A 72,089-nucleotide genomic window follows, 5' to 3' on the forward strand; every position below is an offset into this window, starting at 1 on the left:
GAAGTCAGCACATTTCTTAGCAATGAAGAGTAATTCGAGTTTAGATCAACTGGCCGAGCTATATGTGAACACTATTGTGCGATTGCATGGAGTGCCTAGTTCGATTGTTTCTGATCGTGACACGAGGTATCAATCAACCTACTGGAAAGAATTGCAGAAAGCCCTTGGGACGAAACTTAACTTTAGTACCGCATTTCACCCAACGACTGATGGACAAACAGAACGTACCAATCAAATTGTCGAGGATATGTTGAGAGCATGTATTTTGGATTTTCAAGGAACCTGGGAGAAGTTTCTACCTATGGTTGAATTTTCGTACAACAACAGTTATCAAGCCACCATTGGTATGGCACCTTACGAAGCACTTTATGGAAGGAAATGTCGAACACCATTATGTTGGAGTGATATCGATGAGGCGCGTGTTATAGGACCAGAATTGATTCAAGAAACTACTGACAAGATTCGTTTAATCCAATCAAGAATGATGGCAGCGCAAAGTAGGCAAAAGAGTTATGCAGACCAACGAAGAAGACCTCTAGAGTTTGAGGTTGGAGATCACGTGTTCTTGAAAATTTCGCCAACGAAAGGAATAATGAGATTTGGTCAAACGGGAAAGTTGAGCCCAAGATACATCGGGCCATATGAGATACTAGAAAGAGTAGGTGCAGTAGCATATCGACTAGCTTTACCAACCGACTTGGAAAAGGTGCATAATGTATTCCACGTGTCGATGTTAAGAAAATATGTTCCTGATCCTAGCCATGTGATTACGCACGAACCCTTGCTATTGCGAAACGATTTAACTTACGAGGAGAAACCAATTGAAATTCTAGAACGAAGAGAGAAACGACTTAGAAGCAAAGTAATTCCAATGGTTAAAGTCTTGTGGGCCAATCACTTGACATCTGAAGCTACATGGGAAGTCGAAGCGCAAATGAGAGCGAAATATCCCCAGTTATTCGTTTAGAAACGATAAGATGTATGAATTCTAATATGCTTTTTGAATGATTATGTTATAATGTTATTCCGCCATGTTTGTCTAGCGAATAGAACGAATAAGTATGAATTGTATGATTTCTATGAATGGCTAGTTCGACTGAGCTCCAGTTTCGAGGACGAAACTTTTTCTAAGGGGGTAAGAATGTAATACCCCGAAATTTTAAATTCGATTTATTAAAATTGAAAATATTTATTAACTTAATTTCGTTTTAATTAAATTACGAATAATCGAATTTCGTTATTTTAATCGTTTTTACGAATTATTTTAAACGATAAATTTATAAACCGAAATTATTTAATTATTTAAACATTTTTATTTCTGAAAATTAATTACAAATTCTGAATTTTTGCCTAATATTGTGAAATTAATAAAAAAAAAAAAAAAAGAAAAAAAAAAAAAAAAGAAAAAAAAAAAAAAGAAGAAAAGAAAATTCATTTTTTTTGCTTGCTCTCCACGCTCAAACCAGGAAGTCAATACTTCCTTCCTTCCCTCAAAAATCTGTCCAAGTTCACTCCTTGGAGCCCAAGGAATGCACCTTGTTCTTCACTCTTCTTGATTTTATAATCAGACAACAATCCCATTTTGTTCTCAACCAAAAATCAAATTTACAAAACTGAGAAGCAATTCCTCCTTGTTCCTCCAATTGCTCGAACCACCACCAATAACAACAACCGCCAACAACCACCGTCTGCCACCCCTGTCCACCACCATTTTCACCACCATCCAACACCACCTAACCACCAAACACCACCACCTCACCGTATCCCCTCCCCTGCTCTCTCCTCCCTTCGCGACGCCCTGCCCCCCCTCCCCTGTCTCTCCCCTTTCTTGCTCGCTGCGTCACCAGCACCACACCGCCATCACACCGCAACCACATCACCACCTCAGTAGTAAATCCCGCCTCCACCTCCACCTTGAACCGCCCTGCCTCCGCCCAAAATCACCCCCTTTCTCTTCGACTCCCCTGTTCGCGCACCCCCTTTTCCTCCCTCCTTGAGCCGTCGCTGTCAACCACCACCCATACCGTCGCCTCCGGCGCGGGTTCGCGGTGCTGCTCCGCTCAGCCGCCCAGCCTGACCACCCTCTCCTTCCCCTTCTCTTTCCTCCTCCGTGCTCTGCTTCTGTTCTCCCTCCTTCCCCTGCTCGTGTACTTCTTTCCCAGAAAACCCAAAACAAGGTTTCAATTTTAAAACTTTGGTTTTATTTTCTTTAAAACCCAATTTAAGGATTGGGCCATTTCAAATTGGGCCTTGGTGAGTTAAAAAAACTGAATTGTTATTTTTAGATTTCTTAATTACTAATTTTCATGTTTTAACAAATTTTTATAATCTAATTAGTTACTAGTAAATTGTTATTATTACTTTTCAGGTTTAATTATCGATTTTAATAAAGTAAAGTACAAGCTTTATTTAGCAAATATAGAATTTAAATAATACTCATGAAAAAAATATTTATATTTCGATTGAAATTCCGATTAATAATATTTTCGAAAAGTATATTTTCATTAAAATTCATTATTTACAAAATACGTTACTTATAAAATCTATTGATTATAAAGTATTGATTTTAAATTATTTATCGATCTAGTACTAATTCAATTATTTACTATTTTTAAAGAAATTGGACTCGGAGCTCAGGACGAACGAACCCAGGCAAATCCCTAGCGCATCGCGGAGTTAGGTAACGGCTATTGCTAGTACCCGCAGTTCCCTTATAAATGCGATTATGAAATTATAACGTTATGATTGTTTTATGAACTGAATGTTTTAACATGTCTTATGAATTGCGGGAAATGAAATATGATTTGATTGAATTATTTATTATAATATGATTTGATTGAATAATTTATTATATAATTTGATGGAATTATTTCTTATTTTATGATTGATTATAAAATGATATTATGATTGATTGAATTTCTTATAAAATGTTGTTTATAAGAAACCATGAAAGAAAGGATGTTTGATCATATGATCCAAAGGAAATATGTTACTTCAATCGAAGTAAAAAGACTAAAATGTAAAATTAAACGAAACATGATAAATGAAAGTGAAAGACCTAGTCCGTTTGGCAGTATATGTTCACAGGTTACGATTCTCGGTCATGCATGTACCCACGGGGCATCCGCCCATTGAGCCAAGGCTCTCATGTTTTTCGGGCCAAGGCCCCATGTTTTATGGACAACGGTCCATCGTGGAAGACGTTCCACCATGTCATACTTGCCACGGCTAGCATGTGCACCCAAAAGTTAAAAATGAATTAAATAAAGGACTTTATAAATTGTTTTACATTATTCTATTCTCCCTGTGTTATTAAATAAAATGAATTGAAATGAATTTACGTTGCTAGAATAGTTCGTTACTGAGTCTTCGGCTCACCGTTATTTTGTTTTCTGTTTTAGGTACCGCTGGGAACGATGGAAACGAGTAGTGGCGAGGATTTCACTTTAATAATTCCCACCTAGTTTATGTTTTAAGTTTTAATAGTTTAATTAAAGACTTTTAGTAATTTATGTACCTTTATTTTGGTAATATAAAACATTATTATATTAATTTTTGGGATTTAATATCTTATGATTGATGGTTGCCTTGTAATTCCCAAGAGGGAGTTACGGCAGGTAATGCCCCGACCAATTAGGTTAATTCCGCTGCTAATTATGCTTTAATAATGTAATTAGAAGTCGGGGTGTTACAGACGATTAGTAAGAAATAATTTTATTAAACGAATAAATAATAAACGAATAAATAGAATAAAGAATTTTTTATTATTATTATTATTAATATTTCAAAAATATTTAATTAAATTCGAAAAGAAAACAACGTACTTAATTCGAATAAACGAAAAGTTTCAAATAAATAAGTTAATTTAGAACTTAAATAAGAAATATTAATATGCTTCCAAAAAAAATAAAATGAATTTGGTCCCCCAAAAAAAAGTACGCATTTTTGAATGATGTAATAAGTAGAAGCCCAATTCTAGGAAATTCGTTTTAGGAAAATAGGTAGTTTAGGCGCCTAAAAATCATTGAAGTAAAACCATAAGCTTCTAGATACCACTTTGTAACACCCCGACAATTCCCTTTTTCTAAAATAACCTTTTATAAATATAACTATAGAGAATTATCAAAGTATTATCGCCCGTGTAAAAACGTAACGGCTTATTCAGAATTTTGCAGCGGAAAACAGAAAACTAACTTTTAGGTTTATAAATAATCGATTACATAATAAGTCCAAAAACCAATTAACGGAAATAAGGAAATACGAATCGTACGACAATTTCAAATCCAAATTAACAAACCAAATCATTTAACAAATCAAATCTAACTACAAGCTCTCTAATCCCGATCCCAATGATGCATCATCTTCAAACCTGTAGATGGCAACGCTTATTGATCCTTAGAGACTGCTCACCAAATATGGGTCATCACAGGATCAATAAGGCATAGCCATGATCAACACACACAAGCAAAGCACGTAATCAACAAAGCTGAGTACTACATACTAAAAGCAATAATGATCCTAACATGATACTATCAAACGAACCATCCTATCATGATACTAATAAACATTAATAAGGGCAGACAAAACATGATAATTTGACGACCATACTTAACTAGACTAGGCTAGACTGGACTAGACTTTTATAACAATAATATTATTTTAATTGAAATAGGCAATGGATCGAGTTTTCTAGCTAGAGGCTTCACTAAGGAAGACGAGGTACGGGCGCGACTCCGTAACCTCAGTGACCTGCGATATCGAGGAACGTTTGAATAAAAATAGGACACTGTGATCAATCCGGTCCGAGATAAAGGCCATGGGCTACCACCATGAACCCCAACTCCTGTTTGTCCGTCACTTTAGACGTGCACAGTCTAAAGCTATTTCTACTCAGTTTCACTTTACATGATTTACAAATTGAAACCCTCTTATGACTCAACAATCACATAAGGCATACAATCCATATTTATTCACAACTGTTTTTATCTTGGAATTAAGTAAGTGATCACAAAGGTATCAAACAAGACTCATTCCAATTAAATCCAACCTTTCCTTTAATACTGCTCAACCCCTCTATATGGGTATAAGGTTTCAACTTACTGAACAAGGTCCTCGGCCCTCATAAAGTAGTGAAAAGCTAAAAGGGAACAACAATCAACCGATCTGAATCAATATATACAAAGTAATCTAGTGTTCCCAATCAAACATGTTTGCATCAATCATCCATACTAACATGTTATAATTCTCATAATGCAATATAGGTTCAATATGTCCATCCAACAGTATTAAACATGCAATTTCAACCTGACCAAGTTCATCAACAATATCAACATAACCAAGTTCATCAACAATCTCAACATAACCAAGTTCATCAACAATTTCAACATGGTTTCAACAATTAGCACACATTCCAAGCACACAAGTATGTACGTACCTTGTGTAAACAAACCGATAGGCCACTTTAACACTTTCAAAAGTCTCCTTAAAAGAATTCTCCGCCTAAAACAACCAACAAGTAATCCCAATCAATTTCTAATCATTGGCAACCATAATAAAGCATTCTAAATGCATCCTAAACATATTTTGAACCATTCCCAATATCAAAACTCGAGTATTTGATTACCTAGCATAATTATTAAATCAATGATTGAAATTCGTTGAAAACTCTTCGCAAACATCATACTTAAAATTTTCAGCAATATAAACTCGTTTAAAACTTTTCCAAGACCAATTTAACATGCCTAGAACGTTGAAACAATAAATTTCATAATCCCTAGTCATCCTACCATGATTAATTTCAAACCATTAAAGACTTAAAATTCAAGCCTCTAATAATTAAAACCCTTATTTTCATTCAATTATATAAATCTGAAAATTAAATTATTAATCATGCAAAATATATAATATGAAATTCATAGCTTAATGATAAAACTATAATTTAATTCGATAAAAACGTGAATTATATTAATAAAACATAATTAAAACACAAAATTAGTTTAGGGTTTAAAGAAATAACCAAATAAAGAATAGAAGGAGCTGCTGGCCGGCGACAATGGCGGCAACAGGCGGTGGTCCGGTAGGGCGACACAGCTGGTGGCGGCAACGGTACAGGGCCACGCCGGGTGGTGCTGAGTTGCGATGGGTTTGCGCAGGAAGCAAGGAAGGAGGATGAGCGAGTTCATGCGCGATGGAGAAGGGAAGGAGGAGCTGAGGTTCGCGGCTGAGCAGCGGCGGTGGCGCGGCTGGTGGCCGACGCACGGTGGTTCTGGTTCACTGTAACAAATAAAACAAGACTTAAGGAGTTAAGGAGGAGAGAAACGTGAAAGAAAGACAAGAGAAAGAGGAAGAACGAACGAGAGGAGGAGGACGTAATTACCGGCGGCGACGGAGAGGGACAACGACGGAGGAAGGGACGACTGTGGTGGCGGCTAGGCAATAGCAGTTGACGATAGTGAGGAGAGAAGGAGAATGGGTTGGTGGTTCACGTGAGTTTGCGAGGGGAGGGTTTGGCTTTGAGTTTTACGTGAAAAGCAAGGAGGAGGAAAAAGTTTTGGGTTTAATTTCTTTGGGCTTTGTCAACTTGGGCTAGGATTAGAATTTAGTTTTAGGACTTGAATTCAAAACTGATTAGGATGGTTTTCTAAATTCAATCGGTTTCCGTAATTCGAATTCTTTTCAATATAAAATTCTAAAATGATTTTTGATTTCATAAATCGTTGAAATATTTCAAACGTATAAAAAATAAATATTCGTTAATTACATATTTATTTCTAAAATTCGTAAATTCTATTTAAATATAATTACTATATGTTAAAATATATTAATAAAATGTATAAAATTACGGGGGATTACATGTTCGGTTCGGGAGCAGCTAGGGAGGGCACGCTACATAAGTATGTATCCTGAATTATGCTAATTGTTATGTGGCAATTAATTTGGATTCCTGGCTTTATGATTTTTCCGCATGGAATATAAATGCTTTATATTTGTCATAACCTAACAGTGGTATCACGAGCCTCAAATTAATTCCATAATCAATTATAGTTAACATGGTTAAATTTTATAAATTTGCAATGAATTAAAGGGGTGATTAATTTCGTTTTTTGTAATTAATTGCAAATTCGTGCGATTATTTAATTATTTTACTCAAAAAAATAAAATAGGACTTGTTTTCAAAAAAAAATGCGCATTTTTTGAAAATAAGATATTATACAAAGTTTTAAAGGTTTATTCATTCCTTGCTAAAAAATGTCATTTCATTCCTGAATGTTAAGGTTTTAAAAGTTTATTCATTCCTTGCTAAAAAATGTCATTTCATTCCTGAATGTCAAAGTTTTAAAGGTTTATTCATTCCTTGCTAAAAAATGTCATATCATTCCTGAATGTCAAAGTTCTAAAGGTTTATATCATTCCTTGCTAAAAAATGTCATTTCATTCCTGAATGTCAAAGTTTTAAGGTTTATTCATTCCTTGCTAAAAAAATGTCAAAGTTTTAAAGGTTTATTCATTCCTTGCTAAAAAATAACATTTCATTCCTGAATGTCAAAGTTTTAAAGGTTTATTCATTCCTTGCTAAAAAATGTCATTTCATTCTTGAAAAAGCCAAAGTTAAGTGTCCGTTTTCGAAAAGCTCTATCTACAAAGTTGAACGTCTTCAATGACTTTGTGAGAGGACCGTTCCGGTCACTATGTTCCCAATGACTTGTGAGGTAACTATTGGCAACTTCCAGTGATGACACTTCAGTCAAATGTTATCACTCGGGGGCTCGTGAGACCCTCACTAAGGCTTAGTTTCAACCAAGCTAGGTCCCAGGCGCATCTCGTCTACCAGTACTTTGATTGTCGTCTTGCTCAAACTCAGTATCAAAGTGGGGGCTAACTATAGACGCCTACATTTGTCCCTAGGCCTGACACGGTGTGTTATGATGAAACCAAACACCGCTTGACTAAGCTTTCCTAGGCATGCAATGAACGATCCATGACTGACTGATAATCCCGTAAACCACATTTCCATTTTTAGAAACTTCTATTTATAGTAACTGATATGCTTAAACGCTGTTTAAAATAGTAACCATGTAAGATAAACTATCTAATTGCTTGAATCGCCTTACGATTCATCAATGGGTAAGGACTAAGAGTTGCAGTCCAACTCATGCTCCTAAAGGTCAGAAAACATGATAAGATTCGGTAAAAAATCGATAAGACTGGTATAAGTGAAGTAAAACACCAGCGCTGGAAAATTCCAGCGCTGGCAGGGTAAGCGTCACAAAATTCTAGCGCTCAAACCACAAGCACTGATTAATTTCAGCGCTACAGTTTGATTCTTATACAATCACAAAAAAGATAGAATTGTCCAGCTGTCACCATAATAGATCTGGCGTCCAAATGCATGCGCTAGAATAATCCAGCGCTCCTAATCCAAGCGCTGGAAAATTAGAGCGCTCAGCAGATCTCAGTTGGAAAATTCTCTTTCCAAAATTTATCTTATTCTGGCCTATTTTGCTATAAATAGGGCCTCTAAAAATCGGAAAATAACACACAATTACAACCCTAAACCCTTAAGATTGAGTATTGACCGAAGCTTTCTAAGTCCCGATTTGTGTGTCTTCCGCTTTAACACACTATTAAGCGGACCCTGCCCGCACGACCGCCTGATCACTGAATCCTGCCGAAGTGCTGCTGAAACCTAAACACAATCCTAAGCCCTAAATACGATCAAAACTCTGGAAGAATCATGTCCCATAATCAGTCAGTCGTCGGAAAGTTCTAAAACCAAACGGAAATCTAGCAAAATCAAGTGGTAGGTGTTCCTGAGAACCACAGTAAACCCTACGCTTTGCTGTAACGTGAATTATATTTTTATTGTTTTCCTCGCCCTATAAATTTTCTAACTTTAATCCATTATATTACTCACGCCTAAATCAGATAACTCTTGGAGAAATTGGTTTATTGTTAGGCACCTTAAATCAATCTAAATCAGAGTTTTAACATCTGTTTTAGTAATATCTGTGCATTAAAATAAATCAAGAGTAGTAATGTAGCATAACTCATGTCCCATCATCGTAACAATTGTACTAGTAAGGACCGCGCCGCGTGGGCTAATGCTGGGCACTCCCTGTATTAGTAAACGTCCCCCAAACTCTCAATCTCTGCTCCGCTGGATGCTACGTTGAGGGATCTCCACATCAGGGATCACAAGGGAATCTATGGCCGTCGTGAATCACACATGTTCGCACTCCAGGCATGTAACGATAACCGGGTTTTGTCAGTTTTTTTAAACTGAATGGCGACTCCTAAAAGACTAGTAAAAAGAGGCTAACGCCCACAGTTAGTCCCTATTTACTTAATATGCTTGCCACATCCAGACGAGGGAAAAGTCTTGCGGGACGTACACTCTTTCTTTTAAGAGGCACCCCGTCGTGTTTTTCGACACCCTCACAGATGGTAATAAACTACTCCCTCCGTCCCTTAATACTCGACTTATTTTGACTTTTTGCACTATTCACATAATTCACTTTGACCCTAACAAATGTTAATATATAATATATTGTTGGCTTCATCTTAATATATATTTTCAAATTATAATATTTTTATAAGTTTTTATAATATGTAGTTAAAGAAATTTGTGGTCAAAGTTGTGCATTGGCAAGAGTGTCCGGTCAAAACAGGTCGAGTATTAAGGGACAGAGGGAGTATAAGATGCTAAACGATAATACTGTATTTGACGGATACTATATTCCTAATAAAACAGTGTTATTTAATAGGATACAATAGAAGCCATTTGGTTTTCAAAAATGGATTGTAAGAGTGGATATTGGCAAATAAAGATGGAAGCAGCCAGTACTTCATTAACAACATTTAGTGCTCCACAAGGTCACTATGAATGACACAACAAACTCCTGCAAACCAGATGGAGAAATTGGTTGCAGAGAGAAACACTCTCATTAGAGAAATTGATGAAGCTATGGAGTAGGTTTCACCCTCCACTTGGGAATTAATGCAGGCCATAATAAGAGGTCAAGAGATGGCCTTATCAAAGGTTGTCATCAAGCAGTCAGGAGATTCTTGATGTTCAAAGTATTAAACATGATACTCTGACTCATCCCTGGTTTACAAAACATTATAATTAATAAAATAAGAAATAATGATTTTAGAGCTTGGTACAAGATAGTAGTATCAAGGTCAAATCGTTATTATGATATTCTAGACCTTTGGGGACAACGAGTCTGTTTCCCTAACAACTCTGGAGTGGCTATGTTACCTATTCATCCGAACAGTAATAGAGATATTCATGGGAATATTATCCAATATATAGAAGAACATTATAAGGCTTGGAGCTACGAAATGGTTTGCAATATCAATCCACTTCCTAGTCCGAGTGATGATTTCTTTCCTAGACTAACAAAGTTCCAACAATATGTATTCAGAAGAGCTCAGCGCTTTGCCAAAGATTATAACTACTTGGATGTCACGATACAATGTGCTAATATAGAAGTTGTCGAAGGAAAAGTAGGTTCTCCTCATTACCTAATGATCTTCGGAAGGGAGAAATATAGAATGAAGGATCGTGTTTGTGTTAAACAAAGGATGGTGAAAATCCTACTGAAGCAAGAGCATTTGGATTTTTCTACATATATAGCTCAATATCTCAATCAGTTCTTGTGCATAATTGAAGTTCTTCCTATAATAATTCATGAGGAAACACCACAGTAGTAGCTCCAGTGATGATGAAAAGCTACCTTGAAGAAGACATGACTCATTTAATCACTCCATGAGTACCTAGAGAACGTAGAAGCTGGAAGGTTTTTATCCTTTGAAGGCAAAGAGAACCTATTTGAAGCATTCATGACTTGGGATGAAGTTTATGCAGCTAGTTGTATCCAAGAGTTCTGCAGAGATAATGGAATCACAGAGGACCCCATGACAGAAATCTGGCAGAATAATACTGGAGATGAAGGCATGCATAACATAATGATGGACTAGAACCCAAACAATCAGCAAAGCATATGAATACTGAAGCATTATTGCAACTTTCACTGCATAAAACTTTTAGTGTATGGTTGATATTGGATTGTTGAGTCATGTAATAGTATTTTTCCCACTTTTAGTGTCGGTCATCTTGTATTCCCTCCTCTATATAAAGGGAAGTAGTCAAGAGTAGAAGGCAGAGTTCTTGGAGAGTCCTCTAGAGCAGCAAACTTGGATTGAGAGATAGATTGACATTTCCATCTCTCTTGAAGCAAAGCAACTCTAGTTTTCTTCTTGTATTTAGATTCTTGAGTGTTGTAAGCTTTTCAAGTTTAATAAAATCCTTCTTTCAGAAGGGAACGTTATCCATTTGAACCTTATATCTTAAATAAATTATTTTCTTGTTTAGAAGACCATCATTTAAAAACCAACCAAATTAGATAGAGACTATGATCAAAGGTAGGAAACGAAATTGATCTGTGATGTGCTTGATCTAAGGAAGGCAAGGTTAAGGTTAGCTACCTTTATAAAGCCGGAAGCTGAGAAACGCCGGAGTATTCAATGCCGACTACGTTCAGGTATTGGTCAAATCTCTTTATCTAGTCTATTATTGTGAAGCATGGTGGGCTTATAAGATATAAGTAGAAGAATTGTGATAATTAGTACCATTAAAAGTCTTTAAGTAAATCATTATGTTCGAATTGACAAATAAAGTTGCTTTTAAAAAAGGTATTTTGTTTTATAGCTACTTGCTATTAAGTATTTGATACTGTCAAACATCTTGTGTTTACTGTCATAACTATAGTTATACTGTCAAAGTTCGACTAATTAGTTTTGTATGGAGGAGTTATCGATTAAACATAAATAATAAATCCAATTATTAATTACCATAACTAATTAGGGGTTCCTTAAAAAAAAAGAAACTAATTAGGTTGGTTGTGTGTGTGTGTGGAGTGAAGCGAAGACAAACGTGGGATGAGCATGGGTGAACAATTGTCGTACACAAATGACAAAAGAAGCAAATGTCGACACAAACATATCCAATCCAACAAAATTCTAAAGCTCAATTGCTGCCTATTACTTCATCCTAGTGGTGCCAATTTACTCTCATCTCGCTTTCACCTTCACTACTGCCTACAATATTTATTATCTTCTGCACCCAGTTTCTTTCTCCTCTCTTTCTCTCTCTTGCTTTCTCTCAAGGTCAGTTGTCTACCCTTTCTCAATCTCTTTGTTTTAATTCGTTTTTACTCTTATCTCAATTTCTTTAATTATTCCTCTGTTTGGTTACAATATGATGTTTTCTAACTGATTAAATACTTCCTTGAATCCTTAATTCTAAGCATGCTTCATTTATTAAGTAGGATAGTGTTGCTATTTGTCATAATAAGTTAGTTTCTGAAAATAATGCTGCAGTTTTGTAATGGACTTGTAATATTGAGATATTTCATTCATGTTTTGAAATTGTGGCTCATTACAACTATTGTTACTGTATTCTGTTTGATCATTATAAATGATTGCATTAAAAATTTAACATAGTTGTGATTATTATGGAATTGAGTGGGAAATGTCGAAATGGTGGAATTTTGAATGTTTCTAAAATTTTTAGGAAGAATAGTATTTCCAAGAGAGATTTCAACTAGACGAACCATTGGAATTGATGTCCTACTCCTAATTAAAGATTTTATTTAAAGGACAAAGGAAGCATCTTGCTAAAGCGACCATTATTTAGGAACAAGGGTGACTAATTGGCATAAAATCATAAATGAGTACGGGATTGCTCTTAGGAGTGTGGACTATGGAGTAAATTATACTTCCTTCGTTTGGAAATACTCGCAACGTTTGATCTTTTTACACTATTTATACTCTACTTTGACTATTGTTGGTGTTTTATATGTCATGTAAAACATAGTCATGTGGGATCTTGTTAGATTCGTCTTAATGCGTAATTTCAAAATAACAACCTTTTTTTATTTTTGCTTGAAGAGAATTTAAGATACTAACGATCAAAATTTGCATTGACATGCGTGAAAGTGACCAACGTTGCGAGTATTTCTCAACGGAGGAAGTACTTCATTTTATAACTCGAATCAACTATGTGATTATAGGTTTACAGAAAATACATGTCTATAGTTGAGAATTGCTTTCTATTTTTCTGAAGAGTCATCACTGCTGTCTTGTTGGGTTCATGTTTCTTAAGTTCAAATGTGCCCTAGTATAATACATACTATGATTCTCATTTTTTGTTCTTTGTTAGCTGTTGTCTTTCACTCGTTAGTAGTGTAGTGTATCATGGTAATTACCCTCGTTCTTTGTTTTGTTCTAACAGTGAGCTCTGGTCAACGAAATGTCTATCAGTGTAGTCAGCTTCAACTTCTGATCTTCTCATGGCGCTAACCTCAAGCAAAGTATTAAGATATCCTGCTGTTGCAGATCAAACTGCTAATTCTAACCGACAAGCAATTTTATGTTCTATACCTAATTCTCCAAGATCGAGTTTCCATAGTCGAAATCAGGGAGCCTGCTTAAGAAGATTGTGCAGTGAGCGTAGCGAGGAATCCAGGCCGAGTCCCCCTCCGGGAAGTCTATGGGGCCTATGCAGAAGACCTATAAGCTATTCTAGATGCCGGAGATTATTAATGCAATGCCATTTGTCAGGAACTCCTCAGACAAAATCAAGAGAAAGCAGCAGACATGCTGGTGAATCTGCAGATATAACTGGGTAGTGTGAATAACTTCTTCTACACACTCTTCTCTGGCATTTGTTTGTTTTCATATGATTTTTGGAGGGTATTCATTTTCTGTTCCCTTCATCTTTAATTTGCCCAAAATGTTGAATATTTTTCCTTACTCTAGTAAAGCTCCGTTCATTCTCTCCCCAAAGAATTATCCTGTTAGTGTCTTGTTTTTCGAGTTACAAACCAAGTATTTACTTTGTCTAAAATTGTCAAGATATTGGATGCCATCAGCAAGAATCTTCTACTATTTACTGGAAAAATAGATCTTATGAAAGCAGCTTTTCACTTATGCAATAAAGAGGTCGTAATGGTTCCTCTCTAGTGTACAATGTTGCTGAGTGATTACCTGGGATCTAAATCAGTTAATCATCATGTAGTCACGATCAAAGTTCCCGACTCGTGTAGAACAACAAACATATGAAGATGCATTGTGTGATCTGCAATTTTAAGTTATTACTGGGTGATATTGTATGTGTTTTGGAGCTTGGAATGAGCTCTTTCCTACTATCATTTTTTAATATGTGCAGAATTTATGCTTCCAAGCTTCTAGAAGTGTTTATGCTCAATTATTCATTTGAAATATCTTGCTTATCTTTGTTGTGGAAAGAAGTGATGTTTCTATCCCTTACTGTTTGTGAGTACATTTAGTCTTCAGCAAATCTCATATATTAAGCTTTTATAAATTAAATATCTTGTGTTTAGAGATCTCTGTTATTTTCCAGAGAAGGGATTGAAGAGAAGGAAGCTCAGAAATCTGATGGAGGCCAAGAGTTAGCTTCCACAATTCAAGGACTAGCAGAAGCCTATAAATACGTTCATAATGATGCAAAGTTTGTTAACGAAAGAGCACGTAAAGATATTGTCTTACTTTCTCGGTAATGCTGATATTTTGATAACTTAAGTTGTTTCTTTCCCTCTTTTAATATCTTTACCAATATAAGCGTTGACTGATTAATTTCCGAAAGTTGCTATGTTTCTTGATATAGTTGCATCTTAGAATTATTGAACGTAAAATATTACAGTTCCTGATATTTCTACGAGGGATCTCAATCAAAATATTCCCTTTTTTGTTTGCAATGATGTAGATGGTTTTGTAGGCTAGATTAAGTCAGAAGTCAGAATCATATACGTCAGTAAATGAAAAGGTCATCATGGATAAATTAATTGTGGGATAGGATCGCACATAATTGCACTAATGTACTTTTAGATTCCATGCTGTGTTGTCAAAGTGAAATGTCTGTGATATGGAGGTAAAGTTTATCCAATCAATAAGAAGTTTTGACAATAACGTCGTGCCTTCAATTGACAAAAAGGCGGTAGACGACTTTTATAATCAAATTCATATTGGACCCTAATATGACTTCTTTATTGTTAACGATGGTGATGGTTGTAGTGATATTGTACTTCCCTTAGGGTATATGAACTTCTCAACAGTGATTGATCCTTTAATTTATTGCAGCCAATTATAGTCCTCTGGTGAATCTCGTTAGTAAAATTCTTGCTCATTACTTTCCTTTCTGTTTTCTTTGCAGTGGTCTACGCAGCCTTGATGCTCGTGCACGTCAGGATGTAGCTATCCTCGGTTTGGAGTTTCTTAAACTAGATGGTGAGGTCATACTTCATAGGCATTTTGTTTCTAAAGTTTTGTTCTGTCGTTGCAGAAATCCTTCTTTCATAAAGAGTTGTCTTTTCTCTAATCATATCCACATCAGGCCTCGTGCTGTTCCTGATTAGTGAGGACAAGAAAAAGTTTGAACGTGCATAACATTACCCCTTCAAATTCAGATTTTTTTTAACAAGTTTGATTTGAGTGTAGATAGCCTACAATTTCATAGAAAAAGGAGAGGTGCATGAAGATTTTTTTTGTTCCATTGTCAAGGGACAAAATTTATATAAATTTCAATTCATACTTATCTATCAATTGAAATTCAATTTTGGATTGTTACTAGAGAATTTCAAAAGAAAAAGTGATGGTACCATCCCAAAAACCATTCCTTAATAGTGTTTTTAGAATTGTCATAATTCAATTTCGGAATAGCTTTCCCTCTTTAATTTTTTTTGACGGGTCAACCGCATACAAAAATGTGGTCTATTTTCTTATTGAATCACCGGTTGCTATAATTAATTGTCCTATGAATGCTAAACTTTTCTCTGCGCTGTTTTTTCGTGACTTGTAGCCCGGGCAAGGGAAGATACTGAAAAGATTGACAATGATGTCAAGAGAAAGGCTGAACGCCTTCATCACATTGCTACAGTAAGCATTTTGATTTGTTGTTGTTTGAAATTGATCTATGAAGGTTTGGATATGTCATATGTGGCCCTATTCTTATTCTTAACCACCACAGATTCTTAAAGACAAAGCAAAATCAAGACTAAAGACTGCAGCAGATCAACACTGGAGTGATGGAGCATTAGAGGTGTGCCTTACAAGTTACAACACTCTGTAAATTTACTTGTGTTACTACAAAGTTTATGCGTGCATACAATCTCTACAATTCACTCATGTTGGTCTTCCTGCTTTGTCAAAATGGTTCGTCAACTTCCTGTATTACTTGTCAAAAACTGCATGTATGCCATGCATAATTAGAAGAACTTTTTTTTGGTTGAAGTTGTGCATAAGAAAATGTTTGGTGGTCGGCCTTTGTCTAGTTTATCTGTTTATTGTTCCTTACATGAATGAAAGTCTTGGATGGATGGTTATATTTGCATTCCATTAGATGATTCATATTATGTCTTTTAGGTATCTTTGTAGTGCCTATTGAGCCTAAGAGTTGTAATTGTAAAGTTTTAAATCATTCTTTCACTATCTGGTGTGTTACATGTTACTCCCTCCGTTTTCCTAAGTTCTACCCAATTACTATTCATTGTCAAACTTAAAAAACTTTGACCATGTCTCGTTATTTATGTAAAAGAAAAAGAATATCATGAGATGTCTTATTAGATTTGTTTCATTATATTTTTAAAAATATCAACTTTTATAATATTTATTGATAGATATGAATGATCAAAGTAGTGCGTTGGAGACCGCGCAAAATGCAAGTGAGTAGAACTTAGGAAAACAAATATACTATGATGTCTTCTACTTTTCTTATTTTTCCTTTTCTTTTGGACTCTTAACCCACTCTCTATTGTTAAAGATTAACACGGGTTGGTCCAGAACATAATAACAACATAAAAAAAAAGATTCTAACATAAATAAAGACAGAGCGCAGAAAAGCACGTTTCATGCGCTTCGTTGTGAGTTCCTCCAAAACGTTCCGTGACTAATTAATCGCTTTTACCTAGCGCTTAAGCGCGCCTTTTATACACTGTACCCACCTTGAAGAAATGGCTGTTAAAGCCATTCATATCTCAAGCTTTGTTGCTGGGAGTTGCATCAAGGACTCTCTTGACTTCTGTATGAGCAGCAGTCAATCTAGGACCTTTATTCATAATTTCAGGGTTGACAGAGGATCTGTTTTCAATTTTGGTGCCAAAGAGTGTGCCATAGACATCAAGGATAGTTTTCTGAACCCCCTCTACAGATTTAGTCCACCCACCAGTATCTGTCTGTATTGAGTGAATTTTATTTTGCTTTGTTCTTTGTTTAATGATTTGATGAAAGCTCTAGAGTTCTCATCCCCATGTTCCAACCAATGCATTTTAGTGTTGGAGAAAAGAGATGTAGTTACCATGGGCTACTCTGTAAGCAGCTGCTGTTGTTTTTGTTAAGAGATTTTGAGATAATTCCAGCTAACAAACCAAGATATTCATGTCACAATGTTAGCCTGACATTGTAGCTTGTATTAGTAGGTAATACGATGTATGAACATTGTAGCTTGTATTTGTATCCCTTCTGAAGTTGGCATAATTTGTTCCTGCATGAAAATGACTTTGATCCAGGCTAAAATAATATGATGTATAGTACATGAAGGCCCTTGGATAAGTTTTTAAACGATCTTTGGTGAAATCTTCTCTGCTTACAAGGACAAATTATAGAGGACTTGTCTACCAGGATGGGATTTGAATATACTTGTCAGTTCTTACCAATTCTTGTTTGAATAGACAAATGAACTAGACCAGAATGATTTATATCAGACAACCAGTTGAAAGCAGACAAGCTTACACCTTACACCTCGGTTGTTTGGAGGGATAATAGGTAGGGATAATGATTTCTTATTCCAACTCTCCCTTATCTCTCAAATTTTGTACAGGGGGGAGTGGGGGGGGGGGGGGGGAGTGGAAGGTATAAGGATGGGGATTTCTCCTTGAAATGTGAAAGGAAAACTTTACCTCTCATTACAATTGCTTTTTTCTTCCCGAAATTCCAATATTCGGCATTTGAATAATTACCCTCACGCCATTATAGTTTGTTTGATGTTCTAGTATGCAACTTCATAATTATGTTTCGGTGACGAAACTAAAGAACATGGGTCAAAGGAGAGTGAAATGGGTTGAGACTATTTACAGAAATTTAGAGTATGGGTCAGAGGAGAGAGAAATGATCTAAGTTGCTAAATGGAGTTCGGGAGAGAGAAAATTGGAGATGATGTGGGTTAGTGGGTATGAATTTCAAAAATGGCGTAGAGGAAGCTAGTGAAAGCTGATTATTTCTAAAAATATAACTTTACAATTTTAAAAGGGGCGATATAGTAAGTTTGTTGTTACATCCCAATATATTTCCACTATCATGCCAAACAAGGGATAGGGATAAAAGTAATGAATTCCCCGTGTGAATTCACTATCCTTGTCCCAATCTTTATCCCTAACCCTATCCCTATCCCCATCCCATCCCCATCCCCATCTCATACCAAACGAGCTGTTAGTACAGGGGAAGAGAACACTGTCCATAGTGCATGACTAAAGTTCTGATAGAAATTCTGGTTAGTGTTCTATTTGCATCTACTCATTCAGATGATTTTGTCTCTTGGAACATATATTATGCACTATGTTAAGATTTCAAGATGTGAGATTGAATTGAAATGAAGGTTGTATATTGCTCATATTGTTTGGATTAATTATCATTCTAAAACTTTGTAAAGTATTGCTGGCTGGACGCTAGTGTACCTGGACACAAAACATCAACTTTCATTAGATGATGTTGACTTATGATTTCAGGCTGACTTACGGCGGGCTGACCTGCGTGCCAAGAGACGTGCGATGGGGGATACCCTTATGGCCCTAGAGGTGAAAACCATTTTCTTATTATCACATAAAGATTGTTTAGTAAAAAAAAAATCATACTTTAGGGAACTGAAGTCTTGAACTTTTTGTGTTGCAGTTTGTCAAGAACATCAATGATATTATGGTTAATAAGATGTACAAATTGTAAGTTCTTTGTTGAGGGGTAATTGATCTTTGTATTATTTTGGATGTGTAATTGTAATATGTCTTTTGGCCTTTAGTCCTCTGCGCAGGAAATATGGATCTCAAAGTATAATGCTTGAAAAGAATGGAAAGGCTCTCGATTTCTTTCCCGGTGAAGTGTCCGATGATCGGATCAATGCTATTCAGGTGCCTATTTTTTCAGTGCGTTGCTATTGATATAGCTAATAAGGTTTAAGCATAGAAATCTGATTCTTGTGAAGGTGTCGTTTTGCAGGAAGCTTACTGGAGCATGGCATACGCGCTTTCTGAAGCAGATGGAATTGATTACACAGATCCTGAAGAGGTTTGAAACTTTGAATTACAGAACACACTTGAATGTGACAGAAACAGAACTACTGATGTGTATCCTTTATGTTTATTAACCTGGTTTTCACTCTTGGATCTAGCTTGAGCTGCTGATTACGACACTCATAGACCTTGATGCTATGGATGGTAAATCAAGTGTATCACTCTTGGCCGAATGCTCTAGCTCTCCTGATGTCAATACTAGGTATCCTATTTGTTAATTAACCTGGTTTTCACTCTTGGTTTTCAGTTTAATGACTTTTTAATTTTAATTTTTGGTGGTTCAGTGGTAGAAAATCTAAAACTTTTCCTTACAGCAATGTTTATTTGTTGATCCCCAATTTTCATCCATAATTTAAACTATTGTATTTCTTTATGTAGGCAAGCAGTAGCCAACGCACTAGCAGCAGCTCCGTCAATGTGGACACTTGGCAATGCAGGCATGGGAGCATTACAGGTTTGTTGAGCATTACACTTAGTAATGTTGAGCATTACACTTAGTAATGCTACCTTTTTGGCCACAAATTCTGACAATAATAACTGCGAATATCAATCTTGCAGAGATTGGCGGAGGATAGTGACCCGATTGTTGCTGCAGCTGCATCAAGTGCCATCTATGAGCTGAAGCAACAGTGGGATATAGAAGAGGGTGATAGCATGACATTTACGCTAAATCAGAATGGTGCAGAAGAGGATAATATCCAAACAAGCTGATTAAATGTAGTAGTTAATATTGTTTTATTAAACTGTAAAAAATGTATCATAGTTAAACATGATGGTAGAAACCATAATTACTAGTTTGTAAGTTAAACCCACAAACCACAGAGTTAACTAATTCGTAATTCAAAAGCGTCTCTTTTATCCCTCGACTGCCAGCTTTCGCCGCAAAATTTATTATTTCTTCTAATTTCATACCTGTTTACTGCTATCTGTAATATTAACCCCTATTTGATACCTCAGAAAAACATAGTAGAGTATTTGATTTCTGTGTTTTTTTTTAATAATGTTCATAACATTAAAATGGGACCATAAAATAGTGGAGGGATATTTTAAAGAATTTATAGTTATCTGTGGCCTCTCAGGCCATCATTAAAGCTCTAATGTGTTTCACTTTTGCTCCATTATTCTCACTTTTCCTGGCAATCCCATGAGGATGGGGGCATTATTGACAGCTTTGCTTCAACTTTTTTATTTGCACATTCTAAAGTTAAACCCTAATAATTAGTATTTACCCTTCTTTATGCATGTTTTTTACTTCTTTTAGTAGTTCTTTCTTTTTTCTAGCCAAGAATCCAAAGAATGTTTTTGCATAATGCTGCTTCATGATTTTGATATTTTGTCTATCATCCTGAATAGAGTGAAAGTGCCAAATTCATAAAGTATTCGTATAGGATTTCATTGAACTTCAATCTTTTATTTTCAGAGTCTGCAATCTTGTACACCATTTTACTCATGGCTCCCAACAAGTTAGCTGCCATGCTAACCAGAAACAGTCGCAAAATTGTGTTTGTTCTAGTGCATTCTTTTCTTGAATGGGTTCTGATTGTTTTTCTTCTTTCTAACTCCATTTTCTCTTACATGACCAGAAAGTTTGCCCATTATTTTGGCCTTAAACAGCCTTGCATTTTGTGCTCTCAAATTGATCACTTACTAGAACCAATGAAAACTAGAGATTCTTACAAGGCTCTGGTTTGTGAGATTCATGCCAGTGAGATTTCAAAGATGGGTTACTGCTCGAATCATCACACATTTGCTGAATCACATCAAATGTGCGAGGAGTGTTTCCCTGCTAAGTCCAAGAACTTTCCCTCTTATCAGATTGAAAGTAACGAGAAAGTATGGAGATGCTCCTGTTGTGAGAAAATACAAGAGGACAAAGCTGAGGAAATTGGGTCGAAAGCTAATGATGTTGGCTCAGAATGTGAACCTCAGATCCTTTCGGATTTTGAAAGCATTTACCTCAGGGAAGCAGCAGAAGAGGACAGTAATGAAGATGATCAAGTGGATGCTCATACAGGTAGCTAGCTACACACCTTTTATTAGTATCATCAAATTCACAATACCAGCCTTTTTTAATTAACTTTAGATCATTCATTAGACTTGACCATCTTAATCAGCTGATCTGAGCTGCATGATTAGTTCACCAAATTGAAAACTTGTAGAGTATTAACCTTGCTGCTTATGCTTAGCCTAAGCAAGTTGAGCTTAAACAGCCTGATTTTTGACATCTTTATTTTGTTTTCTTTTAGGAACTTAGACTGAAATTTAAGCTACAATATTTTTCACAGACATCTTGTCATGCTTTCTATCAAAAAGCTAGTAATTTACCACTCGACTGTTGGGTTACATCTGCTGCTTCCCTGAAGTTTGATTTATCAACACGCAGAAGCTATTGAACCTAGATTTTTCGTAGAAAAACTGCATGAAAATAAAATTGACATTACTTTTTGGTAGAGTAAGTTCTTGAAATGAAGATAGAATATTCTCCATATAGGAGATTGACCAACTTTTGCTTTCAGCTGATGAAAACAAGACCAGAGTAGAAGAGGCCCTGCATGGAACTCTTTCGGATGAGACGAAGAGTGATTATGATACTTTCATTACAATGAAAAGGCTCAAATCCGATCTTGAAAGTGAACAAAAAGCTAGAAATGAGCTGTATTCAGAACTAGAGGCAGAGAGAAATGCTGCTGCAATAGCTGCAAACCAGACAATGGCCATGATAACAAGGCTTCAAGAAGAGAAAGCTGCAATGCAAATGGAGGCACTACAATACCAAAGGGTGATGGAGGAGCAAGCAGAATATGACCAGGATGCGTTACAACTGTTAAATGAAGTAGTAGTCAGACGCGAGAAAGAGCAGAAAGAACTCGAGGAAGAACTAGATGTGTATCGTGAGAGATTTTCAGATTATGATACAAAAGAGAAGGCTATGCAATTGATTCAGAAATGCAATGGGAATTTCACTTCTTCCTGCAGCATTGACAATGATAGTGATGTGCTATCTATTGATTTAAATAATCATTATAACAAAGTTGAAGATAGTAATGTTTGCAAGGATAATTCTCTTATGGAATGTTCCAAACAATGGGGTGCAATTGAAGATTCACTTGAAGAGCTTGAAGAAGAGAGAATCTCTATAATAAAACGGCTTAAGGAGTTGGAAGAGAAGCTTAAACAGGATGAACAAGTGTTTGAGGAAGAAAACAAAATGGAGATTTTACTAGGTAAAAATGACTTGGACGATACAAATTCAGAGTTCTGCAGTCAAGAAGTAAATCTGGTATCTTGTTGTTTCTCTAACAGCATAATGATCAGTAAAAATGATCCGAAAACAATGGCTTCAGTTGCTCGCAGACTGCTTGATCTTGTAGAATCAGATGATAATGAAATAACATTAACTAATGAAGTTGGAGTAGATAAGGATAGCAAAAGGCTTGCAATGGAAAAGGAGATGGAGCATGTATATGGAAGGCTACAAGCATTAGAAGCTGATACAGAGTTTCTTAGGCACTGTATTGGCTCTGTCAATAAAGGAGATGAAGGACTACTTCTTCTTCAACAAATCTTGCAACATCTTCGTCAGTTAAGAGATGCAGAAATTTGCCTGTCATCAAATTAGGTCATCTTGTGTGTCAATGCTTATGTCCTTTTTACACTTTTTTTTCCTCTTGGTTCTTTATAGAGTTTCTTAGGCACTGTATTGACTCATGGTCTTTTTTTCACATAAACGTTGATAATATTTCGAATATGTTTGTCAAAAGTCAAAACTATTTGTTGACTAGAATGAATAGTCTTATAATTTTATTTTTTTGTATTATTATATTAATGACATCATATTCCGATTGTTTTGTGGGAACATGACTAGAAGTTATAATTCATATCCATTTGACAGGTCTAATGTAGGTATTGTATGTTAAATGGATGATATTTTTGGACAAAAGTTGTAAAAATGGAGTATATTTCAAAGGGGAAGAACAAATAAAAAGAAATAGTAAATCTGTAAACGAGAAGAAGTTAGTGAAACGAGGGAGTACATGATATATAAAGATGGAGTAGTGAATACATTAGATGATACGTAGTGTAACGTGGTATATATATATAAATATAATTGGATAAAGTTTGGTTCCTGAAATATGATAAGCAGGTACAAGTTACAAGTAGAAGAAAAATAGTTTAACACATAATTAAGGGCACTTGGGGCCACCTTGCTGGGTCTTCCAGTTGTTATAGCAAGGGCAAGATTGCTTGTTGCCATAAGTTCCATTTGGTACACAAAGACATTTGGAACAACACTTCAAACAGAAGAACATACATGGCTTCTTGTGTGATGTTGCTGAACATCTATACTTGCATTTTGGTCGGCATTCTCCTGGACGAAGCCTGTTGCTACCCTGTACATTTTTAACATTATTCATTTCTTATACAACCCAAATAAATTCAAAACGATACCAATTCATGTTTTCAAATTACCTCAATGACGGTTGAAAAAGCGACCAATAAGACCAGTAAAGTAACTAACACAACGCCCAAAATAGGACGCCCTGCCATATCCTAAACCTCTCTCTCTTTCTCTCTCTCTGGAGATCAAACAAAAAAGTGGAACGTAATGCAAATTTAGAGAGATTGGGAAATGGCTTGTTAGTGATATGAAGTAACAAAGAGCTATATATATATACAATATACTGGTAACTGGTAACTGGTAACTGGTAACTGGTAAGTAAAAGTTAGGAGTAGTTTGAATTTCAAGTAAAGGATGATGATTTTTGGTTATTCAAGTGGGGAAGCAACAACCGTTTCTTTAGGCGTGATATGTGCTAGTTTTAATTGACGACTTTAAAGTGAGTTTTCTAACGGTAAATCCGGCGTGCATTTCTTTCGTTTAACTTGTACACTTTTCTATATAATTGTTTCTTCTTTTGTCTAACTTTTATGTCATCTTAATGTTAGTTCAACAGTACCATGTCAATTGGAATACCAATTATCACCGACGATTTTTTTTTTTTTTTATGTGGCTACTGGCTAGTCGGAATGTTAGGATATAAGAACCGCGATCCCGCGGTTCTCATTGTAAGCCTACGACTTGGATTGAGTCTAAATGTTCCTATTATCTGGATTATAGGGGATATTTAGACGATTGTGTCTTCTTCCCAAGTCTCAACAATGAACAATTCAAGTGGATAGAGGACAAGTTCAAAGAGCACATGAGATAGCCAGAATGTGCAGAATTTTGGTATAGAATTATGTAGTTTCGTTTTACATTGGTGTTGTGATAAAAAAAAAAGGGTTTACAACTTACAAGTAACAACTTTTTTCGACCTGTTATGCACATTTTAAAAACATATCCTTAGCAAGAGTATATAACTGATTAATGGGCCCTAAACTAATAGAAGCCCAACAACAAGATCAGGCCTAATTAATAAGCCATGAGCCCGAAAAGAAAAAGAACGAAGTCAACCCAACACAGGTGAGGCCCAAAAAGAGCGCGAACCTAAGAAGACAAAAACCCAGCTCTAGTTGCAAGGTAATTGGAAACGAGGACCAGGTCAAGGGGAAGAGAAGCGGATGTGGCCATGACTAGCCGGTTTTCTTCTCCCATTCAAGCAGTTATGGAGAGTAACTCTCACTCTCCTTCAACCGCATCATAACCGCACCATATCAAGAGTGTAAATATGGAAGAAAACGACATTTTTATTAAATAATCGTGCATTTAATTACATTCTTATTTTTAGTAGCTCATAGTCCAACCCCAATTGAATAATTTGTATTTGATTTCAAACCTATCATCTACTGTTGTTTCAATATTTATATTTCTCATTCTTTCTCTCTTTTTACCTGTTCTGATAAATTTGAACCATTTTTTTTAATTAAGAGTGAACTTCTGCATCACACGAGTTAAAAACTAATTTAATAAATCATTTACTCTTTGTTTATTGTTCAGCCTATTTACTCGGTTCGTTTAGCTAATTGATTTCAATTTCTCGGTGGACCGTGCGAGCTAGCACATGTTCCAACAACTAGTTTAAACAAAAACGAGGAAGAAACAAAAGATTTATTTAGATTTATTTTACTCATTTAGGCGTTTTCTTCCAATTTAACTTCAGTTGATCTTCAACCTCTTCACTTTTGATGGTATAGTAAAGAAATGTAAATGGAGAGGAGAGAGAAAACTCACAAATGACCCAAAAGTGGCAGTTTGTGACAATTGTGGAGTGAGCAAGGGGAGAGAGAAAGTGCCGAAAGGAAAATGAGTAGTTATTTTGATTTTTCCTTTTATTTCATCTATTTATAGTTCGAATTTGACAGTTATGGTATACTTCCCCCGTTTCATAAATATCGCACCATCTTTTTTTTACATTATTCACACTAGAACTTTGTTCATTGTTTGTGATTCCTACCTCAGAAAAATTGTAGTGATGTGAGATATTATTAGATTCGTATTGATATATATATTTCTAAATATAAATTTTTAGTGCCTGACAATGGTGGTTTTCAAACTGTGCTACACTCTAGTAGGAGGAGAGACCAGAGACCCTCAATCATCCCTACTGTGAACCATTTTCAAGTGTTGGACATTAAGGAGGCCACACAGGATGATGTTGGGAGTGAGGATCAAAATGAGGATTGTGAAGATGGGGGAGGGGATCGGAGATGATGCAAAATGTTGTTTCTAGGAGAGGGGACTCTCCTGGTAACAATGGATATGAATATTAGTTGGAATGTGAGGGGGATCAACACCCAGAGGAAGCAGAATGAGGTGAAAGCTTTTGTTCACTCTCATGGAGCTGAGTTAGTTGGTCTCCTTGACACAAATGTGCCCTATGCAAAAATGGGGGTCTTGTATGTTAACATGTTCAATGGGTGGTGTTTCACTACCAACAGTTGTAAAAGTAAAGGGGGTAGGACTGTGTTGGCATGGAATCTAAATGCTTTCACTCTTAGTGTGTTGAAGGTTACTAGTCAGCTGATTCATTGTTTGGTTTGTCCAAAAAGTGGTGATGTGGAGTTTTGTTGTACCTTTGTCTATGCTTTCAATCATAGCAAAGAGAGAGAAGATATGTGGAGGGACTTGAGTGGTTTTGGTCTTGGTATGAACAAGTCATGGGTGGTGTTAGGTGATTTCAATTGTGTTTTGAATGTGGATTAAAGAGTTGGTTCTCCTGTGAGGTACCAATCAATGGTTGACTTCAGGAATTGTGTTAATATATGTGGTTTAGAAGATGTTAAAGCTGCTGGTCATTTCTACACTTGGAATAACAAACAAGCAGGAGATGCTAGGGTGTTTTCTAAAATTGATTGGGTTCTGGCAAATGACCTATGGTTCCAGAATTACCCTAGTGCAGAAGTTGGTTTCTTGTTTGAAGGAGAGTATGACCATTGTCCTATTGTGCTTGCTGTCTATCCTATTGACAACATTACAAAGAAGCCATTTAGATACTTTTCTATGTGGAAACATGCTGAAGGATACACTGATCTGGTAAAGGTGAATTGGTCAAAGGGTGTTGTTGGCACTCTGATGTATCAGGTGGTTCAGAAGCTAAAAAGAATGAAAGGGGTATTTAGGGAGCTGAACAAAATAGGTTTTAATGATATCCATGCTGCTGATCTAAAAGCTAAACAAGATTTGGAGACATGCCAGAAGGAACTCCACTCTAATCGTAGTGATAGTAAGCTTGCTGATAGAGAGGTGGATGCTGCTAAAAAGTATAAAGTCATGCATTCTGCTTACATGTCTTTTTTGAAACAAAAAGCAAAGGAAGCTTGGGCAAAAGATGGTGATGAGAATAGTTCTTTGTTCCACAAAAGTATTAGAGCTAGGATCATTCACAACACAGTGCATGCCATACATGATATGAATGGTAATTGGGTGTGTGATCCTAAGTCTTTGTCTAATGCTTTTTTGGAATACTACCAGAAACTCTTGGGTACTAAAGCTGTTAGTAGAAGCATTGTTATGCCTGAAATTGTGCATGCTGGCCCTACTCTTGAGCAATTGCAGAAAGACCAACTATTGGTACCTGTTACTGGTGAGGAAGTCAAGCATGCCATATTTTCTATCAATGGAGATAAAGCTCCTGGCCCTGATGGGTTTGGGAGCCATTTTTTCAAAGAAAACTGGAATATAGTAGGGGAGGATGTGACAAAGGTTGTTTTGGACTTTTTCCACACTGGAAAACTTCTGAAGGAGATCAACTCCACTACCATTACCCTGATCCCCAAGACAAAGTGTCCAAAAAGTGTTACTGAATTCAGGCCCATATCTTGCTGCAATGTAATTTATAAATGTATCACCAAGATTCTGTGTGAGATAATGAAATGTGTTTTACCTACACTGATAGCTGAGAATCAAGGGGCTTTTGTACACGGCAGGTTCATTATGCACAATATCATGATGTGTCAGGAAATTGTTAGACAATATGGAAGGAAGAATGCATCACCTGGTTGCTTGATCAAATTGGATATGCAGAAAGCCTATGATACAATTGAGTGGGATTTCTTGGAAGAAATGTTGCTTGCTTTAGGTTTCCCTCCTCAGTTTATTAAATGGATCATGACCTGTGTCACAACCCCTAAATTCTCCATTATGATCAATGGTTTAGTCCATGGTTTCTTTGCGTCTCACAGGGGGTTGAGACAGGGGGACCCTTTATCTCCTCTGTTGTTTGTGGTGTGCATGGAATATCTGTCAAGAACTTTGTACAAGGTGGGTGAGGACAGTTGTTTCAAGTTCCACCCAAGATGCAGGTCAACAAAGTTAACCCACCTTTGCTTTGCAGATGACCTTATTCTTTGCTGCAAGGGTGAGTTTAATTCCATTCACTTGCTCCTCCAAGGGTTCAAACTGTTTTCTGATACTTCTGGTTTGAAGGCTAACATTCAGAAGTATGCAGTATATTGTGCTGGTATGAAAATAGATGTAGTGCAACAGGTTGTGGATGTATCTGGGTTTTCTTTGGGCACTTTTCCTTTTAGGTACTTAGGTGTACCTATATACTTTAAAAGAATCACAAATGCTGATTGTGAAGGTCGAGTGGATAAAATGATGGCTAGGATCAAGACTTGGAGTTCTAGAAACCTTTCTTTTGCAGGAAGGTGAACTCTGATAAATGTAGTCCTCTTGAGCATTCACTCTTACTGGGCACAGGTGTTTATTCTCCCTAAATATGTGCTCAAAACTGTTGAGGCTATTTGTAGAGCCTTCTTATGGCAAGGCACCTATTTTTGTACTAAACCTGGTTATGTTGCCTGGGAAAAAGTGTGTAGCCCAAAGAAAGAAGGTGGTTTAGGAATTAGAAAGGTTCTTGCATGGAACATTGCAGCCTTGGGGAAATATGTGTGGGCAATAGCTAGGAAGCAAGACATTATGTGGGTTAGATGGGTGAATGCTATCTATATTAAGGCTGCTGATTGGTGGGAGTATCAGCCAAAACCTGATAGTGGATGGTACTAGAGAAAGATATGTGGTGTAAAGGAGGATCTGAAGGTGTTGTTCACTGAGGCTGAGTTGGCTCAAATGCCTAAGTACTCTATCCAGAAAGTATACCAGAAGCTGGTTCAGCATGATGATAAGGTCCCTTGGGGGTCTGCAGTGTGGAATAGAGCTTCTATTCCCAAAACTAGAGTGATTTGTTGGCTGATGGTGCAAGGGAGATTGCAAACAAGAACAAGATTGCATAAAATGGGCATTTGCAATTCTACCAAATGCCTATTATGTGAGGCAAAGGATGAAACTCACTCACATCTGTTCTTTGACTGTGAATACAGCAGAAGATGCTTACAGGGGATTGAAAGTTGGTTAGATATTCCTACTAACAAAGTACACTATATGGGCCTGTTGAGATGGGTTAATGGAAGAGTAAATGCAGCAAATTCAAGAAGATAGCAATGCACACTGCTGTCAATGCTATTGTTTATGTTCTTTGAAGAGCAAGGAATGATGCTCCGTGGAATCAGAAGGTCCCTACTCCTTCAGCTACTATTAGATTCATCCAGAGGAGTTTCATTGATAGATTAGCTCACATAGGTGCCAAGCAACCTAGTACTACTGACCAGATTTGGTGGAAGAACAAATGTGCAATTAAGACTTTGTTCTTCTTTTTCTTTTCTCATGACTGATGTCATGTTTGTTTGTTCCTTAGCTTGTTTGGCTTGGGACTTTGTTTTGTAATCTGGTTTTTCTTTGAGCAATGAAAATCTAATCTGACTTATCAAAAATATATATATATATATATATATATATATATATATATATATATATATATATATATATATATATATATATATAATTTTTTTTTTTATAATGTTTAGTTATATATAATTCGAGATATTAAGAGTCAAATTATGCTTTGGAAATCATAAAGTCAATCATGGTACAATATTTAAGAAACGGAGGAAGTATTATTCTTTTCATTTCAAATGTTACTTAAATGTTATTTTTGTCATTTCACATGTTATTTTAGTATGCGTTTTTATACACGCGCGTTTTGTGTTAGATTGGTTGTGTTTTATTCTGGGAGTACCATTAGTAAGATCCATACGGGTGTATAATTTAATAATTGACAACCAAAGCATGTAATAACTGGAGCTTTTTCGAGTTTATCTCCGAGATAAACGCATTCGTAAATCAAGTGGCATTTTACGTAAATAATACGATCTTCCTCCTCCTGACCTCCTGTCCTCCTCCCTCTTCGCAACCTCCGGCAGCTCTTCACGACCATCTTCGTCCTCCTCCCCCTTCACAACCTCTGTCATCTCTTCAGCCTTCACGACCATCTTCCTCCTCCCCCTTCGCAACCTCCGTCATCTCTCCTAAATCACGACATCTTCCTCCCCCTCCCCTGCTCATCCACAAAGTACTCCATTGATTTATGGTGGTGATGGTGTTCGTCGTCGCGAGGTTTCTCTCTCCTATATCGATGGTGCTCGTTGTCATCTTCCTCATCGTCATAGCGGTGGCTCCGATTGCTTTTCTCCGCCGTCGCTCTTTCCATCTCTTACAGATCTGAGATTTCCATTCCTCTCCATAACCTTTTTTTACATAAATATACAGTCAAATAAATTTAATATACAGTCAAGTAAGCTTAATTGATAGTCATATTATAAAAGTATACAACTATAATCTAAAAATATACCGTCATCTTGTTTTTTAAACTGTTATTTACTATTATACCCCTTGATTTACTTGTTTCTGTTTATCTCCGAGATAAACTCGGAATTTCTCAAATAACTAAATCACCAATGCCAATAGTATCATTGTTTAAAACTTCAAAATAGACAAAAAAAATAGTAATTTTAAACAATCTTTACGCAAGATTAGTAATGTTGATGGCCCGCGTCTATACTCTCATTTCTTCCTCAAATATACTACGTAGTTGCTAACTTAGACCATTGTTATCATGATCAAGGGTTAAATATCTTTTCTAAAGTAACTTTCGTTTGATAGCCCTTTTAAAATGGAGGAAATTGAAAATCACGATAATTCGCAAATATAGATGCCGAGCAACCACATTGTAATTTGTACAAGACACCTCAACCTACACCAGACATATTCTTAGCGGACTTTAATGCAAAACAATGTAATGCAAACATCAGTTTTGATACTTTCCAATTCCCAACCAGGGTACCCAAATATATCAAGCTGCCATTTTCACCATCAAACGTAAATATCCTTCAATATATCAAATGTTTTATCAGTTCCTGGCTTCCTGCTGTGCACCTATACAAATTAGTCAAAATGCATTCTATACAATATTGCTCTTAGTAAAACCAATATATCAGCAAAAATTCAGTTCTTCCCCAGCCAATTCACCAAAGCTAAACATGGTCTAATAATGTAGGAAGGAAACATGTATATTTTGGTTGTCACTCTTCAACATCAAGATGTCAACTACTGAGTTCTTATCAGACAAGCTAACTGTTCAAATCAGTCACGACAAAAGTGCTTACCTATCAGCAGATTGAGAACATCCGCTTCTGATTATAAAGATGGTCACAAACATGATTGATTAATTCTTACCAAGATATATACAGGCTCTAATAGGCAAACCGTGCACCTGCAGGAAACAAACTAACATAAGCTAAGGGATAAGAATTCAAATTCAGGAATTTCAATTGCACTATTATGTGTGAGAGAGATAATTGGAATATGTAACCTACAATTGAAATTTTTAACTTCATTAGTACTCTGTTAGTGAGATACAAAATCCAATTGATATCTTAATTGTCAAATTTAGTTAACTTTGAAGTAAAGGTGGTGTTGTTCTCCCCAATTTCGATTTCTTAATCAAATGGATTTCTCTCTTCTCAAACTGATCTTCGTCTAGTTATCACTTCATCGTCGCGACGCCGACAATAAAACTGGTTCTAGGTGCGCTCAACTTTTTCGGAGCTTGGAGATGAAGGAAATGAAAACAATGAAGATGATGTGCTAGTGCTACTATACTCGACCTTGAATCTATCAAGCTTCAAGGTTTAATGGAGGATTTTCTTCCAGGAGAGAATTATGGAACAGAAAAAGAGAGTGGGGCGGGGATTTGTAAATAACAAGGGTTAGGTTGCCTAACTTGAAATTCCATGGATTACAAATCCAAACTCTGTTGGTTCCAAAAATATGGAATTGGGCCAATAACAGAAGTTGAAATCAAATTCCTATTCCCAAAGACCCAAACATAGCAATTAGTGGTGTTCAAGCGTCACTAAGGAATGAGACCCAGACCCTACAACTGGCCAATACTCATGAATAAAGTTCGCAATAAATTTATGAAGCTGTTTTGTGTGCGCAACAGATTTTCGTGCAAGTTATTGCAACCTGTTGCTGGCTTTATTTTCTTCTGTTTATATTTGCTTGGAAAGATTTTAGAAGCTATTTTACAAAAATTCAAGTTTCAAATGCCATATCAATGACTTAATACCATGATACTGATATGAAATCCGCACTTGAAACTCCAGTTCTATTTCAACACATTGACTACTATGACTCACATTAAGCAAAAGAAGAGAAGGGAAAGGAGTACAGAAACTGAAACATGTTTTGCAGACTAATCTACCAAAGATCTTTAAATAAGTCAGCAGAAAATCAACGTTCTAACTTTTTCCTCTTCTTTTCTTTTTTGCAACAAATAGATGCAACTGATATCAGTGTCTACATGACTACAAATCCAAAATATGTTTTGTGGCATGAAATTTTTTGTATAGAGTATCATGCCCTACATTTTGTGGCATAACAGTTTTTGATACCTAGAATCCCAGTTCTAAATCTTACCCATGTATTGTGTCCAGTTGACATTGGTTAGCAGCACAATTAATTTCTAAAAAATAGGATTCATAAGCAATCACACTTCTGTTAGATTTAAAAGCAGGTTAACATCATCAAATGGATCATGCAACGAAACATATTTCCAAATGAAATAAGGATTTAATTAAGAGAAAATTGTTCAAGTTTCAATCATGTAGTAGTTCCAAATGAAATGTTAAACGCGGTGTGGACCACAAACCCACTGGAAATTGATGAATGAGAGACTATATACAAAGACTTACTTTATATTTTCTGTCCCATCTACAGAAATCTTCATTGGATCAAATATTCAACAACTAACATTGTCTAGAAAACCCAAGGCACCTATGTTCAAAATGTGATTGAAAGATTTTATTCTCCAGTAACATTTACCTTGATTTTATTCTCTTAAATATCAGCAACCAGAATTAAATCTATAGATAATTAGATATAGTTGAATTTGTTTAATTTCTTGTCAAGGATTTTTGAGGTAATGCAGAAAGAGGAATTGCACTGGATACTAGTACGTGATGTTACTGAATACACCGAAAATTTTCCTTTGGACGATAGTAAAACAAAACGAACTATTGTCAAAAAAAAAAATTACTGTCAAAATAAAGGAACAAAAGGCCACGTATTTCGAGAGGTATGTCCAGGACAGTTCCACTGAAAGTATTTTTCTTAAAAGCCTCTTCCAATTGGGGAAAAGCACTTAATTATTATTTTTTACTTTCTTTCTCTTTCAAAAGACAACCAACAGTTGCATTTTGTCTTTGCATATAATTAACAGGTAATATATGTTGTTACTTCTGAATCTTTATTTTGACAACTAGTTAGGAGTGCAAAGTGGTAAGGGACTTTTCTACAAGGATGAGTAACTAGCATTAAGAACAAGGTAAAGGAACTCTATGAGAGGTTTTATTAAGTAATCCTGCCTAAAAGCTCCTCCAACTTCAATGAAATTAGTTATTTAGTTATATATCAGAAGTTCAATCAAGTCTAGTCTTTTACACCTGTTGTGGCCTCTACACATAGGAATAGCTGCTTAACCGTCAAAGTGTCAAACAAGAAAAGACAAGCTGTAAAAGACCCAGGAGGCCAGGAGCGAGAGCTAAAGGTGAAAGCAAGGGTCAGTTTATAAATGGGAGATCAAAGAGGATAGAGAATGTCAAAACAGACGATGCACTAATATGTAAAGGAGCTTCAAAAGTATTTGGGATACATACTTCTCTGTTCCCCTAGTATTGTCAAAAATATATGTTTTCCCCAATTCCCAGAACTAATTGTGAGTTTATATTAGTGTTCTTTCAACGCAAAATTGTTCACGACATTCCAAACGTAAATTTCATTGTAGAGTTTACAAATGCAAAAGACTGCGTATAAAAAAAAAGTCGGGGGATTCTTACAAATTTAAAATTACTCAGATATATAACATGAAATTTGATTCAAGGAAAAGCAAAAAAAAGTTACGAGACAATATTTCCCACTGTTAAGGGGTTTACAGGGACACCACATTCAAACAAGCGAGCTGTTCCAAAAGTACTTGCATGCATAACATGAAGTATATAGTAAGTGTCACCAATGCGCTCATATTGCAGAAAAGCATTATAATTCAAGTAATCAAATGTCACAAAGTAAAACTCTTAAAAATGCAGGAAATATTTTATTAAACTAAAGTAGCAAGAAATACCTTGAGACTGACTCTTCAATCCTTTAAAGTAAGCAATGAAAACTTCCTTGCCAACACCTCTATGTAATCAGACATGGTCAAATTATTTCCGCTTGAGAATGAATCAATTGGCCACGTCATTGGAACTACCAAATTCCTACAGTGAGAGAAACGAAAACCATAATCGCTATCTAATAAACATATAAAATGAAACCAACAAAAAATGAAATAGTACCAGAGAAGCAATTAAACAGTGTGGACAAGTTGTCCTCTGGCGGCAGGAAGATTAAAATTAGCCCAGTTTCTTTCAGTTCCCCCCAGTGAATAACTCTTAAAATCCCTTGCTGCCTTAGCCCACAAAGATGCTAGATACGTACCTCTACCCAAAGAGAATCACTAATATGCACGGTTCATGAGAAATCACACGCATTTTGTTCTAACAACAAGCTCCACAAAAAACTCCATATTAAAAGCATTACACCACATCTTTTTCTCCTTTATCCTTCGAAAGCCCACAAAACAAAGCAGCAGAAACTCTAAAATAGTACGAGGGAAAACATGATACTCCTCATAGACATCAGAAAGCATCTTCTAAATGTCACCTGCCAACTGACAATAAAGGAAGACACACTTTTGACCCAACATGCAGATACCCGGCAACATCCCTATCCGAGCCTTCTCCTTTTAGCATATCATTAGTGTTGACTCTACCGAACGCCAAGGTCACACAAAAGCTCTCACCTTTTAGAGAAACTCTAGCCTTCCGAGTTCCATATTAATCGGTCAGCCAAGAAGGGGTTGAGGATTCTAAGAATTCTTTGCATAGCCCACAAAAGTGGTTCTACCCACAAAAGTGGCATGGTGCAATGGGTTACTCACGTGTGGCATGATCCGGAGTTCGTTTGGTTAGAGTTGTCGGTCAAATTCTAGAATTTACCCCCGGGCGGCATGGCCCAATGGGTTTACTCACGGGTAACATGATTTGTGATTTAGGTTTGAGAGTGTGGTCATACTTAGACTAGGACGGCATGGTCCGAAGGGCTTATCCCTAACTTTACTCCATTACGCGCAAATTTACAGGCGCTTGTTCTTACCTCTACTTAATATGTCTATTTTTAGACTAGTTAAACTACTTATTATTGTGAAAATATACATTTTGTTCTTGTTTACTATTTGTCTATTGTCCTGTTTATTTTATTCTATGATTCTTATTGATTATATTTGTTTGATTAACCTTGGACTGGGAGAGCCGCTAGTAGCTCCAACTGATTGTGGATTGTTGTTCAATACTTCAGGTGAATAACGTTGGGCTTTCTTTGGATCTTGGGCTCGAGTTGCGATGCGAGTTTAAATGAATTAAGAACTCTAATTGTATAGTTTTTCTTTTCTTCATTTCTTTTGAAATTATTCACATAGTTAAACCATTTTTTTTAATAGTGACATTCCCAAAAGACGGTTTTTCTGCCGCCGTCCTGTTTAATAAACACTTTTATTTCTTATATTTCTATAGTTAAATTTCTGGGGTGTTACAACCCACTTCCTAGAATTCACGACTATGTTATTGGGCCGCACTGGCAAATCCATTTGCATTGCAAACAAAAGTGGTTTTGCTTTTGCTGCCTTCTTCACAATCGTGAGCACACATGAGATTTGATCCCATGGGAACAAAGGACATTCACGGACACATTCACATTCACACTGTTGGTTGCTGAAACTAGCTGAGAAAAGGAACCTTATTGCATCATATTTCGATGCAGGTTTTTTTTTCACTTCTCAATTAACTCTCCTTAGTGTCCTTTCAAACACTTTCACAACTCAATTTTGTGACTTTTGTCATAACAGGAAAAGTTGGTGAAAAAAACACTTAAGTTTGAAACCCTTGTTCAAAGTGAAGTCCTAGTGCAGCCAGCTTGGCAAACTTAGGTGAGTAATCTTCTCTGAGCTTGTAAATATTAAGTTGATGAATTTCTTTGTTGTGCAATGCTTCTTTAAGGAAAGTTTTTGACTGGTCCACAAAGGCAAAGATGGCCGAAACATCTTTGAGGCCTTTATTATCTTTAAGCTAGGCGCTGTTTAATTTTGGTTAAAAAGGTTTCCAGCAATATTAGAAGCATGAGACGGAAAGAAACTTAATTTTGGTCAACCGAGTGAGAATGCCTTGGGTAGGAGTAAGGGGCCCAATTGACTATATGAGTATATAAGTTAGCACCATTTTGCAACTTGGGTATAAAACTTAGCACACACGATATTTGGGTATAAAAGTTAACACATAATGACATATTAGCCTTAATTTTCGCCAGAGCTAGCACGTTCACATGTTTTTCATTTTTAACCCGTTTTTTCTAATGTTTTTATTCAATAATGTTATCGTCTTTGTTTCACTTATTGATGATTAATCATCTACTTTAACCTATTATGACAACTAAAGGGGGTTATCATGAATTTGTCCTGTTATTATCAAGAAAGAAATTTTGTTCGCCCCTTTTTTATATATATATCTTTATGTTATACGTAGTATTTGATAATAAGGATTCATAAGTTCGGTTGAGAATCTTGAGATTTTTAAATGTATTTGGATAATTAGAAAACGAATATACTAAAACTAAGGAGGATTGGGATTTCCATGTTACAATAAATTCATTAAGATCAATGAAATTAGATTATCTAAACTCAAATGAGTTTTTATAAATGAATTCATATCACATGTATTTATAATAATTGCCTCAAAAAACATGTACTTATTTATAATAAGTTTTGTTTAGGATTTGCCAAAATATCAGTATCATTTGGTTGTCATGTATAAACTAATAGTGGTTCTATATATTCCCATGTTCTTGTTTTTTTGTAAAATAATTAAACTGATAAATAAACAATTGATGTTTCCTTCAAATTTCAAACTCATGTAGAAAAAAAAGTTTTTATTCATGGTAATTTATTAAAAACGAGGTGAAAAAACAAAAAATAAGCGTATGTGCTAGCTCCGGCGAAAATAAAGGCTAATATAGTAATATGTCATCATGTGTTAACATACCTAAATGTCTATACCCAAGTGGCAAAAGGGTGCTAACATATATACCCATATGGTCAATTGGCCTGAGTGAGTCCATAGTTAAAAGGTTCCTATAAGACTTTTGCGGACAGCAGATTTGGATAAGCTTAATCTGATAAATTGCTAGAGCAGTTACCAACAAGAGCTGTGTCCCTAACATATACACATTATATGTAATACGAATGCAGACTCTCGTTCTCATTTTTTCCTTCATTGTGAGGTAAATCCTAATTTGTGGTGCAGACTTTGTGGTTTAAGTAGACATCTATACTACTCCTCTTTCTTGGTAGGCCTAAATGCCTAATGCAAGTCATCTGGTTTGATATTGGTAGCGAAAAGTCAGAAACTTCTGAAGGAGCTTCAGAGGTGTACGTTTCTGTCTCCGGTTTAAGAGCTTTGGTTGGAGCGTAGAAAAATTATGAGACCGTATAATATTTTATGTTCCCTAGTGGTCTGTGGCGGATTATGTTTCTTCTGTCTATTTTACTTATGGATGTCTAGCGTGATTGAATGATGTTAATTTGTTTTTTCTTATTAAATTTAAAAATTACAAGAAGACACAGCCTGATTAACGCCAGCAGAAGCCAAATCCCATTGAAACTGTACAAAAGAATAAACTAGTCTTTATCTGTGGTTCGTTTGAAGATGATGTTATCACGTGGGACACCAATGTTGCCAGAAAGGTGGACATTTACATCGTCTGTTTCTATTCTACGTGGAGGTGATCGCTAGTTCCCTTTAATGTATAGAGCTATGGACCTTCTCTGTGTTACCTCTATATGGAATTCTTTGAGGAGCTTGAGGCACATGATCCAAAGCGAAAATTGACTAAGATAAACTAATCAATGCATCAGATGATCAGAGTAGCGTAATGTTGTATAAAAGAAAACAAGTTCAAGATATTCAATTGAACACATACCCTTCTGCACATCTGAACTTGCAGCAGTTAAGGCGCTCCGTTGAGTAAGTTGAAAAGAATGTATTTAGGTGGTTTACTAACTTGGGTACCTCAAACCACGGAAGCACATCCCAGACCTTCAAAATTTGCACATAGCTTGCATTTTCCTCAATAATATCGACATTCCATATGACATGCAGCATCTCATCCACCTTGATGTACTCCAACAACCGAGGAATTAAATCCTTGAAGCTTACATATCTCTCTTGATGTGGTTTGCGGAAACCAGTTGAAATATTTGACAACAACAAGAGCACCTCTTTACGGACCGCCACTTTTTCTATTCTTGCCATGGATTGCTGAAAAGTGTTGCTGAAGAAGACCTATAATATATAAAGTGGTCACTGCTAGTTCGCCAATTTAAGGCAGCATCAAATTAATGAATAACAAGGCAAAACGAGGAAAATAAGCTAAAAGGATAACTTAAAACTTTAGAACATATGAATAACAAACATTAACTTTGCTGCACAATCACCAACTCTTTGAAACAATTCATATTCTAGAGTTTCTAGAGTTGTTCAAACTTCAATAGTAGGAGCAGCAATGAGCTCAAAATTTGACCACCTTCTCCCCTCCCTCCTCCCCCCAACGCTTAGAACTCAAGCTCAAGAGCTTCATGCTGCTGAAAAACATATAGTTCAAAGTATAAGAGCACGGAGTTCAAAATAAAAGAACATGGAATTCTGATATAGTGAACATGAAGATTGGGATATCATGGATTTGTTCTTTTATTTGTTCCTTTAGTTTGAATAGCAGATGCAATCGCTCTCTCGTCTGCATGATCTAATTTGCGTCCCCCTCCCCCCGATCCAAAAACGAAAAACAAATGGAAATAGGAATAAGCTATTTTCCAATATTATAATAAAAATAGAAATTAGGACAAGTTGTTCTCGTAATAGCAAATAAATAAATACATATTAGCCCAATTGCGTTGAATTTCCTCCAATGAGCAACTACTGAATTCCCCGCTGCCTTAGCCCCACAGAAACTAAATAAGTTGCCTTATCCCACAGCAAATCAGCACTCTGAGCGATTCCTTTTAAAATTCGTGCATTCTTTTTTGAACACAAACACCATATAATCACCACTGTAGCATTCCGCCACAAAATCTTCTTCTCCTTTTCCCTTCCAAAGCCCACAAATCGGACTTGAAACAGATGCATAACAGTTAGTGGGATAACCTGTTACTCCCCGTACCCACACCCTCATGCAGAGCAAAATGCCTCGTGCAAATATTACTTGACATCCCATAGTGAAAGAAAAAGACATGTGAGCACGACTCAATATTGGCACAACACAACATGCACATATCCAGCGAGATAGCCATGCCTGGTCATCTTCTTTGGAGGATTTCATATTTTTTGATTCTCCCTAACGCTTAGGTGAAAACTAATCCTCTCGCCTTAAGAGGAACTTTGGCCTTCTAAATCAACCTATGATCGGGGGGGGGGGGGGGGGGGGGGGGTGTTTAAGAGACGGCGAAGAAAGGCAGAGCAACAAGACTTGCAAATTTGCAATAAATAGCGCCCGTTGTATCCTACATCCACTTCCTAGAATCCTCTCACTGCAATAATTGAGTTGACATAACCTCAAATGTCATAATGAGCTGGTCTATTTCTTTAACATAAGGATGCCTGTTTAAACGAAGATGCCAAACATTGCTAATGTGGAATGCATAAATAGGAGCTTCATCTAAGTGGACAGATTATACAATTGAGGGCAATATACAGCAAACGGATGTTCCCCTCTCCAAACATCCAAAATCTAATATAGTTACCATACCCTACTTTGAAACTGTGTAATGACAAGAAGGAATTGTATTTCAGAAATGATTTTCCAAGGGAAAGCATAAGTTACTGACACAAAACACTGTGCATCCTACCTATTTCCGAGTAACCCATACTTATTCCGTATTACACATTTACACAATACACAATGACTGAGGTTTAACCGTTTAAGAGGAAAATGCGATAGCCACTTACCCACAAGAGCAACATTCTTTATCACCAACCTACCCTACTTCCTCTTTCTGCCAACACAGTGAATCCCACTTCACAAATGATATCGTCTCTTGCAACTAGCTCTACAAGACAAAATGTCCCAAAAAGTTTCTCTATTTTTTCGCAATAGCGACTGGGATCTTTGAAAGTGAGAGGTAATAAAGAGAATGCCTGATAAGCATGAATACAAACACGTGATTCTTCCTCCCATGCTCCCAAAGAAAAATATACCATCTTACAACCATCAAGCCTAGTCCTCAATTTTTTTTTGAACTTTCTACTTTCCATTTGGGGTCGTTTTTATTTGATGTACCCACTTCTACTTTATTCTATGTTTGGCATATTTACCATCTTATCCCCTTCATCCGAGAATAATTACACCTTTCCACGTTTTTCTTACATCCGCCTATATTTTTACTAATGTCTCGTACTTTATTCATACTTTTCTTACACTTACTCACCTCTCCTAAAAAGAAATCTTTAGTAAATGGGAAAACGGATAGAGTACTAGCAACTCTAGAGATAATAGGTTCCCAGAAAATCTCCAAGCGTAGATTACCACCAAGGGACACACCCTAAACCCCACCCAAAGCTGACCAGAAAATTCATGGTTTTGACCAAAAAATTTGACCTAAATCCCGATTTTATCCGAACTCCAACAACCCCAAAAACAAAGTGTCAAACCTAACCAAACCCGTTTTTCACCCAACTTAGCAAAAATCATTGTGTTTTAGTAATAAAATGAGATTATAAGGACTTTTCTGCATAATAAGCCTTTAGTCGCAACTATTGTTGGGTGTAACATTAGTTTGATAATTTGGTTGGATACTGATTTATTGTTGAATTTATTCCCTAATAAACTTGTTTGTTATTTGTACGCATATTTTGTACTATATGTGTTCTTCGCTACCACTTTCTTTTTTGCACAGTTTCAATGCACACATCATATCGTTATTATGAAAAACTAAAAAAAAAAAAAATATTATCTCCGTTGCTGAATACTTGCATCATTTTAACTTTGATACTAATCACTTATCTTACTTTGACCAAATTTTCTACTAATATACTCCCTCCTTTAATCGTCACACTTTCCATTTACATTTGTCGCAATTTAATTGTCACATATCCTTTTATGGCATGGACCCATTAATATTTTATTACCTCTCTCTTTCCACTACCCAAAATTATGACCCCATATCCTCTCACATTCAAATAAAATATTATTCTACTATCCCCCACCATACCTACTTCTCTATTAAACTATAGTAGGTACGCCTACAATAACTTTATCGCACAAAACTCCGTGAAAAGCTTAATGTGACTATTAAATTGAGACAGAGGGAGTATAAAAATAAATACTCCGTCCCAGATTACTTGTTACATTTTCCTTTTTCGTCCGTCCCAGATTAGTTGTTACACTTCTAAATTAGGAATGACTCCAATTATTATATTGTCTCTCTCTTCCCACTAATTTTTTTTGTCCCCACACCCTCTCTCGTTCAATTCAACCACTAACTCCTATCACATCTACTTTTTCAATAAAACAATCACTTATCACCTAAGACTTTGTGCAAAGGTAAGTGTAAGTTGTAACGAGTAATTTGGGACGGAGGGAGTATTATTATGTAAAATGTTATAGTTTGTCTCGATGTATATTTTAAACATATCAACTTTTTATAATTTTTACTAATTCATAATTATTGATGGTCAAAGTTATGCGCTAGCAAACGTAAAAGTCAAAAATAGTGTTAACTATTTTGAAGCGGAAGAAGTAATATTTCAAACTCCACATCCAGCAAATTCTTCAAGATCTCTCATGAGTATGTTTTTGGTTATATAAATCAATCAATGTGTACTAATGGTAAAAAATTATCTATGTTTAATAAAATATTCTAAATAGGAAAAAAAAAAAGAGAGGAGGTAGTAATGTAATATATTCTATTGAGATATGTTTATTTTATATATATAGAGTGAGGTTCCAACGAGAATCTTCTTATAGTGTTCACTAATAAATGTAAGTATAATAGGTGTTATAAAAATATTTAAGTCGTTGGGCCATGGAGAAGCATTGCTCCGACCCGGCCTATTTGACAAGTCTACTGATATCCCAAATTCTATAAGGTATCTATACGGCTAAACCTAAGTACTCGGGCACAGCTATTCGTTTCACCTCAGCTCAAGAACCCGTGTCGAATCATCGATACTTTGACATAGGCAGGACACTGCGATATTTCATTTTGGGCCAAAATCATGGACAATTTTCACAAAATAGCAGAGTAAAACTCTTAGATACGTAACTGTATCACACACGAGTACTCAAGTTAGAGTAACGTAGGATAATCATTCCCATAAAATGCAGGAAGTGGAAGCTCATTCCATATAATAAATTGAGTAAATTTTACCGTAATACAAATTCCAAAAGTGATCCATATAAAAAATAGCTCCATCAATTTCAGACACTACAAAGTGAAACTACAACCGTATAATCTCTAGAGAGTTTTAGGAAATTAAAAGTGCAAGGAATTTCGGCAAATTGGCTTACTCAAGGTGTAAAGTGAATCAATCTGTGATGATTTATGTTCAGAATACAAGGGACTGAGGGTTTTGTAAACTAAAGTTTAACCCACGTGATACGAAAATAAACTACACGACTGATACGCAAGGGAACATACCTTCCACCTAGATCTTCTGAATAACAATGAATTCACATGAAGCAATCCATCAGGCTGGCCAAGCTCCAGCAAGGCAAAAGCAATAGCACAAGCCAAACCGTCATCTTCTTCAGCATCAAAGAAACATCCACGGGTTTTGGCATCAATAACTAATTTCTGCCAAACTGACTCACTATAGAGCAAAGTTTCTCCACTCCCAATTACCCAAAGGCAATATCTGTAACAGTAAAAGGGAACGCCAAACTCAAACTTCTAATTCACATGTAATGGGACAACAGTCAAATTTAACACTGAAGAGATAGTACCTTGCTCTTGTCAAAGCCACATTAGTTCTTCGGCAATCAGAAAGAAACCCCACTGATCCATTCCCATTGCATCTGACAGTGGAGATTAGAATCACATCCTCCTCACCACCCTGAAAACCATCAACAGAGCGAACATTTACAGTAAATCCAACATTTTCCCCTATGATTTTTGTGTCTCGGATCTTCTGTTCAATTGCATTGACTTGAGCTTTGTACGGAGATACAATGCCAATGGTAATCCTTTGTTTTGAGGCACTCACGTCTGCAGTTGGGTAAAATGGATATGATAATCCAACACTCATCACCAGTATACAAAAGGCAGATAATAGAGAGTTAAGAAAAAGTACAAGCTATGTTACTCGGATTCAGGTACTATTCCGGACACAGATACATGTCAAGGTATCAGATTAAGATATTTGTGGGGAAAAATCCATGTTTTTGGTCCAACATGTCAGGGTGTCGAAGATCCGATAAGGGGACTTGGGTAAAACGCGGGTTGGTAGCATAATGTACAAAGGAAGTCACTGTAAGCTGTGCGAACATGACATTAAAAGAAACAAGCATAACAATGAAGTACCTCGAGAAAGTCTGCATAGAATTTCACAAATTACAGCTACTTCTATCATATTTTTTATGCTGTGCCCATCATCTGACATTTCTTGCCCACACGAGACGTCTATGAAAGAATACGTGCTAAACAACTTTCCTGGGAGTATGTGCTTCTGGTATCTTTTATCTAACACAATGGGAGCATCTAATATCTGCTTTCCATAGAACTCCTTATTCGGAAACAAACTAATCAGTGGATGCATTCTGTACTGGACATTCAAAAGGTGTCTCCCATGCTCCAAAAATACAAGCCGTTCGAATAAGCTTCTGCCAAATCCAGCCTTCTCGGAGTTCTGAAGTGAAAACATATTTCTTGAAATTAAAAAACATAAAGAGTTACCAGACTAATAAGTACAAAGGAACCTGAAAAGGCACCTTATACCTTACTTTTCACCATAGAAGAGAGCTGTCGTTCATCTCCTATGAGAATAGCATGACGAAGACCAGGAAGCTGCAGAGGTATAGTAGATTCACATTCTTTGAGTTGAGCAGCCTCATCAATAACTACTATATTTATCCGCCTAGGTCCATCAATATGCAATCTAGCAGAACTGGAGGCCGTGCAAAAAAACAGGTTCCCATTTTGCAAACAAAAACTTCTGATAGAATATGTCCCATGTATGTCTGGTACATCAAAACGAGCACGAAGGGCTTTAAGTTCTTGCAGGCACCCCTCTTTAATTATATCTGCCTCACCACCGGGAACATTAGTGGAACTAAAAAATGAGCTAAGATTGTCAACTGTATTGAGAGTGTTTATCATGCTTTTCACAACCCTTAACGAAATAAAAGATGTGGGTAAGTGAGTGTATAAGATAGGTGCATAAAACTTCAACCTATTCTTAAGAACATGGAACTCTTTTTGGTAAAACTCTTCAAGTGATAATATTTTTCTTAAGTGATTACTATTCTTTTCATAACTCTTGAATTCTGGAGCACTTTGTTGTTGTCTTGCAGCCTTTATCCGGTGCTTTTTATTTCCTGGTCTAATGTGCTCTTCTATTATCTTCCTCCAAGTTCTCCTTTTATAACTTTCAGCAATCTTCGGTGCCTCTCTATCTTGGTCACTTCTAACATCCAGCTCACCTTTTACTTCGTCTAGTAGCTGATCCTCCTCATCCTCACCATAATCATTATCACCATCTTTATTGCTTTTGTCTTGCAGATACAGATGATATTCCTGTTCTGGATTCTCAATCAAACATATCAATGATTCTAAACAATGCACCCAACCTGATGAGGGCTGAAGGCACTTGTTAAGCATGTGAACACGAAAATCAAGAAAAACATCAAAAAGTTCTGCATGATCATCTAGCTTCATTCGCTTTGCATTACCAAATAAAACCATGTCTCCAAGACCATAAGTTCCATACTCAAAGAACTTTGAAGCTGCTTTCAACAGTCGTTTTGTTATTCCAATCACAGCAACATTAGTTGGAGCACATGTAACTACTCTGCACTTCATCTTTAACATAGCAAACAAGAAAGAAGCTACAGTCATAGTCTTCCCTGTTCCTGGAGGACCCCATATAAGTTTAACTGTGCATTTATGATAACATTCCTTCAGGGCAGTACAGTCTAACACAGCTTCTTCTTGGGATTTATTCAAATCCAATGAGCGGATCAATGCTCCTGAGGTTGTGGCTTCAATCCAGTTTCTTTCCCTAGAAAAGCAGATGGCACAATTTCTGCACACCTGCATTGTAAGAAAAAGGGGTTTGCTAAATCAGTTATACTACAAACAGAGATACAGTCAATAACAGTAATCATCATCAAAAAGAAATTAAAAAAAATAAAAAATACATCAGGATAGAAATTGAGAAATATCTTACAGTTGGATCCTTCTGTAGCACGTTACTGATGATGTTAAAGCTACCCTCACCCAGTTCAAGGTTCAATGCTTTCCATATACGATTATTTGTAGTGAGGTTAGTCAGAAGAACTGCAAAAGTTACCCAGCAGCCCTTCTCCAAAATACATACTTCAGGCGCAATAGGTTTTGATAGCCGAACTGAAAGCTTATATCCTTCTTCATTTTTCTCTGTCACCCTCTGAACCAAAGCCATCAGGAATGGTAGTTTAGGGCTGTCAATATCAGCCAGACATTTAGGTCTGACATTTGTTAATGCTAAAAGATCTCCAGATTCAGGTTCATATGGTTCAAAATTATCCTCAAAGCAGTCAGTCGCCTTCAGATCAATAGTACATATAAGATTATCAGGTGGTTTATAGCCTTCAGTTATCTCAATGCAGCTAATCTCACATGTCGGAGCACGCGACAACAATGTCAGGCTAGAACACAGGTCTTCACGCATTTCTTCAATCAAAGGAAAAATAAAGGAGTCCAAGTAGTCAGTAACGGAGCTAAATGACTTCGGAATTTGTTTGACCTGTGAAAGAGCAACATTTGAATTAAGAGAAAAAATATACAAGTATTTATAAAAGGAGCAATATATACAACACTGACTTTATTTTATAATTTTTCTATATCATTAATATGCTAGAATGCTCAATCAAGTGTCAAAAGGAAGATTAAACATAGTCTTATCACTTATATACTCATTGTTAAGACAATGAAGCACAAAAAGTCTGAAATTAACTCCTTTCTTGACAGCAAGACTCGTTTTCCATGCCAAGAAAAATTCAACACAGCAGTCTCTGAAATGCTTAAACGTGAACTTGGGTGGATGTTTCAGTTTCTGAAATGCTTTTTGAATGTTGGAAATTTTCAGAATCAAATACACTACAGAAACAACTACACTGTTGCTTTTTCCTTTTAGAAAATTCCCCTCTGTGCGATTCTAGACTTTCAAGAATCAAGACCCCTACCCACCTCTACGGCTCTACCCACCATTTCCGGTCACCTCCCAGGTACTTACTATAAGAATATGCATCTCCAGTCCCTTAAGTCATCTCTAGCTGCTGATCAAAGAAGAAGACAGCAACCTTGAAGACTTCATATCACTCTCCTCTTTTATTCTACCTTCGTGTTTCACCATTACTCAGATCTTCCGATCCAAAAAATAAACTTTAACTAAGAAGTTGGCCATCGGGAAGTAGCTGTCTTTCCCCATCAACATCTCTTCTCACTTTCTCAGGCAGTTGATGCTGTATCCGCCACCTTCTCTGACCACAAAAAGATTGAGGTGCTGCTTTTTGTCTCCTCTTTGCTCTGTGTCTACTCTCTGTTTCCAAATCTCTGTTATATTTGTACAGTTCTGAACTGCTTGGGATTTTGTGTTGTTTGCAGACATGGCCCTGAATCAAGTAGTGCAAGTGTTACCTTTGAAAATTAATGATATGTTGAACACAGCCCTCGTTGGAGATTTTTATTAAATGTGATAATGTAGAGGGGCTATGGGCTTGTAATTTTGTGGCGATACCTATCAATTAATTGATACAAAGGTTAGGAGCCGTTTTCTTGGAAAGGGAAAAGGAACTGAGGAGTGTTCTAAAACTACTGGAGAAGACTTGTGTGTGATGGAGAGGTTGGAGGAAGAGGTTGAAAAATAAATAAAAATACCAAACATCTCACCATGTTCCCTTATCATCAAAACCTCCGTTTTTAGTTTAACAATAGCCACTAGACAATGAACACACTTATGCATAGAATAGAAAAAATACCTCAATTACCAAGGCCTTTGATACATCAATTAGGAATCACTTAGATGCTAAGATTCCTAGAATGTTTAACATCATTAGTTTACCTTTCAGTTTCCCACACTATTTGAGTTCTTATTCTTTTTCGACAAATAACAATTTAGCTGGTTAATGTACCTCCAACCACGCAACTCCAATAAAAGGACCCTGTAATCTACTTGTAGAACACATCAAAGCCAAGGGGAAAGAGAAAGGAGTGACTTTTGTGTTTATGATTGGATGGGTCCATTGAAAAGGCTTGATTAATTTCATGGCTACTTCTGGAGTGCATTGGTGAATGATGAATGTGCAAATTCAAGTGAAGAACTTTATAGTGAATCATTCTATGAGATTGGCCGTTTTCACCCATTCTTTGAATTTTCTTTGGTGGCTAACACCCACTTTGCTTTGGTGGTTGTGATGCTTAGGAGGTTTAAGCTAATTAAGCTCTCTCCAGAGGCAATGGTGGGATTGACGAAAGAACAACGTGTAAAAAGGATGTTATAGGCAGTGCTAAATTCGTGAAGGGAAGTAGCTTGTTTGCTTAAAATGTAGTTTGTTTGATAGTTTGTGAAGATGATTAAGGCAGTGCCAAATTTGAGAATGGAAGTAGCTTGTTTGCTTAAAATGTAGTTAGTTTGGTAGTTTGTGGATGATCAAGGCCGTACTAAACCAGTGCTAAATTCCACTTACATTCAAAAACAAACTACATCTTCTATTAAGGAACAAAAAGGAATAGACTGGTGAGAAAAATAGGACATGAGATGCAGGTGGTGACCATATTGATATCATGTAGACAAGCTCTCTCTTGACAAACTAAAACTTGAATTTGCATTCTTTACAAACAAAACAATAAAATGTAGTACATGATGTTGCTCAACTGTCATGTAGATTGACAGCAATGTTGCTTAGTTGTTTCAATCGGGGATGATGTATTCATTGTTCATTTCTATTTGGAAGTTGGAACTTTATCCTCTATATATTGTTATCCAAGAGTATTGCTTAACTTTCTATGTTAAGTAATATCACATTTAACTTTAATCGTGGTCATAGCATACCTAACTTGACCGTAAATTTGTATAAAGTTACATTAGAACATATTTTCATTGATTTCAAGAGACTTTGTTGATAATTTCTACTATGGTATAATGATAAGAAGTGATGGTAAAAATTGATGTTGTTTGACCTTCAAATTTTAATGTTTCCATGTTTCAAGCATATTTAGAAAGTTTCCCATTACACTTTCATGCAACATAAAACCTCAAAGAGGTTAGAATTCCCTTTTTCTTATAGCCACTCTAATAAACTTGTACAAGCAAAGTCAACATTCTAATAAAACAGAACATAAAACTAAAACAATGTACTCGTAATCAGTCTAAACATGTCTCTGCAGGAACAATCAACCAACCCAGCAACGTGCTGCAGTCTATTGATTCAGCAGATTGAACTTGTGGCTATACTTTCTCTGTTGAATAATAAATTGTGTACCCCCATATTATTGTTTGCTGTTTGATTCGGTATTTATATTAATGGAAACTACACCTAAAGTCCCAAATATAAACCATAATTTATTATTTTATCATTGAGGGGTTCGAACCCCATTCCTCTCTGATTCAACTGACTACATAAATAACCATTTCGCTATACGGATATATACTTAGCCCGAAAGACAATAAGCAGTAGATATCGATACAAGTCATACAACTGTTCATTTGGATTAAATTTTGAATTAATGACAAAATCACGAGTTAATCCGTGTTACAAATTTTGCTACACCGTTATACTTGGCCCTATATTAAGTTTGACAAATTTGTATCACTAACAAAGTTCAAATAAATGTAGAATTCAATTCAAAAACTACATGTTAGGTAATTCTGAACAAAAACCCTTAATTTTGAACAACTACTGTATAATTAACGAAACGCGATAAAATTATCAGCAACAATGAGCACAAAAAGATGAAAACATGAAAAGGAAAAGGAAAAACCTTGTTTTTATAGAGGTCTTTGTTGAGAATATCAGCGATTGACCAAGAGAAGACCAAGTCCACCAAACTTTTCCCAGCAATTTCTGTGTTCGCCATTGTTGATATTCCGAGTTTGAAACTTGGAAATTAGCGAGAAATTTAGGAAAGAATTGGCGGAAAATTAACGAGAGAAAATAAGTGCTGTTGCAGTTGAAGCTTAATGCCAGTTTACGACTATGGGAAAATCTATGAAATCTCATTAATCATTTGTGTGCTGTTCCCTGGTTTTCGCTTCCGTGGCATCGGCTTTTTGTAGTTCTGTGTTTATGTTTCTTTCCGCGCCCAAACTAAAGCTGTCAAAAACTTATTCGACCCGAGAACTCAACCTGAACTGATCGTATCTACAATCGAAAAATAAGACACCCGACCATATCCGATCTGATAAAATCGATAATCAATTTTGAACAGATATTGTATAACCCGAACCAAACATCGGATCGGAAAATGATTGATAACGAAACTGACTCGACTAGATAGCACAACCTGTCATTGACTCGACCAAATAGTAACTTAAATCATTAGTTTATAATTTTTATAACTAGATTTTAGCCTGTGCGATGCACAAGTTCTTTAAATTGCTATGTTAAAATAAAATTCTTATTATAACTGCTATATTTTATATATTAGATTTGATTAGTATTTGATTTTGATTTTGATTTTAAATTGAACTTCGTTTTAGATTTATTTCTAATTATTAGAGTGTTTGATTTTGATGCACGGATTCTATTAAATTGTTAAGTTAAAATAAAAATCCTACATATACCAACTGCTATATTTTATATATTAGATTAGATTAGTTTTTTTTATTTTGGATTGAATTTCATTTTAGATTTATTTTTAATTATTAGAGTGTTATGAAGTGGTATATGAATAATATTAGTAATTAATTAAAAAATATATCTACGTGGCACCTAATTGTTTTTCTACATGGCACCCGACCAAATCTAATATATCTAATATATATATATATATACATATATATAGAATCAGGATCCGGTGAGAAGCACACCTTAAGATGAGAACTGAGAACTAATTTTAGCCCTTAGATCAATCAAATCAACGACCCACATCTTGTCCGACCAAATCCAAAAAATAAAGGCAATAGAGTAATTTCATTGCCTTTGGATGACCTTCCCTTCGTTCTCAATTTTCAGATTTTTTTTTTTCTCTCTCTTCCTCCCGTTTTCTCTCTCCTTCAGCAAATCCTCTGAGAGCTTCGATTCACATCTCCATCTTCTCCCAACATCTTCGATTATCGTCCTGCAATTCCTTCATATTCTTTGCAATCGTCTCTCTCAATTCACGAACGCAGGTACTTTTTATTTTTTTCGATTTGTTTTCATTTTTTGTATTTTTGATTAGGGCTCGAATTATTGATGACTTTTTAATTAAGGTTTCGATTGATTCTTTTTATGTTTTACATGTTCAAATTAGGTATTTTCAAATTGCGAATTTTTTGTTCGTTTTTGCGGCTTCAATTGCTACAATTAAGGTTTTTATATTGCTATATTATTTTAGTTTTAGCGATTTTAATCACTAATTGAAAGAATTAGGTTTTGCTTTTGATTTTCTACAATTAATTTCATGTACTCAAATTTAGTTGATTTCAATTCGTTGAACATTGATAAGAAATTACTCGCATTTTGTAGCTTGAATGTGATAGTTTAGAAAGTGAGTGCTTCGTGGAATCTTGTAAAATTAATAGGATTAGTATGGGATGAAGTTTTTCTAGTAATAGGTTCGACAGCTGATTGCAGTTTAGCCTTAAGTGTAATGCCTAGGTTGTGTTTTTGTTGTGCAATTTTGGTGTGTTGTGAGGAATTGATGGGTTTCAAATTCTATTGTTGATGCTTGACTGTTTGTTGCTGCTGCTGAATGTTATCTGCTACTGCATGACTGAATTCTTTACTCCTTTTGTTGCTTGGTTCTAGGTTGCTTTAGGGCTCTTGTTGATGCATGAAGTCAAGGAGGGGGTGTACTGGTAGCAGGTGGTTTCCAGAATTAGAGATTTGGTGAATGTTGGTTAACAAGTACAAATGTTGTTATGTATATGATAGAGTACAGTGGCCTGATGGTTCCAGAGTCATTATCAAGGTAAGTAATGGATTTGTGTTCTATCTAAGCTACTAAAGAAAGATGTTTACCTGGTAAATTGAGCATTAGTTGGATAAAATTATGCAAATAAAGCTTGCAGGTTTTCATTGAACAAACAAAGAAGGGTTAGATGACTAATATTGTTTGACCACTTCTAATTCCCATCTTCTAAGGGTTAGGAAATTTGATCATATCTGATTCTGACAAGTCATACGCAGATGTCATCCTTGCATATTCTTGGCATATCAGCATATGCCTTCTAATCCTCATTGATGGATTGCCAGCAGCGAGCCTAGCGACCACCTAACATCAGAAAAATGGACGATACCTATAATTCTAGTTTAGTGTTCTTCTTGTTGTTGTAGCTGTCATGTTTGAAAAGTTGATGAAGCCTTTAATATGATCAGCTAGGCAGCCGCGTTTCAGTCGGGTTGTTGTTCAGTCGGCTGGTTGCTGCAGGTCTGTTACTTATGAGTATTTTTGAGATTTTCTCATTTACTTTTGAGTATTTTTAATTTACTTTTGAGTATATTTAATTTACTTTTGAGTATGTTTAATTTACTTTTGAGTTAATACTCCCTAGTCCCTAATATTTACTTCTGAATTTTTTTATGTTCTTCTCTATGTTGTAGCTGTCTTGTTTACAAACGCGGTTTTAGTTTTAGTAGAGGCAGCGTTTGTTCTGACCAACTAGGCACCCACGTACAGGTCTGCTGGTTGTGCAGGTCTGTTGGCAGTAGCTAGTTGCTGCATACCTGATGCAGGATGTTCGAATTTGAAGTCAACTTTTCAAGGTTGAATTTTGTAGCAGGTCGGTACATGTTCGTTTTTTCTGCTTGCTATTTCATGGTCAATTTGAGCTATTAGTTTTTAAGAAAATATTTAAGAAAAAAATTATAATAGTTTCATTATTATTTTGTTTATATTTAGAGGGATTTAGTCTACTTTTGGAGATATTTAGTTTACTTTCGCTAAATTCAGTTACTTTATTTGTTTGTGTCAACACACTACCTTAATCACCACATAGTTTTCTTATTGTAGCCTATTAGCTCAATTGGTAGAGCTTTGTGCATTGCACAATGATGTAGGTTCGAATCCTACATAGGCAATATTTTGTACTCCGTATATGATGTGAACTCTCCTATTTGATAATAAATTTTACTTTTGAATCAGTTATAACTACTTCTACGAGTAGTTTATTTACTCCTATATTGAACAAAAGTAACCGTCAAAAAAATTGAACAAAAAGTAATAATTATACGTGTACTTTAGATATGTTTTGATTTACTTTTTAGTTATTATGATTTACTTTTGAGGTATTTCAATTTACTTTTTCGTTTCTTGTATTTACTTTTAATCTTTTTTTAAAAAAAAAAAAGAAGTTTACTCAAAGAAACAACCTATGCAGGAATCGAACCTACATCCCCTATGCATATGCATAGTGCTCTACCAGTTGAGCTAATAGGTTTTCACAAAATATTTAAGAGAAAACAATTGATGTTTCATTGTTATTTAGTTTACTTTTTGAGAGATTTTGTTTACTATTGGAAAGATTTAGTTTACTTATGCACAACATAGTTACTTTATCTATTTGGGAAACACACCATCTCCATTCTCAACTATTATTCCAAGTCAAAGCCTATGGGACTAGCCTTAATAGCTCAAAAATGCCAAATATGACATTTATGGTAACGGCTCATAAGAACTCACAACTAGCTTCACGGATTTACTTCTCAGCTTAATCTATTTACTTTTATCAGGTTTTGATCTACTTTAAAAAATATGATAAAAGAATATCTTATTTCCTACCCACCAATCTGACATAAGACTTAGAGAGGCACGAAAATAACACTCCATGCTACAATGAGAAGGCCCCGCAACCCCAAAATTGGGATTATTCCTGAATAATAGCTTGCAGTGGGATTACCTTACAAAATGGGTAAACAGAGATTATCGGGTCTAATTGTCTACAAAACTTATGTAATGTAATGGCTATAGAATGCTTACCGGCCATCTGCTAGCTGCACTAAGTTCTGAAACTCCATTCTCTGCTTGATCATAGAACATCCTGGCTCTCTTGATCCGTTTCTTCATGAAATTCCTCCATTTTTCTGTAACTCTTCCTGCAAATATATCTTGATGTGAAAGACCTGCCTGTGCCAATTCATCTTGTGGCAAATAAACTCGGCCTCTCCGTGCACTGAACCAAAGAAATAAATATGATATGCTATAGTTACATGAAAGTTGATTGTGTTTCAATAAAAATGGTAAGGACGTGGGGTTAAATATTCTTCCCATTCAGAAAATTTAAAAGTATATTTAGTCTCTGGCTTGTCCCAACTGCGGTTTAGGTCTAGACCTCCCTAATGTATGTGCTCCTGCTATTATATCCTATCAACAAAGAGCTCACAAAAAACAAGATGTCCTGCTGTCATGCTCTTCTGGAGAATATGATACTCTGACCGCAGCTAACAGAACACCTCAGCTACCCAGCAACAAGTCTGCATCACCATTCACCAGCCCTTCAGAATTGTACAAAATAGTTCAGCTGTCCAACAGTCCAAGCAGGACAACAGTGGCAGCAAGTCTACATCACCAACCCCTCTGTACATGGCTAACAACTACTAAAAACAATCTGGAATTTGAGGCATTAACTGTAATACCTCGTATTTTTATAATATTTATAAATATATTTTATTATATTTATAAAGCATTTTACGATTTATTAGCATTTAAATAATATTTAAATGTATTTAATGTATTTTAATTAATTAGAATATTTATTATTTTAATTAATTACGAAACGAATTTAATTCTTGAGTCGGGAAATTAAATGAGTTGCAAATGATTTTTAAAAGCTTCGGGTTTTAAATAAAAGTCCAGTTCGTTTTATTAATCAAGCCCAATCCAAACAGTTTCATTTAAATCCTAAGCTAGCCCAATTCATTTAATTCCTAAGCCCAACTCAAATATCCTAAGCCTAGCCCATCAAGGGATTAGGGAGCCTATAAATAGGACTCCCCATCATTAAATAAACCCCTAAAATTTCATAAACCCCTTTTTGATTTCTTGCACCTCACTCCTCTCCCTCTCTCCTCTCGTCCGCACGCACGCACACCCGTGCTCGTGCCCTTCGTGCGCTCGGCCTCACGCCCCGCACACTGCTCGTGCTCTCGTGCCTCGGCCTCACGCCCCGCACACTCGCACGCCCCTCTCCCTCTCCTCGCGCCCAGCGCGCCCCTTGCTCTCTCTTCCTCGCGCCCAGCGCGCCCCTTGCTCTCTCTTGCTCGCGCACCAGCGCGCCCCTGCTCTCTCTCCCTCGCGTACGCAGCGCGCCCCTTGCTCCCTCCTTGCGCACATCAGCGCGCCCCTGCTGCCTCTCCCTCGCGCAGCGCGCGCCTGTGCCTCGTCCCTCGTCGCTGCGCGCACACCCACACACGGTTGGTGCGTGTGTGCGTGTGTGTTGTTCGTGTTCGTTCTTGTTCAATTTTTCGCCCAATCACCCTAATTCGTGATTGTTCCGTGCTATAGGCCGGATTGGTATAATTCTCTTCTTCCTTACCTATTCTATTTAAATTCCGTATTTTAAATTATTATGTTAATGTTGTTTTGAGAAATTAAAATGCTGGGAACCGGCTATGAATACCGTGGTTTGAGGATTTGTGTGTTGTGATTCATTAGGTTTGTTTTAATTATTAAAGTATGAATTTTCAGATTTGTTTATATAATAAAGCATGGATTTTTATGATATTAAACTAGTGTTATTGGGATTTTCAAGTTAGGGTTTTAACCTAGACCTAATGAGTCAATTGATTAGCATAATTAGGTGATGATTTTAATTATGATAATCAATCATATTTTCAGATTTGAATAAGGCTTTAAAGTGTCGATTTTTATTGATTTTAAATGCGGAAAAAGTATGTTTTTGTACTAGGGATTGATTTTGCAAATTGAGACGACTTTATTATTGAAAAACGATTGAATTCTAAAGTCTAAAGGAAGTTTTAATTTTTATAAAGTTGCTGGAAATTTAATGAACATGGAAATAATTTAAGTTTCATTATTTTGATGATAGGAGGTGATTTCTAGTTGAGTGCTCGTTATTGCAAAGTGGCCCCTACGCTTAGGTATTCAAGGTACGTACAAGTCTAGGGCGACCACACCTTTTTGTCAATGACATTACATGATTGTTGATGATGTGAATTACATTATGTGAAATCATGTTTATTTTGGTGAACGAGCATGTGTTTTGTGATGTTGGATTTATTGAATTAATTGTTGAACAAGCATGTTGAAATTATTATGAGTATGGATTTCATTGTCAATCATGTTGTTCAATATTTATGCATGTATGGTTAAATTCACATGCAAGGGGTGGATTAATTATTTGTATGCTATTGTACGGGATGTCTAGCATACTTTGAGCCATTTATTTGTACTTCGTTGTACTATTTATTTTACCACATGTGAAGGGTTCGCTCACGTAAGCCACCGCACATGTAGGGTTCAGTTGGGAATATTATATATGAAATGAATTAGGATTTGTCGTGCAAGGGCACAACCCTCATGTTAATGTGCATGATGTGGAATCTCACTTTTGTGAGGAGGAACATGGTAGTAATTTCACAAGTGTCTTGCCTTGTTGATCACAAGTCCTAAAGCAATAAAATAAGATTTTTTTGGTTGTTGTTTATTAATTATATGTGTGCATGTTGTCGAGTCTTGAGTTCGCCTTTAATAAAATATTAATAAACGTAAAGTGCAACCAGAACAAGCTTCAAAACTCTTGGAACGTATATACCTTGAGTATGAACAATGGGGGGAGTCTTGCCGGAAAGCTCGTACTCCTACTAATGATACAAGACGTTGTTTCATTTATATTATGCGCAGGAATTCCGTCGGTATGGCCCGACACTCGGTATGGCCCGATTTTATTATTATTATTATATTTGGTGTATGGTTGGCTCCCATCACCTTTTTCCCTTTGTGGATTATTCTTTTGGCCCGTTCGAAGCTTATTCTAATTAAATTGTGAGTCAAGAGTCGAGTCAAGAGTCGAGTCTTGTATCTCATGATTGTTTGATATGTTATTATATGGCTTTTGCATGTTGATTAGTATTTAGTGAGTGATGCATGTTTTAGTTTCAATTACTCTATGCTTGTAAGTACTCAGCTTTTGCTGACTACGTGCTTTTATTGTTTCTGGTCATGGCCTTTGCCTTAATGACCCTATGATGATCCATCATTTGCACTTGCATTGTTGGGGAGTAGATTAATATAGCAGGTTGGTAGATCAAGTACGATCGAAATCATGTGGCTTGGGATGATTGAGAGAGTTGCATGTTTTCGTTCTTTGAAACTATTTTATTTAATATTTTAATTATGTTTGAAATGTTTGAATTATTTATACTTTGGGTTTTGGGCCATTATGGTTCCAAATTGTAGGAGGTCTCAACATTAGATTTATTATGTTTTTAAAAGTTAGTTGACATTAAATTCCGCTGCGTAATTCTGGTAATAGCCTTAGCCGTTATCACGGTGGCGGTAATGCTTTAGTAATTCCTTTATTTTAAGTTGGAAAATGGTTTTATAAAAGCAAGGAATTATTAGGGTGTTACATTAACTCAGATCCCAAATACTAAAAACTAATAAGCTGAAAAATCCGAGTCAATGCATCTAGAGATTTAGTTTACTTTAAGAGTGATTAAGTTTACTTTTGTACAATTTTCCTTTACCAGAATTTAATCTAGCTAATTTATTCATTTCTAGTAAGTTTTAATCAATTTTAAAAAAAGGAGAATCATAGGAGGAAAATGCAATTGTGTGTGCAAGTCATCTATCCCAGATTCCTTATGTAAACAATGAATCTGGATAATTCAAATTCATATAAACTCTGTCAATAATCATCTTCTGAGTTCTGAGGTGGTTCTTCCCTTAGTTTCTCATCGTTATAATCATTGTTCACATAATATCCTACTCTAATCATTATCCTGGAGTCTTTAAAACATTTTTTTTAATCTAATTTACTTAAGTAAACTTTTTATCTACTTCTGTAAATAACACAACTACAGGAAACAATAATAATCATCAAAGAAAATATAAGAACCTAATTCAATTAGGCTTAAATTAACCTAAACTCAATACTCATAACTCTGTATTCAAGAAATTTTCACATATTTGAGCTACAATATTTTCTAAAACAACAACTATAATCACTAAAAAAAATCATACAAAATTCGATTTTCGCAATTTGTTGAATTTATACCTAATTTCAGCTAAAACTACTGGAAATGTTAAGAAAATGTCAGTAATACCTGATCTACATATCGATTTTGCAGCATCGTGTGGAGAATTATAAGCATCGCATAAGCACCATCAAATTTGCTTGAACTCTTTGGCGAACTCCAAAATTGCATCTATAAATCACTACAAATCATCCGTAATTCAATTTGGGGAAATATTTGAGAGTAATTGCAGATTGATATTGAAAAATATACCTAATTTTGTGGTAAAGAAGTCGGAATCTCGAAGAAAATGGAAGAGTAGAGAGTTGTGAGGAGAGAGAAACCATCAAAGTATCCGTGCGTTCTGAACTTCTGATGGAGCGAAACTGAATTTGATGGGATTAAATCTCGTCCGTTCAATTCCTCCAAATCTAACGGTTCATAAAGGTTCTTAGTTCTCATCTTAAGAGTGGTTCTCACCAGAACCTGGTCCTATATATATATATATATATATATATATATATATATATATATATATATATATATATATATATAGGGGAGGGATCCGGTGAGAACACCTCCTTATGTAAGAACACTTCTTATGGTGAGAACACTTTTACACTCTCTATGTTCTATATTTATTCAACAATGTTCTAAATTTTCAAACTCATGTTCTAAATTTATTCAACGATGTTCTAGATTAATTCAAGCATGTTCTAAAATTATTCAACCATGTTCTAAATTTTTAACCTCATGTTCTAGATTAATTCAAGCATGTTCTAAAATTATTCAACCATGTTCTAAATTTGTAAGCTCATGTTCTAAATTTATTCAAGCATGTTTTAAATTTATTCAACCATGTTCTAAACTTATTCAACCATGTTCTAAACTTATTTAACCATGTTCTAAATTTATTCAACCATGTTCTAAATTTTCAAACTCATGTTCTAAATTTTTAACCTCATGTTCCAGATTAATTCAAGCATGTTCTAAAATTATTCAACCATGTTCTAAATTTGTAAGCTCATGTTCTAAATTTATTCAAGCATGTTCTAAATTTATTCAACGATGTTCTAAATTTGTTCATGCCATGTTCTAAATTTGTTCAACCATGTTCTAAATTTGTAAGCTCATGTTCTAAATTTATTCAAGCATGTTCTAAATTTATTCAAGCATGTTCTAAATTTATTTAACGATGTTCTAAATTTGTTCAACCATGTTCTAAATTTGTTCAACCATGTTCTAAATTTGTAAGCTCATATTCTAAAATTATTCAATCATGTTCTAAAATTGTAAGCTCATGTTCTAAATTTATTCAAGCATGTTCTAAATATATCCAAGCATGTTCGAATATTTGCATTTTTCAAGATCCGAATACATTTTCCGGAAATGTCTCTTAACCGCAAACAACCAGCAAACCTAGTCCTTCCATTTAGCCACGAATACTGAATCTCGTAACCTCAGACCAGTTCAGCCACGAAATCACAAAAAATTCGAACAATCAATTGAGAATGCCGACGAAAAATCGATTTCGAACAATCGATTAAAATTTCCACCGCGAGCAGCGATTCGATTGAATATTTCCGATTGCAATTGATTTCGAATTGAGAAGTGCTGATTGAAATTGATTTCGAATTGGAGGAGAAAGGAGGAGGATTGAACAAACTTACCGAAATCGCTCATTGAAATCGATTTCGATTTCGAACACCAGCGATTGAAACGATTCATGATTCATGAACCACGACCATAACCACCGGCGATTTAAATTACTGCAGCTGCGGAAGGTGAGCAGCGGCTGTTGGTGGTGGTGTTCTGGTTCGATTTCGCGGCCACCAGAAACACCGCTGCCACCGGCGATTATATTTGCAGCAAGCAGCGAGTGGCGGCGAGCGGAGATCGGAGAGCCGGATGTTGATGGTGGCTACGAGCGGTGGCCGAATGTGGTGGTGTTCGAAAAGAGAAGAGAGAGAGAGGAATAGAAGAGAGAGAACAACCGCCGCCACAACCGCGAGATACGAGCGACGACAGGCGAGCGGCGATCGGCGTCCGGCGAACGACGAGCAGTGACCGGCGAGCAGCGGCGGCGATCGGCGGCGGCAAGCAGCGAACTGAGCAGTGAGAGAAGCGTTCGAAAGGAGAGAGAGAAAGGGGAATCGAAGAGAGAGAAATAGGGCTGGAAATAATGAAAAAAATGGTTAAAAAATAATTATATTGGGATATTTGTTCATAATAATTACGAAATTGCCATTATTAAAAAGTGTTCTTACCGTAAAGAAGTGTTCTCACCGTAAGTAAGTGTTCTCACGAGAGCCTTCCTCTATATATAATATATATATAGCGTCACTATTCAATGAGAAGATTCTTATAATGAGAAGAATGAGAAGAAATCTTGACCATACAAAAGATTTAATCCAACTGCTTAGATTTCACGTGCGCGTGAACAAAACTCCGTACAAATCATTAAACAACTATTCAAAAGTGGATCCTGTAAAATTAAACAAAACCAACACATACACACACCCCTCTTTCTCTCTCCTTCATTTTTCAACTCTTGACCCACGGGGCACGAGGTTGTTTTTTCGGATATCAGATATGTGTGGCAACACACATATCAGCTAAAAGACAAATAGCTAAAAGACAAAAAAGGAAGTACCATTTATGTTAAAAAAGTACCATTCTGTAAAAAAAAAAGTACCATTCAGTTAAAAAAAGTACCATTTTTGTTTAAAAAAGTACCATTTAATTTCTTTTTTATCATTTTTCTTATTTTGTCTTTTACTATGATATGTATTTACCCACACATATCTGATATCCGAAAATACTTCCTCCACGGGGCACAGGCCTATGTCTTTTAGATTTTTTTTTCTTCTTACAAGGCTACAATGGTACAATTGTATACAGTTAGATTTGTGATGCTATTTTATTAGCTAAAATCATCATTTTATTTTTAGAATTTCTTTTATTTTTCTCCAAGGTGGATGATGGTGACAGCGTGGTGGTTGAAACAATTGGAAAGATAATGGTGGTGCGGTGGCCGGTGGGGTGTTGGGCGGAGAAGGTCAGGAGAGAGAACGGTGTAGGGTTGTGATCGATGTTAAATCCTTAATACCAAACAAATTCTCCATTCCTATAAAAAAAATGTAAAAGGCAAGAAAATTAAGTTTATTTATATGAGTTGTTGAACAAATTAATTTATCTTCTACTTTGTTCATTGTAAATGGAGGCCGAAAGAAGAAAATTTTGTTCATTTTGTTAAATGAGCAAAAAATATTCAAATGAGCAAATTAGTTTTGCTCATTTGTTCAAATGAGCAAAATTGTTGTTTAAATGAGAAAATTTGTAAATGAGCAAATTAAAGTTAGAGAAAACTGAGTAAAAGTTAGAGAAAACTAGATTAAAGTTATGTTGGTGCACAATAAATTTATTGTACAACTTGTGCACGCAAGACCTTTTGTTTATTTCACAAATTCTTATTTACATGAGGTGTACGATAAATATTGTACACCGAAGTTAAAGTTGACGTAAAATGCTTAAAAGTCACCATTATATAGGTAAAAGTTATCTACTTTTTAGTAATAAAAATTTTCATTTTAATAAAAAATATTTATTCAAAATCACTAATAATGTATAAAATTAATCATTTAACACTTTAAAATGTTTATCTATTAACTTTTTTTGTAATAGTATAAAAATTAGAGAAAACTGAGTAAAAGTTAGAGAAAACTAGATTAAAGTTATGTTGGTGCACAATAAATTTATTGTACAACTTGTGCACGCAAGACCTTTTGAATTTATTTTGCTCATTTAAACGGATGAGGAAATTAGATCGTCCAAATTTTTCTTTCTTCCCTCAATAACAACACAAACAGGAATTCAAATCAAGTCCATAACACTATTCTAACCCATTAATATACCTGTAATCATAAAGACTATTATAAAATAATTATAATTTGAGAGGCTTTCTGAAAATAAAATGGACAAATTCAATTTCTATAAGCTTAATTATAATTTGATTTGAGCTTCACAAATCAAAATCGGAGAGATGACTGAGCTTAGATACTTTGGAAAATAAAAGCAACTCTTAGCTTTTGGGTTTCTCAAAACAAAATCAACGAATAACAACACAAGCAAACAATAACAACACATAATAATATCAAGACACCATCTGGAGATCGATAACGTGGGGCGGAAGACAATAACACCGGTGGTGGCGCACAACCACTCATCGATGGTGGCTTGCGCACAAATAGTGGGTGTAATTGGTGATTTGTGGTTGGGCAGAGGAGAGAGAAAGTAAGAGATCAGTTGAAATCTCGAAGTTGGTTGGTTGGGCGAAACTACACTGGTGATGTTGCCGTGACTGGTTGAGTCGAGGAGAGGAGAGAGCAAAAATAAGGAGGTCGAGGGGTGGATTCCATGGTTGAATGGCTTGAGGAGGGGAGAGAAAATTAAACTGAATTGAAGTCAGGAAAAATAAATTCGTATTTGGAAAAAATATCCCACATTTAATCTTGTCCTCTGATTTGGATGGTTATTACTCTTTCTCATCTATACTAATATATTAAAAGGCGTTGCTAAAAATGTTTATGTACACCAAGGTTATGTGATGTTATTGACAACCAAAAATCAATACAATAAGGTTCGAACACAAGACCTCAAATTTGGAGAATAACTCTTATTACCATCTTAACCAACCACTAATTGTTGTTTATCCATGCACGTTAATTTATAATACATGTTAACATCAAGTCTAAAACAACTAAATTTTTATGTTACTTCTTATTTCGTATGGAATATATTAGAATAAAAATAACAGTTACAATATTAGAAAAACCGTGAATTAAACAATTAAAACATTAGGAAAATTACTTTGCATGGTGAAGGTAATGTACATGTGTAGTTGATGAACTTAATGAATCTTTTCACTTTTATGGTCTACATGTATCTTAGTCAAATATTGAGTTGAAAAAAAATTTCGAATTTTTAATTATTCAAAGTAGCAACCGGGGCATCGCCCGGGCAACACACTAGTTCTTCTCATTTGAGTATATATATATATATATATATATATATATATATATATATATATATATATATATATATATATATATATATGTATATATATATATATAAAGGGGAGTTTTTTCAAGAGTATTGAGAGCGTCCATGTAGGATTGTCCAGTCACAAAATCATTATTAATATATTTTAAATTAATAAAAAAAATATAATGATCTCATGATAAGATAAAGATACATATTTATCAGTGCCCTTGCCATGATTAAATTAGTAGATAATATGATAAAGATAGATTTCAACAAAAAATTATCTTATTTCTCTTCTACCTTTTAGTATATATAAAGAGGGAAACCTTTTGGGATGAATCATTGAGATAATAAATACTCCCTCCGTCCCGGAATACTTGACCTGTTTTCCTTATCGGGCCGTCCCTTAATACTTGAACTGTTTCTAAAAATGGAAATATTCTAACAATATTATATTATTTCTCACTCCACCCCTATTAACCCAACTACCCCTTACTCCATACAAAAAATAATTAAAAATTCAACCCCTACTCTCCCCCGACCCCACCTCTTAACCCACCTCCCACTAACTACATTAAAATAATACCCCACTATCAACTACTACCTATTAAATTAAATAAGTCAATTCAAGTCTCTTAAACTCTGTGCCGGTCAAACCGAGTCGAGTATTCCGGGATGGAGGGAGTATCTTTCAGCAAATAAACGTATTCCTTTAAGCGAATAAATGTAACACCCCGACAATTCTCTCTTTTCTAAAATAACTTTTTAACATAAAACGTAGAGAATTATCAAGGGATTATCGCCCGTGTGAAAACGTAACGGCTTATTCAGAATTTTGCAGCGAAAAACATAAAACTAACCTTTGGGTTTATAAATAATCGATTACATATTAAATCCAAAAACCAAATCAACGGAAATAAGGAAATATAAATAGTATGACAAGTTTCAAGTCCAAATTAACAAACCAAGTCACTTAGCAAACAAAACTAAATACAAGCTCTAAATCTCGATCCCAATGATGCATCATCTTCAAACCTGTAGATGGCAACGCTTATTGATCCCTAGAGACTGCTCACCAAAAATGGGTCTCACAGGATCAATAAGGCATAGCCATGATCAACACACACAAACAAAGCACGTAATCAGCAAAGCTGATTACTACATACTAAAACAATAACAATCCTAACATGATACTATTAAACGAACAACCCTAACATGACACTAATAAAACATAAGTAAGGGCAGACAACACATGTTAATTTGACGACCACACTTGACTAGACTAGGCTAGACTGGACTGGACTTTATAACAATAATATTATTTTAATTGAAATAGTCAATGGACCGAGTTTTCTAGCTAGAAGCTTCACTAAGGAAGACGAGTTACGGGCGCGACTCCGTAACCTCAGTGAACTGCGATATCGAGGAATGTTTGAATAAAAATAGGACACGGTGATTAATCCAGTCCGATAAAAAGGCCATGGGCTACCACCATGAACCCCAACTCTTGTTTGTCCGTCACTTTAGACGTGCACAGTCTAAAGCTATTGCTACTCAGTTTCACTTTACATGATTTACAAATTGAAACTCTGTTATGACTCAACAATCACATAAGGCATACAATCCACATTTATTCACAACTGTTTTTATCTTGGAATTAAGTAAGTGATCACAAAGGTATCAATCAAGACTCACTCCAATTAAATTCAACCTTTCTTTTAATACTGATCAACCCCTCTATATGGGTATAAGGTTTCAACTTACTAAACAAGGTCCTTGGCCCTCATAAAGTAGTGAAAAGCTAAAAGGGAACAACGATCAATCGACCTGAATCAATACATGAATAAAATAATCTAGTGTTCCCAACCAACATGTTTGCATCAATCATCCATACTAACATTGTAACACCCTAATAATTCCTTGCTTTTATAAAACCATTTTCCAACTTAAAATAAAGGAATTACTAAAGCATTACCGCCACCGTGATAACGGTTAAGGCTATTACCAGAATTACGCAGCGGAATTAAATGCCAACTAACTTTTAAAAACCATAATTAATGAAATATTGAGGCCTCCTACAATTTGGAACCATAATGGCCCAAAAACCTAAGTATAAAAATTCAACAATTTCAAACGTAATTAAAGTATTAAATAAAATAGTTTCAAAGAACGAAAGCATGCAACTCTCTCAATCATCCCAAGCCACATGATTTCGATCGTACTTGATCTACCAACCTGCTATATTATTCTACTCCCCAACAATGCAAATGCAAATGATGGATCATCATAGGGTCATTAAGGCAAAGGCCATGACCAGAAACACACAAAGCACGTAGTCAGCAAAAGCTGAGTACTTACAAGCATAGAGTAAATGAAACTAAAATATGCATCACTCACTAAGTACTAATCAACATGCAAAAGCCATATAATAATTAACAAACAATCATGAGATACAAGACTCGACTCTTGACTCGACTCTTGACTCACAATTTAATTAGAATAAGCTTCGAACGGGCCAAAAGAATATTCCATAAAGGAAAGGTGATGGGAGCCAACCATACACCAAAGAATAAATAATAAAATCGGGCCATACCGAGTGTCGGGCCATACCGACGGAATTCCTGCGCATAATATAAATGAAACAACGTCTTGTATCATTAGTAGGAGTACGAGCTTTCCGGCAAGACTCCCCCCATTGTTCATACTCAAGGTATATACGTTCCAAGAGTTTGAAGCTTGTTCCGGTTGCACTTTACGTTTATTAATATTTTAATAAAGGCGAACTCAAGACTCGACAACATGCATACATACAATTAATAAACAACTGTAGACACCTACTTTTGTCCCCATTCCCGAAAGGGAAGGTTCGATGATGAAAACGTAAATCTCCACTTGACAACGCATCTCCTATAAAATAACGAATCTCAATTCCCCTTTTCATTTCACCCGAAACCTGCTATTTATAGAAACCTGCTATTTATGGAAACATGCTAAAAATAGTAACTGCCGTAATCGGTAATTGTTAAAAGTGGCAAGTCATAAAAGATAGAAACCTGTCAGAATTAGGTGTTGCACTCCAACATAAATCCTAAATGAGATAGAAATTGCGAGAGAATCCTATTCCTAATATGATTCGAAAATAGGAGTCACGTATTAATTAAAATCCTAACGAGCCTAGAGTTCGTAACGGGCCCAGACGCATCCCGTCACAAGGTTAATACGCACTAAAAGACTCAATTAAATCTCAAATACTCTGGATTCTAGGAATCCGAATCTGACTAAGAAAAACGGCCCAGATCCTATTTTCAACGCCTGTCTCTGGGCGCCGAAATCTTCGGCGCCTAGGCCTGGGCGCTGAAAATACCTGGTACGTGTTTTTTTCCTAATTCCTCGTGGATTAGAGTTCTGCAATTCTATCTTTCCACGAACTCTTTTCTATAAATAGGGCCTTAAGTTCGACGTGAAAAGGACAACACACAATTCATATTCTGAGTATTGACTCCAACCCCTAGTGTAACACCCCCGATATACTAACTATAAATAAATAAGAATATAAAAGGCTTTATAATAAATTTTGCGGAAGCTTATAACTAAATCGGAGGTATCACCGCCACACTTGACCACATTGTCAAGTGCTAAGGCTTACAAAACTCAAACTATTACAACTCAATTACTAGGTGATCTATTTACAACTACGTAACTGTTATAAAAGACTAACGGTAACACTTTGAGCTCCTTTAACTTCTAACTGCAATCCTTCACGATCAATCTGCTCCAGTCATCTTGACTGCTCACCATAGAGGACAAATTCCAAAAGGATCGTCGCAGGGCCACCATAAGAAAAAGACATGGCCGCAAACACACATAGCAAATAAACACACACGTCAGCAAAAGGCTGAGTAATCACCTGAAATAAAAACATACCAATATAGAATAATAAATGCTCATTTAAACAATGTAGTATGAAACTACATTTCAAGTATAGTCCCAAAAGAATACTTAGCTTCATAGCCTATAGATACTCTAGATCTTCCTTTCAACTTAACCTCAATATATTGATATAATCTTTTTCCTCTACTAAACTTACTTAAACCAATAGGTTCCATATTTGCTCTTTGTTCTATACCTAGCCTTGGACATGGGTAATTCGAATAAATAAACCAACAAGTATAAAAACTTGAAACTCTCAATAGCTACTAGAAAGACTCTCTGAGTCAAGGCCACTGTTGGACCAAATCCCACTTTGGGGGAGATTAAGAAAAATAAAGATTGTATCTTGCTTCTCTACTAATGGTTATCATCTCATTACTTAACATGCCAAGGATTAAGGTGTATAACGCTGAGCCTCAAACCAAAAATATAATAAAACTCAATCTTGATCTTCGCATAATATAATCAAAACCCATTGTATACTTCTAAATAATGGCAGTGGCTCTGAACATAATACAAAGTATTCGTCATAAATATTTCTTCAACTCTACTAGTTGCTCGCATAAATCTGATACCCACATACTACTCTTAATGATCCCAACAAACAATCAACTTTACTATTTACTCGCATGAACCTAATACCCAAATATTACTCTTAATGATCCCAACATAAATCAAACAATCAACTCAACTTATATATTCGTACAACATTCGTATATCGAGTTCAACTAACAAACATGTAATCTCAATCATCTATTTAAATACAATTACAAAGTAAAAAGTCTCGTAATATCATACAACTTCGAGAGATAAACGTGCGCATAATTACACATAGTAATAATAATTTACACTATATGAACAACTCAAAAGGACTAGATGTGCGTGATTACAATTTACATATACAGATAATTCGAATAGACTAAGTACGTGTGATTACCTTTCCGGAAATTAACACCATACGAACAAAGTAGAAAAACGACTGCCTATTACGATTTGGGTAGTAAAAACTTCCAGTCCCATGCGCTCAAATGTTTGATGTTGATGATGATGCGTATAGGAGATAATAAATCAAAGTTTGGCTACTTTGATTCCCATTCCATGAAACCTCACGCAACAATTACACTAGAGGTAGACGGCAAAAATAATAATACGATTGAACTACTTTCGTATAAACTAATTAGGGTTAGTGGGTATTTATAATGCTAGTAAAAGAGTCTTACTAAAACTAAACTAGGTTTTATAAAAAAAGTTATAATTATGCTATTTAATTTAGGAAAATATTCTTAATAGATAAATACTACTATAACCTTATTCTGCCTAAAAGTATATTTTATAAAATCATAAAATTTTGGGTATTACAATCTACCCTCCTTAAAAGAAGTTTCGTCCCGAAACTTAAAGTTAGAATTTTTTTTTTGACTATAGCTTCAAAAGCTTAAAAAAAACAAAAAATATATATATACATAAAAAAGGTTTTATTCCAAATTTTACAATATAAATATTAGGAATATTACATTCTATCCCCCTTAAAAGGAAGGAGTTCGCCCCCGAACTCAAAACTAGTCACATAGTCATATCACAAGGAACACATAACTAACACATAGAAAGAGATACTCTCTTCAATTAAACGGTTTGTCCTATAACTTTTAACTTAACTCTTAATCAGTCATTTTAATCCTAGACAACTCAAACAAACACTGGGATATGAAGATCCCTGTGTTAACCCAGAGAGCGATTAGGCTCTGATACCATTTTGTAACACCCCCGATATACTAACTATAAATAAATAAGAATATAAAAGGCTTTATAATAAATTTTGCGGAAGCTTATAACTAAATCGGAGGTATCACCGCCACACTTGACCACATTGTCAAGTGCTAAGGCTTACAAAACTCAAACTATTACAACTCAATTACTAGGTGATCTATTTACAACTACGTAACTGTTATAAAAGACTAACGGTAACACTTTGAGCTTCTTTAACTTCTAACTGCAATCCTTCACGATCAATCTGCTCCAGTCATCTTGACTGCTCACCATAGAGGACAAATTCCAAAAGGATCGTCGCAGGGCCACCATAAGAAAAAGACATGGCCGCAAACACACATAGAAAATAAACACACACGTCAGCAAAAGGCTGAGTAATCACCTGAAATAAAAACATACCAATATAGAATAATAAATGCTCATTTAAACAATGTAGTATGAAACTACATTTCAAGTATAGTCCCAAAAGAATACTTAGCTCCATAGCCTATAGATACTCTAGATCTTCCTTTCAACTGAACCTCAATATATTGATATAATCTTTTTCCTCTACTAAACTTACTTAAACCAATAGGTGCCATATTTGCTCTTTGTTCTATACCTAGCCTTGGACATGGGTAATTCGAATAAATAAACCAACAAGTATAAAAACTTGAAACTCTCAATAGCTACTAGAAAGACTCTCTGAGTCAAGGCCACTGTTGGACCAAATCCCACTTTGGGGGAGATTAAGAAAAATAAAGATTGTATCTTGCTTCTCTACTAATGGTTATCATCTCATTACTTAACATGCCAAGGATTAAGGTGTATAACGCTGAGCCTCAAACCAAAAATATAATAAAACTCAATCTTGATCTTCGCATAATATAATCAAAACCCATTGTATATTTCTAAATAATGGCAGTGGCTCTGAACATAATACAAAGTATTCGTCATAAATATTTCTTCAACTCTACTAGTTGCTCGCATAAATCTGATACCCACATACTACTCTTAATGATCCCAACAAACAATCAACTTTACTATTTACTCGCATGAATCTAATACCCAAATATTACTCTTAATGATCCCAACATAAATCAAACAATCAACTCAACTTATATATTCGTACAACATTCGTATATCGAGTTCAACTAACAAACATGTAATCTCAATCATCTATTTAAATACAATTACAAAGTAAAAAGTCTCGTAATATCATACAACTTCGAGAGATAAACGTGCGCATAATTACACATAGTAATAATAATTTACACTATATGAACAACTCAAAAGGACTAGATGTGCGTGATTACAATTTACATATACAGATAATTCGAATAGACTAAGTACGTGTGGTTACCTTTCCAGAAATTAACACCATACGAACAAAGTAGAAAAACGACTGCCTATTACGATTTGGGTAGTAAAAACTTCCAGTCCCATGCGCTCAAATGTTTGATGTTGATGATGATGCGTATAGGAGATAATAAATCAAAGTTTGGCTACTTTGATTCCCATTCCATGAAACCTCACGCAACAATTACACTAGAGGTAGACGGCAAAAATAATAATACGATTGAACTACTTTCGTATAAACTAATTAGGGTTAGTGGGTATTTATAATGCTAGTAAAAGAGTCTTACTAAAACTAAACTAGGTTTTATAAAAAAAGTTATAATTATGCTATTTAATTTAGGAAAATATTCTTAATAGATAAATACTACTATAACCTTATTCTGCCTAAAAGTATATTTTATAAAATCATAAAATTTTGGGTATTACACCTAGCCTAAGCCTCACGCTGCGAAATTGTTCACGCGTTCTGTCGCAATCGATCCATAAATCGAACAGAACGTATCCTGTCCCATAATTTGAGATTCGTTAAATAAAAAGGAGAAATAGCAAAGTCAAAGTGGTTAGTTTTCTGAGAACCGTGACGCACCTCTCAAGGGTGCGTCGTAATGTGTCCCTTTTCTATGATTTAATTGCTTTCCTTGCCCTTTTTATGGACTGTTAAACTAACTAAATCTGATTGTTCTATCACGCCTAACAAATATAATATTTTTGGGAAATTGGATTATCATGCTAGGTCCCTTAATGTTATTTAAATCAGATAATCGCGATCGATCTAGTATTATATGTTGCATATTGCTAAAATCAACTCAGATTAGTTTAATAGTTAACGCATGCCCCTTCAATTATTTATGCTGAGCTAGTAAGGATATCCTGCCTCTGGAGTTATCGAAGAGCGAATACTCCTCTCGGTAGTTACAGTCCCCCGAACCCTCAATCTCTACCTTGCGGGTGTATGTTGAGAGATCCCCACACCAGGGATCACAAGGGAACCTACGGCCGTCGTGGTCAAACATAATTGCACTCCCTTTATGTCACGATAACCGGGTTTTGTCAGTTTTTCTCATTGTTGTTAAAAACTGAATGGCGACTCCTATATTACTAGTCAATTGGGTGTAAACTCACAGGAAATCCAATTACACTTGATTGAATAAAAAGAATCGTCACACCCACGAGGGACGAGGTCACGCATTAGCCTCGTGCTTTTTCGACCCCCTCACAGTGGCGACTCCGCTGGGGATAGTGAAGGAAATACTCGTGCTTGTAGGTAATCAAAATAGCCGAAGGGTGAAACGATCCTACCCCACGTTTATTTCCCAATCAAGTTGGGACGACCTGAAAATCAGCATATTAATGTGAACGGGCAGAACCGCATAACGAATCTCGGCTCCCTCGGGAGTTGGGACTAAGGATACCTTTTTTCGCCAATAGGGGGGTGCATACGCCGCGCATGTTGCCCACTCGGTACTTGTGCAGGTAGTACACCTATCCCGAACCCAATCGCTCGCTCATTAGGTCCCTCTCGCCTGCATGCCCCCTTGGCTTGCACTTGCGGGTTGGCCTCTTGAGCGAAATTCGTCTGTTGAAGACACTACCTCGACCGGGGCATGTGTTGGATCTACGATAGAAGCGGTACCAAGCCAGGCGCAAATAACTACCCATAGAAGCCTATCATAAACTACATGACATGTTATTATCGCCTCATGATGAATGTTAGTTATGTGTAGCGAAATATGTGATTGTGTGTGACAAACTATCCTAGAAAACCAACGACCTTAAAAAAAGTTGCCCAAACATTCATAGACCAATTTGCCAAAGAGTTATACCGAAATACGTGTTCCGCAAACCCGAATGATCGCCACAAAAATAAGCGACGCTCGGGATGGCCTGTAATGAATCCCACAAACGCTGCACAATGCGTAAAGGACGTTATTAGGCAAGCACGCAAATCGAAGTCGCATAAACAAAAGTAGACGCAAACAGAAAACGAGAACAAGCCAGGGACGCATTTTCAACGCCCCTGGCTGGGCGCCAGAATTTCTCACGCCCCTCGCTGGGCGCTGAAGTTGCTGCTTGGCCTTCTGGTCAGGCACAGCAGCCTCGGTGCCCGCGCAAAAGGAAAATACGTAGCACAAAAA

At 35.8% G+C, this 72,089-nt stretch overlaps 3 protein-coding genes across 6 annotated transcripts; 2 read left to right on the plus strand and 1 right to left on the minus strand.

Moving 5' to 3' along the window:
• Positions 1–11,929: 11,929 nt before the first annotated feature.
• Positions 11,930–20,227, plus strand: LOC110800608 (senescence-associated protein AAF, chlorolplastic). The gene is made up of 13 exons (XM_022005918.2): positions 11,930–12,171; positions 13,298–13,690; positions 14,429–14,581; positions 15,239–15,312; positions 15,884–15,960; positions 16,052–16,123; positions 18,804–18,872; positions 18,967–19,013; positions 19,091–19,199; positions 19,288–19,356; positions 19,460–19,563; positions 19,740–19,815; positions 19,920–20,227. Exons 2-13 carry the CDS (start codon positions 13,356–13,358, stop codon positions 20,070–20,072), a joined length of 1,338 nt encoding a protein of 445 aa, XP_021861610.1. The 5' UTR covers positions 11,930–12,171; positions 13,298–13,355; the 3' UTR covers positions 20,073–20,227.
• A 268-nt stretch (positions 20,228–20,495) lies between these two features.
• Positions 20,496–23,181, plus strand: LOC110800612 (myosin-binding protein 3). Its single transcript, XM_022005922.2, has 2 exons — positions 20,496–21,375; positions 21,878–23,181. The coding sequence occupies exons 1-2, from the start codon at positions 20,811–20,813 to the stop codon at positions 22,978–22,980; spliced, it is 1,668 nt and encodes a 555-aa protein (XP_021861614.1). The 5' UTR covers positions 20,496–20,810; the 3' UTR covers positions 22,981–23,181.
• A 6,559-nt stretch (positions 23,182–29,740) lies between these two features.
• Positions 29,741–49,833, minus strand: LOC110800611 (uncharacterized). 4 transcript variants are annotated; one of them, XR_002536704.2, is made up of 10 exons: positions 49,520–49,833; positions 45,726–46,283; positions 44,276–45,589; positions 43,862–44,186; positions 43,285–43,546; positions 42,980–43,196; positions 38,269–38,630; positions 34,322–34,457; positions 31,375–31,411; positions 29,741–30,386 (listed from the first exon to the last, which is right to left on the minus strand). XR_002536704.2 is itself a non-coding variant. In XM_056838343.1 (10 exons), exons 2-9 carry the CDS (start codon positions 46,785–46,787, stop codon positions 34,337–34,339), a joined length of 3,174 nt encoding a protein of 1,057 aa, XP_056694321.1. In that variant the 5' UTR covers positions 46,788–47,151; positions 49,520–49,833; the 3' UTR covers positions 30,643–31,411; positions 34,322–34,336. The 4 variants fall into 4 exon arrangements, 2 of the variants coding, with proteins under 2 accessions (XP_056694321.1, XP_021861612.1); XR_002536703.2 differs by having other exon boundaries at positions 31,305–31,411; XM_056838343.1 differs by lacking the exon at positions 29,741–30,386 and adding an exon at positions 46,773–47,151 and having other exon boundaries at positions 30,643–31,411.
• Positions 49,834–72,089: the final 22,256 nt, after the last annotated feature.

Source organism: Spinacia oleracea, chromosome 1, assembly GCF_020520425.1.
Source record: "Spinacia oleracea cultivar Varoflay chromosome 1, BTI_SOV_V1, whole genome shotgun sequence".
Taxonomy (NCBI): Eukaryota; Viridiplantae; Streptophyta; class Magnoliopsida; order Caryophyllales; family Amaranthaceae; genus Spinacia; species Spinacia oleracea.

Coding starts and splice junctions, on each gene's coding strand:
- LOC110800611 (XM_022005920.2), bottom strand. CDS start 49,615: ATGGCGAACACAGAAATTGCTGGGAAAAGTTTGGTGGACTTGGTCTTC. Junction 45,590..45,725: donor TGCTACAGAAGGATCCAACT/GTAAGATATTTC, acceptor CTTACAATGCAG/GTGTGCAGAAATTGTGCCAT. Junction 43,197..43,284: donor GTGGCTTTGACAAGAGCAAG/GTACTATCTCTT, acceptor TTACTGTTACAG/ATATTGCCTTTGGGTAATTG.
- LOC110800612 (XM_022005922.2), top strand. CDS start 20,811: ATGGCTCCCAACAAGTTAGCTGCCATGCTAACCAGAAACAGTCGCAAA. Junction 21,376..21,877: donor TCAAGTGGATGCTCATACAG/GTAGCTAGCTAC, acceptor TTTTGCTTTCAG/CTGATGAAAACAAGACCAGA.
- LOC110800608 (XM_022005918.2), top strand. CDS start 13,356: ATGGCGCTAACCTCAAGCAAAGTATTAAGATATCCTGCTGTTGCAGAT. Junction 14,582..15,238: donor GATATTGTCTTACTTTCTCG/GTAATGCTGATA, acceptor TTTTCTTTGCAG/TGGTCTACGCAGCCTTGATG. Junction 15,313..15,883: donor GGAGTTTCTTAAACTAGATG/GTGAGGTCATAC, acceptor CGTGACTTGTAG/CCCGGGCAAGGGAAGATACT.